A 72,089-nucleotide genomic window follows, 5' to 3' on the forward strand; every position below is an offset into this window, starting at 1 on the left:
GGTGGGCTTTCCAACATGGATCGTACTACACAGTCTCTAACGCTTTTAGCCCTCTTAAAAGCGTGCATCGGTGGATTGGGTATTTCGATAGCATCAGACACAATGTGCCAGTGTTTGTTGACTATCTTCCTTATTGCATGGCTCTTACTGCAAAAAGTAGTAACACAGATCATCCTCTCCTCTGAATTACTTTTGTTTTTGGGTATCAGCAAATCCTCCCTATTGTAGAACCAGGCCCGTTTCCTTGCTCTCTTGACCAGCCTTTTGGGGTAGCCTCTTTCCAGAAGGCGAAGGATAAGTTCATCAGATTCCGCAAAGTAGTCATCTTTGAGAGTGCAGTTCCTCCTAATCCGAAGGAACTGGCCGAAGGGTAGATTATCCCGTAGGGCCCGTGTGTGGTAGCTTGAGTATCTCAATAATGTATTCCGCTCGGTTGGTTTTCTGTAAAGAGTTGTGTATAATGATCCATCTCTTTCTCTATTGCTAATGTCCAGAAAATCAATTGTATCATTGCTACAGCTGGTAGTGAATTGGATGTCCTGTGATTGGGTATTGAGCCATTGAGTAAAAGATTCCAGTTCCTGTTGCTGCCCTGTCCAGATGATCAGGATGTTGTCTATGTATCGACGGTATTCAGAAATGTTATTGAGATAAGGATTGTGTGGAGAGAGGATGTAGTGTTGCTCATAGTCACTCATATAAAGAATAGCCAGGTCAGGGGCAAAGGCTCCCCCCATGGCTATACCTTTGCATTGCATGAAGAATTTGTTTTGGAAAACAAAAAAGTTTTTGGTCATGGCAATTTCCAATAGATCTATTAGGAATTCCGTAGGCACTCCCGTTGGTTGTGGTCTTCCAGCCAAGGCTCTTCGTATCGTATCAGTAAAGGCCTTTCCTTTGTTCCTACATCCCACGCAAATCTGTTTAACATTCAAACCGAACTTGCCAAATTTTTCCGCAAGATTCGTCTAAAAAACTTTTTTCTAAACAGACCATCTACTGCGACAAGAGCATTCACCGATTTACGACCTCCATCCACATTCACGCAGCATACGGCAATGATTAATCATCGGATTCTAACGTATGAGAGCCTAGTACTCAAGGATGTACTAAAGACCTGTGCCAAGAGACCCTACGTCAAACATAACATCTCAAAGAATGAACGTGCTGCACTCGATGCGTTGAAAAACAACAAAGCACTAGTGATTAAGCCAGCGGACAAGGGAGGGGCAATAGTCATCATGGACGTCGATGATTATGCTCAAGAAATATATTCCCGTGATGGAATCAGCTATCGACCGATAGCAACCAATCCAACAAAGGAGATCAGACTACAGATCATTGCCGTTACTGAGAAGGGGAAAGAGGATGGTTTCTTGACTGAGAAAGAGTATCTATACCTCAGCGTGAATCAACCACGCATCCCTACCATTTATGTGTTACCGAAGGTCCACAAGAATCCCACTAAACCACCAGGAAGACCCATTATATCGGGCTGTGGGTCCCTGTTGGAGCCTCTCTGCAAGTATGTAGACGTCTTTCTGAAGCCACTAGCGGAAGCAACTCCTACATACCTAAGGGATACTATGCAGGTGATCAACCTGGTTGGCCAATGACCCTTTGACAAAAATAACCAACTGCTTGTCACCATGGATATTGTGTCATTATACACGAGCATTCCCCAGGGTCCGGCATTGACTACGATACGAAGAGCCTTGGCTGGAAGACCACAACCAACGGGAGTGCCTACGGAATTCCTAATAGATCTATTGGAAATTGCCATGACCAAAAACTTTTTTGTTTTCCAAAACAAATTCTTCATGCAATGCAAAGGTGTAGCCATGGGGGCATCCTTTGCCCCTGACCTGGCTATTCTTTATATGAGTGACTATGAGCAACACTACATCCTCTCTGGAGGTGGAGTGGCCATGATAATTCGCCGCTCTCTACAATTCCAACTCTTGTCACATCCTAGTATCCCTGGTGTTGACTTTCTGGTGGCCCGCTCACTTAACCTCCCGGTTCCCCTCACGGTGATCCTTCTGTATCGCCCCCCTCAAAACATGCCTTCTTTTGTGTCCACCCTTCAGGATCTCCTGGCCACCTTGGCTGTAAATAACTCCTCGATACTTTTGCTCGGGGACTTCAATTTTTGGCCGGGCGATCCGAGGGAGGATTCCTCCTCTAAAGACTTCTCTGCCACTCTTCGTTGTCTCAACTTTCTGCCCCACGTCTCGGTGCCCACCCACACCCATGGCCACACTCTGGACCAGATTTGGTCTTTACGTTGCAGTCCCTCGGTCAATTCAATCCTTCCTTGTGTTTGGTCAGACCATTCTCTGATCTCCTTTTCTATCCACCTATCTCAGCCCGAGAAAGCCCCTTTGCCCAAAAACATCTGGGCCCGGTGCTGGAATAAGACTGATCTTAATGATCTGTCTTCCTCCCTGTCCTCATCGGCTCCCACCCTGACCGATCTCCCTGTGGAGAATCAGGCGGCTGCCATTAACACCTGGCTTTCCTCGGCCTGTGACCGGGCTGCTCCACTTAAAAAGATCAGATCAGCCCGCCCTCACGATGCTCACAAGTGGTTTACCAACGACCTCAGATGCCTGAAATTAGAGCTCAGGCGCTCTGAGCGCCGCTGGCACCGTAACTACTGCCCCACCCTCCGTCTCAACTATAAGGCTCTCCTAAACAAATACAAACTGGCCATCTTAGCCGCCAAATCCTGTTATTTCTCGGAGCGCGTAGCCCGCTCGGCCAATAAATCTCGCGAGATGTTTTCACTGGTGCGCAGCCTTGCCACCTCCGATCGTGCGAGCCTTTCCCCTGTTCCTTCCCAATCTTTCTGTTACTCCCTTAATGATTATTTTATCAATAAAATAATCACCATTAAGGCTAACATTCCCATCGTGCCCCAACCCAACCTACCGGATCACCCCCTTTCTCCTTCTTCTGTTCTGGATCATTTTAAACCCATTTCACCTGAGCTCTTCCGTGACCTTCTTGTCAAAGTCAAGTCCGGCTCTCCGGCGGACTGTGCTCCCGCTCGGGTTCTTAGAACCCTATTCACTAGCTGTCCTACCCCTCCATTAACTCTTCTCAACTCTTGCCTAGCTCTCGGTTCTCTCCCCTCTTCTTTTAAAACTGCCATTGTGCTTCCGATCCTGAAGAAAGCTGGCCTGGACCCCTCTCTTCCATCTAACTTTAGGCCGATCTCCCTTCTTCCCTATCTTGGGAAGATTCTTGAGAGCTACGTGACATCTTGTCTCTCTAATTACATCGAGGAGAATAACATCCTGGCCTCTCACCAGGCCGGCTTTCGACCTGGCCACTCTACTGAGAGTGTGGTCCTTGCGGTCCTGGACGAACTGAAAGCGAAGGCCGACAGCAATCTCCCCCAGGCCTTAGTCCTCTTGGATTTGTCCGCTGCGTTTGATACAGTCGACCATGCCATTCTTCTCGACCATGTCAGCGCAGCGGGCATCCAGGGCACCGCCCTATCCTGGATCGCGTCCTTCCTTCAGGGCAGATCACAGGCAGTTCACCTCTCTGATTTCTCTGCACCCCCCCTACCGGTCACTTGTGGGGTACCCCAGGGCTCTTCTCTTTCCCCTCTTCTCTTCAATCTCTATATCCGTCCCCTTATTTCCTCTCTTCTCGAGCTGGGGGTCTCGGTGTACAATTACGCAGACGACCTCCAGCTCGTCTTTGACCTTTCCTCCCCTATTCACTCTCTCCCCTAGCTCAGCTCTACCCTCGTCTTTATTTCTCAATGGATGAGCTTCAACCATTTGAAGCTCAATCCTGATAAGACTGAGCTTGTCCTCACTGGTGGTCCCTCCAATCCCTGGTCTTCCGCTTACTGGCCCCTCTCCTTTGGCCCTCCCCCCCCCCCAGTCTCTTCTGTCCGGACCTTGGGCATCAAGATCAGTAATGATCTTTCCATGCATGCGCATATAAGTTCCGTTGTTTCTTCCTGTTTTCTTTCCCTCCGCCTCATTCGTAAAATTTCCCGGTTTTTTTCTGTTGACGCCCTCAAAGCCATTATTTCTGCCCTCATTACATCCCGCCTGGATTATGGAAATGGCCTGTACGTAGGCATTCCCGCCTACGAAACTCGCCGGCTTCAGGCCATCCAGAACCAGGCTGCTTTACGTCTTCCTAAGTTTTCCCACATCACACCCGCCCTTAAATCCCTCCACTGGCTCCCCGTTCATTTCAGGTCCCAGTTCAAACTTGCTTGCTTGGCTTTTCGGGCGCATGCTCGCTCCGCTCCTCTCTTCACCAATTCCTTCATCTCTTCTCATGCCCCAATCCGTTCTCTTCGTTCTTCTTCTCTTTCTCTTCTTCACGTTCCCCGCTTCCGCAAATCCCGCACCGGAGGCACCCGCTTCTCGATGCGGGCCCCTCAGATCTGGAATACTCTCCCTCTCTCTATTCGTTCCATTCCTATCTTCTCACACTTTCGTAAAGCTCTCAAAGCTTTTCTTTTCCTTCAGGCTTTCCCTGGCTAAATTCCCCTGGACCCCTTGGCAGACACGGCTGTGTTCCTCAGCGCCAGGAAGCCGCTTGGCCGCAGTGCGCTTTATAAGTTTCTTTTTCATTTCATTTCATTTCTCTCTCCACACAATCCTTATCTCAATAACATTTCTGAATACCGTCGATACATAGACGACATCCTGATCATCTGGACAGGGCAGCAACAGGAACTGGAATCTTTTACTCAATGGCTCAATACCCAATCACAGGACATTCAATTCACTACCAGCTGTAGCAATGATACAATTGATTTTCTGGACATTAGCATTAGAGAAAGAGATGGATCATTATACACAACTCTTTACAGAAAACCAACCGAGCGGAATACATTATTGAGATACTCAAGCTACCACACACGGGCCCTACGGGATAATCTACCCTTCGGCCAGTTCCTCCGGATTAGGAGGAACTGCACTCTCAAAGATGACTACTTTGCGGAATCTGATGAACTTATCCTTCGCCTTCTGGAAAGAGGCTACCCCAAAAGGCTGGTCAAGAGAGCAAGGAAACGGGCCTGGTTCTACAATAGGGAGGATTTGCTGATACCCAAAAACAAAAGTAATTCAGAGGAGAGGATGATCTGTGTTACTACTTTTTGCAGTAAGAGCCACGCAATAAGGAAGATAGTCAACAAACACTGGCACATTGTGTCTGATGCTATCAAAATACCCAATCCACCGATGCACGCTTTTAAGAGGGCTAAAAGCGTTAGAGACTGTGTAGTACGATCCATGTTGGAAAGCCCACCGATCCCCACCATCCAATCAATGTTGAATCTACCCATTACACTTGGCAATTACAAATGCAGCAACTGCAAGGCATGTACATTATGAATAGAAACTAAAACACTCACACACAATAACCTGATGGTCCCTTTGAAATCATTCACGAACTGCAACAGCAATGGAGTGATTTATGCGATCTTCTGCCCCTGCGGCCTGATTTATATTGGACAAACTAAGCAGAAAATCAAAAACAGGGTACTGCAACATTGCAGCAGAATAAGATGCCAAACGTCAGGGGCTCCCCTGGTTGAACATTTCTGGGAGAATACCCATACACCTGAATCCTTGAAGTGGGTTGTCATAGAGAAAATCAAGCTAGGCCCTCGGGGTGGCGACCTCAATTCTATCATGAATGTAAGAGAATGCAAGTGGATGCAGTCCTTTGACTCTGTTCGCAATGGATTGAATGAAGTGGATGCCACTTTTGCACAAATGGCATTAATCGATCCAGACTGACACTCATGATTCGGTCCACTCAGAGACAATTGTTCTGTGTAAATACGGACAAAATCTGGTAACCCCATGTATCTTTGTACAACCACACCCATGTAGACGTCGTCCACATGCTTGTTTGTTCCACCTTCAAATGTGTTGTATGATTGTATAACTTTTTCTGTAATATATTAACCTCGGGACAATGCCTCTATTGTTTGCATACTTTGTGGCCATTTATATTGCTAGATTCAGGGCCTTTATCCATTTTATACTATATATGTATAGGTGAATTTAGATCTACTAGACAGGATGCCTCCCTCCATTATCATGCCTGTGCCTTATATAGTAAATACCATCTTGCCCCTTGGTAAATGAATAATTTGACACCACTCCCCGTTTTGTCCTCAGACCAGTCTCACCCAGCCATTTTATGTAAGATGAGGCCCCTTGACAGTGTAACAACGCCTTTAAGAAATTGACGTCAGCATCTTTTACCATGATCCCTATTCAAGATCTGACACTGCTCCTTGATTGGTTGCTTGACGGCGAGCCCCCAGGCAGTATCTTGCTGCTGCACCGCGAGGCAGCTCATACTGTTTCCTGCAGCCGGTGGTGACAGATACAGGCACCCTTCCCAAAGAGATGAGGTGAGCTCCCCCCCGCAATTCTTGACGCTACACTAGATAGAACTTAGGCGTTCATTCTCTTATCGAAGGCGACATCCAGGGCTTGCACCGCGATCCCCAGTACATTAATTTAACTGTTTGATCATTGGGATGCGAGCACCCAATGTTTTTATCCTCCCAGGCAGCGAGGACATGGACGCTGGCAACTGAGGCTCACTTCTCTTAACCCCGCACACCGCGAGGATGCAGTTTCATTAAACTCGATTTTAGCGCCTTCGCTGAGCAGACAACCACCCGCCAAGCCAAGGTGCGCTCGGCCCATTTCATACCCGCGAGGTTGCAGTTTCATTAAACTTGAACCAAGCACCACCTAAGCATACTCCACCATCCGCCAAGGCACGACTGGGGGCACCAACCACATTTTTTGTTCACAACGATAGCGTTACCATGCAGCAGCGTGTGGACCTCGCTCTATCGGCCCTAATACTGTCAAATGTGGGTACAGTTGTGATACACATGCCGCCATGACCGGCTTGAATATTTTTCAATTATATTCAACCAAAGCAGTCATTATATCTAGATAAATCACTGTTTCTTCAGGCACGATACTAACCAGACCACAACCCCGGTCATATTATTTACCCAGTGGCCTGACTTTACTTAGTGCATTGAGTCTCTTCTAACTAGACTGCGTCCTCGTGAAGCTAGCATCTTGTTAGCTGCTTTATCGATCAGGCCCTAACAAGAATTCCATTTTAATCCGCAGATACAAACAGAGAGTGTGACGCTTAACGCACCCTCTTGGATACTGTCTCAACACAACTTACCAGTGGACTACAACATGAAAGTGATTTGAAAGCCCCACCGACCCAGTAAGTTCTTTGCCCCCTTTGCAAACTTCAGTTATTTCATATTTTCAGGGGAGGTATACCCTCCACCTCAGTTCTTAATTGATCCTTTTGACCTCTCACAGGTACTTCTCCTCACATGAACCATTGATGATCCCAACCCAAGAGCCACTGGATGGCCTTACGTAAAGTATGTATCTTTTCCCTAGCTCAGCTCCAGTATATGAATGAATTAAGTCACCATTTTGAGATACTCATCTTAATTGCATTTTCCATAGGCGCTCCTGTTCCTCTTGTCCTGATGAAGACCCCAGCATGAGGTTTCTAACAAATCCTTAAACCAGGGGTCGAAACGTAGACGACCAGACCATGCCATCGCTCTGAATATAGGAGTAAAATATGGAATGATACTGATCCTATGTTTAAGAGCTTTATGGAACTTAGGATCTAAACTAGACTGTAAAGGTTTCACTTGATTTTACTGTGATTGTAACAGGATCACAACACCTTTACCCAGTCCTCACCTTTTTCCATCACACCCATCCCTTCTGACTACCTCCTTTCTTGTTCACTTTGAGCGCATTGTTTCGAACTGTGAATACTATGCTATGTTAATTTACAAAATCCAAGCTATCCTTAGAAAGAATCGTGAATAATTTATGTTCCTCATTCAGTTGCATAATATTAATTGACTTATGAAATTAAGGGATATGCTTGTGGGTACAACTTTGCAACCCAATGTCTTTGGGGACTCAGCGAATTAGACCGAATATCCAGTTACCTATGTATGAAAATAAAATACTTACTGGATCTATGAACTATGATGATTTAAGTTATGTTTTGCTTATGTTTGACATTTGATGTTTTCGAAAATCTATAGTCTCTGACCACCCTCACACGCACTTGTGTTCCCAATGCTGGCAGACCTCATTCACAAAGGTTTGCCTGGAAAGGCACATTTGTGGGGGTTAATGCGAGAATCAATAAGTGCAAAAACACAACACATCCAAGTCATTCCAAACAGCAGTGCAGTGCTGAGCTCCAAGGCATATTTCTGTGAAAAAACTATTGAGCCATTGGGTGTTTAAAATACCTGCGGAAGTGGCCTGGTGGGAGTTTCCGTTTATCTGGCGCCTGAGAAAATGATGTTATGATTCCACCAAACCAAATGCCAGAGCGGTTTTCTCCATTCTCCTGCAGGTTTCAGTTAAAGTGCATTTCAACCCAGCTGGCTGTGGCAGTCTTCCCCGTGGTTTGTTGTCAGCGTAACTGAACATTTTCACTATTTCTACATTCGCAGGAAGTCAGACACTGCTGGACCAGGGAAAGAGTGGCGATTTACATGTAAATGGATTTATTCTGCCCCAGCCCCTGGGGACGAGGGTCCTTTATCTAGGTAAGCTGTCAGAAGTGTGCAGATAGAGCTTGTTAAAGAAATCAGACAAAGAAGCCAATTAGCAAAGGCTTTCTATCTGGCAGCTTTAACGAGTTCAGTGGAGCCTGCTTTTTTACTCTAAAAATAATGCAGGTGATAACAGGTGTAAAACGGAGTTGGTCAGAAGATCGGCATGGCATTTAATTAATAATTAATGATAATCAAAGGCCATGCCGATCTTCTGTCCAACCTCCGTTTTACACCCGTTATCACCTGCATTCTAGTCTAGAGACTGGCAAGTCCAGGGAACAGAAGTGCTAATTAGAGCGTGCCTCATTCCTCAGCATATTAGGTTTCTGAATGATACTGTGCAACGAACTACCTGTCTTAGAATAGCCGAGAATAAGGATTTGAATGCACCTCGGATTCCAACACCATCACATACTGAGGTTAACGTTACATCACAAGAAGGGATTACGCTAGATGACATCATGCAATACAATAGATCACACCCCAATTGGCGGGCATGGTTGGGTTGGCCCACAGACACTAATAGCTGTCAGGAAAGATTCAAAGGTACAACCAAAGGGTTTAGTATCCACAGGCCAGACCCACACTATGTACAAAGAGAACATCCAGGGCTAGTGACGTCATACAGTGTTGGGAAGTTATGCCTCGATTGGCTAAACACCTCAACACTCACACAGGTGAAACAACACTTATCCTTACTTACAGAGGATGCGGATCTACATGATTTTTTATTGGGTCCCTTAAAGTCACGTCAAAAACACTTCTTATATGCTGTCTAAAATGATAGCTGGAAAATCTCCCAACAAGAAGCTGCGGAGAGGTTACGAGAAATAGATAGCATTAACATAGAGAAGCCTTAGCTGTAGTTGACAATGGAATGACTACGTTAACTTCCAGGACATATTCACTGGGCAACATTGTATCTTCTGCTATTGATGTACTAGAACACGATTTGTCCATACTACAGCACAGGCAATCACAGCTACTTTCTATTATTTTATTGAGCTGGGCGCTGCAATATTTGTGGGCAGGCTATGTGCCCTGGGGTTTTATCAATAGTACGTCTCTCTTTTCTGTATACAATCTGACAGAGAAACAGACAAAAATGCACAAAGGAGAGCAAAATATACAATGCTGCGTATTGAAAAGCTGGACAGATTAGCTTTTACAGTGGCAGAATCACCGTCCACAGAATGGTTAATCCATGGCCATATCACTTTACTGGTCACAACTTTCCAATTTCATTATTGCCTAGAACAACATAAGGCAGGCAGGTAGATTTGGAGAAATGGGTAGGGAATTTATCAAGGAATCTTGGGAATTGCCATACAGATTTCGATGCTGGAGTGGGGATCTAGAAGTGTTTCTAGGTGGTATAAACTGTGAGCACGCTTTGAGGGGATCTCTCATATGCCAGGATATAATGCTGCACGGGGCTTCTAATGGTTCAATAGCTAACTTATCCTGTCACTTGAGGGGTGCCCCGGCAGCCATGATTACTCCAGTGTTCAGGCTACTTTTGAATGGGAGTTACTTGATGCTGAACGATCAAGGTTGTTGTGGGGTGCGCCTGGGCATCGCATATCTGGTAACTGTGAGCTCCAGAGTTACTTGCTGTATGCAAGTATTGTTTCCTCTAACACATACAGTCAGGGAAGCGCCGTTATGACCTTCACTAAATGTTTCTTTAAGACGGTTTGATACTTCGAGCAGAATGAAGCCATGCTTCTACAGAAGACTGTGCCCTTACACTCCGCTCGAGAGACTTTTGATCTCCAGATCACAAGGTCTTCAGCCGAGATGCAGGCACTCATACGTACGAACTGACCCTTCCATTTTTCAGATATGATAAATCATATCTTCAACATGTCTGATACGACGGGTATCTTCCACCTATTTAAGAACATAGGTTCAGGACTCTTAAGCACCTTTTAAGCAGTTCTCAGAGTTATACGAAACTTTATATACTCCATATTCCGAAGCGTTTTGGAGGACTTCCGCTAAACCTGTTTCTAATAGCAGTTATCATGATTATAATTTTTCTGCTACGCAGTAGATGTCCCAGTCACCAAGGAGATGGAAAAAGCACTCAAAGACCATAAATACCGTGATCGTATGGTACTAGGAGAAACAACAAACGGTATGAAGGAATAAATACTGCAAAATTTTACAAGAAGGTACTTTTAATTTACCTTCACTGTGTTCCTAATTCTCAATGAATATATTGAACAAAATTATCTCCTCGTAGCCAATAACACCTAATCAATGAAATACAAAAATGACATATCATCACATTCAGTACATGGACATAAACTCTACATAGAAAAACAAAGTAACCCTAAAGAATAATGAATTTTTGGGCAGTGGCTTTCATACACATCTGGACAGACCACTCGGAGGTAGTCATAAACGCACACTTATGGGTCAAGCAACTACTTCAATTTGTTTACAGTGTGACGCCCTATAATTTAGAAACACACTATACTTCTATTGACTCCTCCTTAACAGTGTCGTTGACGTGACCACGTTTCAGCCTACCATCTTCTTAGGCCGCCTCAGGGCAGGGTTAAGACATTAATTAGTCACCCGTATGTATACGGCCGAATCATCAACTTCTATAGCCAAGGTATAAATCCTTCGCAGGGCGGTGGAACATCCGTGCCCCGCGGCCTCCTTAATGAAAAAATAGTCCGAAAGCGCACTCACAAGGGAGCACTCCAACCAAGGGGTCCCCTCCTCCTTCGCTCGACGCTAGTCTCACTCTCACGAAATTGCTCTGCAAAGCCGTTTTGCTTGAAAAATCTTTTGGAGAACAACCGATCCGTGTCCATGTCCATGATCGTATGGTACAACATCTGGACATACCTCACCTGGGAGAACTAAGTGCATCTTGTTTCTTGTCATTTAGACCAGTCTGGATGGCATTCATCTTACCTGTCCTCCGATGCCTGTTTTGCAGAAAAGAATGCGTGTTGGATCTCTTTCTGACACTCCCATCATGTATGCAATCAGACATTGATGCATTACTGGACCCGATAATGGCTCATGTTCTGCAGTGTCCCAAGTATATTCCGATGTTGATGGCGGCATTCCTAGAGCCTCCACAGGTAGTCACGGCTCCTGTCGGAATGGATACCGGCTCCTCCACTGACACCCAGGCCTTGAACGGTGCACAGGCTGCCCCAGCATTGGCTGCAGGCAGTATGGAAGATCATCTGTGCTCAATTGACGTACTCTGCGAGATGTTACAGGGATCGTCGTCTGCTGAGGCAGGCAACAGTAATGTTGCATCTACCAGCCAGGAAACATAAACATTTAGCTCAATGTGTGCTGGAAGAAATTCATCCTTTTTTAAAACAAACTATATTTTGAACTCAAAAACAAATTGACACTGTTTGAGGATATGCATGGCTTTCAGACGCTTGTAGTAGTTCAAACTATACATACACACATATTAGAGCTATGGCTTGAGTGACAATTTAATTTTTTTCATGTTTTTTAAAGATTTTGTTAGAAATTTTAAAACATTGTTATTAGCATGACTATTTGTTTTTACTATAATTATTTGCATACCAGTGCCTAGTCAGCCTAGTAGCACATTTAGCATTTGAATATGTCATCCAGTCAGATGAGGAGTGGGTGTTATATTCCATCTAGGTACCCTAATATAGGCCTAGGTAACATCGTAATCCTTCTCCTATATTCCTACCTACATTACATACATAATGGTTCTTAGTGACTGACCTTTTACCTAGATATGACACTGCATTCAGAACGCAGGATTTTGCCGGGCAAAAACCTCTTACATTATGCATGAGGATTCTTGGAAGCACAGCAGGGCTAACATCTCCTGCATAATATCTACGTACAAAGTTCAATCCCAATGACATCCTAACTCTGACAAAGTAATACAGTGAGGTAGGACCCCCGGGGAGACCGAGGGGTGTATATATATATGTATATATATGTCACATCTTGCTAAGATAGGCAGAGGAGACCAGGACTTCCCTTTCGAAACACTGACTAGAGACCCTGAGGTTCCTGCAAGCAGATATTCCAGCACGCAGTGGTCTAACTTCCCTTGCAGGGTGTCCAACCTGAGACCAGGACGGGGTCCCACAGTCTCGCAATCCAGGTAATGGGGTTGACTCTATCCTAGAGGGATTCTTGGCTTAACACCCACACACATGCTAGGTACACTTAATTACATCTAGTTAGGGAGGCATCGTAGGAGTAAGCACTTTTTTTGTCATGTATTTTATATACTCGTATGTATTCATGATTCTTTTACTTTCATAGTGCTCCTAATAATTTCCTTTTGTTACTGTCTAGTGGTTGTTGCAGGTCATCTATTTTACACTAGAATAACTACTGTTCAAGAAATGCTTATTGAAAAACGTCCAGACCATTCATTCTGTGTATCTCTCGGAGACTAAGTGAGCGTGAGTGAGTGAGCGAAAAGTAGTACACAGTTTCCACAGTTCTGAGGGATCAGGGTTGTTATGTTTGAAGGTTGCCAAGAACTATTCCCTCCTTGGTAAGAGGCGATTCCGGTGGCATTGTGAGCTAGCCGATACAAAAAGGCCAACATACACGGTGGGGGTATTTAGAATAAGTCTGACACCAATCCTACAGTGTTTGTCATCGGAATGTGAAGATAATGTATAGGTTTTATAGGAACTTCACAATAGTAGCACATAACCCAATGACAGTGGTCACGGTATTCCGACGACCAGTGTAGTTGCAAACGTAATGTTGCATTCTTGGACTTGTGGCTGCACTTATGAGGGTACATATGGGATCAAATTCCCGGCATGCATAGCATGCAGCCGGGGGCAGCAATCGCATATGATTGTCTTGACGATATGAACAATGAGGGGCAAAGGCAATGGTTTTGTATTTCAAACAGCTGCAGGACCTGAAGTGGTTAGATATCCCTTTCAGAAGTAAAACTATAACATGACTTCGGGCCATCCTAATGTTACTAGAGGTCTCTCTAGAGTCAGGTGTAACGGATCAGAATCCCCATCAAGCAGCAGGGCGCCAAGTGCTGCTAGGGGTTTCACTTGAGTGACATACAAGTGCATTAACCCTTTCCATGCGCTGGACGGCCCCCAGCCGTCCAACGTCACTGTGGGCGCCTGTGCACGCGTCAAATCGGCCCGCACCGCAGTGGAATGTCCACCGCGGCGAAGCGTTTAAGGGAGCTGATTAAGTACCTGGGTATCTTTTGGTATATGCGCGCTGTATACATTTCCCCAACTTCAACTTCAACTTAAAGTGAGACAGGACACACAAAAAGGTGGGCTGCGTTAAAACACAAACTGGGAATCTTCGATTCCGACGCTAATGCCATTGGACAACTCACATTGTTAACATTTTACCGCCTGGGAAGACTGTGAGCAGAACCATCAGTCAAAGCTTGGAGTGTATTTTCTTGAGAGAATAAGGGTCACATTGCAACAAAACCCTACACTCCCATTGCTCGAGGCCCCATGTTCCTAACCTCGGAGGAGCCTCCATAGTGTATAAAATGCCGAAACAAAGAACTTTGTCAGCGCTGTTAAACAACACAGGTTTTATCAGCAGCCGTCCAGGACATATCGGCTGGGTCTGATGGCTTAGTGGACTATTGCATCCACTGTGGGGCCAGGGTTTGAATTGCTGGATTAAGCAACAAAGGGACAGATGGTTACTATGTAGTGTGGGGTCCCCCACCCAAATTGGGGATCAAAGTGTCATGCAGGTGAATATTTTTACAGATCTCAGCAAGGCCCTGCTGTTGACAACACTGATTGACGACCAAGTACCAAGGATAGGGAGCATAGTAGTTATCGCAGTTAGCGGAGGCATATCACAAGATGGAACAGGATACATATGTTTTACCGAGGCCTTCTGTGATGCTGAGTCATTGCAGTTTATACCACATCAGTGTCACATCAATTTATCTAAAAATGTAACTTCGGCATAGCCGCTGCAGCCAGGCGGGTTGTGGAAGTTGTCATCTAACAAGTGTGCTGCCGATCCAAAGGTCGGGGAAACACTGGGTAGGAGCACAAAATGGCTACAAGGTAGTAAAAAACATTTGGCATTCCCAGTATTCCAGGAAGGGCAGGGAATTGCACATATGGATCTCCTCCTGTTCCCACTCACTTGATTGCGCCCTGTTTTACATTAGTTAAACAAAAATGGGGTGACCCTGTGTCCCTCAGAACCTGGGTATAAATTAGTAAACAAAGAGTGGTTCTGTCGGGTATTTCTTATTGGTACGCTTAATCTTACATCACCCAGTTCTTTCATTCGTATCTCCACTAGACGTAGCAACCACAGATGCCTAATATGCACTTTCCTTCACTTTAGGCTGTCTCTGCCCTAACCCCGTTCTGTCCTGATGAAGACCTTCTTTGACTACCTAATGGAGCTTACCTTGGGTTGAAACGTCGACGATCTTGCCAGGTCCAGATTGACCAAGGCTTTGCATACTATAAAATAATTATTTTCCAGCAGTCATTAGATGTTCAAAATTATCTGTCTCATCCCCCACATGCATTTATTTTAAATCACTCTGTGTAAATTGCACACCACTGAACACTGAGCACACATATAACTTTATCACCCACCACTTGTAAAGTTCACCTTGTATTGACAACCTTGAATATATGAATGATTTAATCCAGATAAAACAAAACAGTGGACATCAATTTTGTGTGGCGTAAAGGTATCAAGGACCCCCTGAACGAATTGATACTGTAAGTCCTAGGTCAGGGATTAACAGAGCGAAAAGTAACAACCAAGGCACATATTTTATTGTTCACTTATTTGCATCTGGTGTTCAGGTGTTTGAGATGGATGTATGACGTTACAACGCATGCTATTGCAACGCATGCCTTTACGACGCAAGTTTTAGAACGCAAGTCGTTACAACGACTTACGTTGGGGGGCGCTGGATAGTGAATAATTTAATTTACTATTCCAACTCCAGTCCCCGTGGATAGTAGGGAAGGTGTTGGAAACTATTCCCTATCCTAGAGCGCCCCCCAGCGCAAGTCGTTGTAAAAGTTGCGTTGTAATGGTTGCGTCGTAAAGGTACTTCGTTGTAACAGTTGCGTTGTAAAGGATATTCCCCGTTTGAGATACGATTGTTTAAGCATTAGTAAGATTAAGCGCACCAATAAGAAATACCTGACAGAACAACTCTTTGTTTACTACCCTGTTATACATTAGCAGAAGCTTGGAATTGAACGACTACGCCAGGGTGGGGACATCAGCATGGTGACACAGCACCTAAATATCGCAGTCAGACGGTGAGAGACTTGCAAGCAATAGGGACATGGAATAGGCGGAATACTGAGGTGCAGGTCTCTCCCCTTCACTTTATTGCACTAGATGGTAGAGAAGAAACTTGTATACCCACTTACTGGGTCTCGGCGGTGGGAGAACCGCCCAAGTCTTCCATACCCTCCTTATATAGAAAAAGGAGATACAGGAGCCTTCGTCTGCAGGAGGAACCAAGTTTTATTCGAATAGCCCGGGCTATGGTATAGAGTCCCAAGCTCGTTAGAAACAATATAGAAGAGGCTGCTGCTTTACTCCGCAGCTTACAGGCCTTATATACACATTTCACACCTTGAGAAACCAGGTAGGATGGGGGCCTGGCGCCCCGAGTCAGAATATAGTTACGCCATTCTTTGTTCAGGCAGGACGGTGCTGTAAAAGATGGTGCAAAAGATTACGGACAGGTCTTGCAAAACAGGATATGCACGTGAGAGAACAGACAGATCTTGAACAGCAGGATATGTGAAAGAAACAAGTTCTGGGACAGTGGTATGACCAAGTCTTGTGGAACAGGGTGGGGGTATGCAGGAGTTCAGTCCGAGGGTGGCGAGGCCAATTCTTTGTTTCCTTTTTCAAAATTGGCTCAACCACAAGGAGCAGGAAGGGCAGGGTGGTCGTGACAGTTAGAGTTTCATCAGATATCAGCAGAAACGACCAGGAGGGTCGTGCAGAGGTGTTTGACACGAAATGGCAATGCAAAGAATAATGGAGTCCTGTCACAAAATAAATGCCGACAAGAAGGACACTTTCCTCAGTAGGGCAGTAGGACTCGCAATGCTATAGGCGTTACATTTACCCATACATGGGCAGAAGGGTACATTGGTAGGAACCTTCGATAGAGTGGGTTAAATAGGTTTCCTTGTGGCCATTTCTTTAAAAGATTTGCACTCTGTAAACGGGAGAGTGTGGGTAACGGGATCCTGCCTTTAGGCAAATCTGGTGGGCTCGTAGTTTGTCACTCCAAAAAGTGTGCTGTGGCTCCAATAGTGTGGAGAAATATGGGTTCAGAGCACATATCGTGACAATTAATGGAACACATCTTTCATTCATATTCAAGAATGTGCTGGTACAATTGCTCATATGTTACTCCATGTCCTCACAATTCCAAAAGCATTGGCAGTGGCATCTGTTTCGGCACATTGGTATACCTTTAGCAATACCAAGCTTTGGGCTACTTACACTAGGGTGGGGACACCAGCAGGGCAACTCAGCATCTGAAGATCGTGGTCAGACTGGGGGTTTTGCAGGCAATAAGCATTGAAATGTAGCAGGATTTAGGAGTACTCTTAGGGGACCTCATGGTATAGGTGGGGAGGCTCACCTGGCATCCTCGAAAGGAGTTGGAACAACTTAGATTCAATTCATGTCATATGAATCCTATGGGGAGAGGGCTGCGTATAAAGTCGTAGATCAGGCAGGGGGATGCCAGTGGTCATTTGGCCCTACCATGTCCCCACCCAATGACCCTCTACAGGGGAGTCCATATTTCACTGCTGGGCCGGTTATCAGTTGGAACCCTAAAATGTGGGACTAGCCAATTAGGGGGGGGAGTTAAACAAGCGATTAGTCAACCCCAAATGTAAATGCACATATTTGCATGCAGTGCACTATGGATTATATCAAATAGAACTGTGGTTCTGAAGAGAGTAGTAGTGTTAAATTCCCTATGGGGCCATTCTTGCCGGCACTGTACTCCCAAACAGGTGGAGCTCAGTGGGTAGAGATAAGGGTATTGAGTTGGCCACAATCAATAACCTGTTAACAAATATACTGTTGTCCTTGGAGGCGAACTCCACTGTGCTTATCTACGGATGGTTAAATAAAGCTGTGGTTAAACAGAGAACAGTAGTCCCAACTTCGGGGAGGCCATCGAACTTTCCTACGGCGAGGTAAATACGCCATGCACAAGCCGACCAAGCAGGAGGGATTGGTTCTATTCTAATGCAACATCAAATAGAAGAAGAAGGGCTTGGTAATTAGGTGTGGCATCTTTAGTGCAAACACCACATGGTACCCCCGATAGGGTCGGGCACACACACGTCAGAGACTTCAGGGGTAGAAGTGAGTTGTCCAGTAAAAGGACTGGTAACCACAGGTTGCAAGAGGTTATGGAGCATGCCATGGTGGGGGGGCCCCAGATATGACAGCAGCCACATCTGATGCATTGGCGGCATTACAGGGCAACCCGGAGGCCGATTGTTACATAGGGGTACACTTTCAGGAGCACATTAGGAGCGCCTTATGCCAAAATCCTAGGAGTCTTTACGGCAGGATCCTGGTTGAAAAGCGAAGGCACCCCACTAGTCCTTTGGGCGGTAGTTACCCTGAGCAACCAGGGGCTTGCCTGGCCACACTCTGCCCCTAAAGGTGTGAGTAAAGTTATGGACTGGTGGTCCATGGTATTTAAGGGAGATAATCCCCACATAAATGGTAGCACCAATTGGGTTGACCACAGGGCATTTTGGCTCATCCGGCAGGCAGGGCAGACTAGGTTAATCACTGCTGCCTGTCCTTGGATCGCCCGTAAGTTAAACTACCACGTTGGCGTCCTCCTTGTATGAAATAAACCTGCCGCAAACTGTTTTCCAACAAAATGTGTGTGGACTGAATATTTTGCAGTTCAACTTTGACTGCTAGGCACTAAATCCATTCTCACTTGCTGAACAGCTTCTCATCATTTCCTTCAACACGCGGTTCTTCCTCAGTGACTGATCCTATTAATTTACCACCACCTTTACACCAACAGGGGAGGAGCTAGGGTGGGGGGGCCACAGGCTCAACAAAGACACACACTTTCCCTTGCACAAAACGTTTACACACACCCTCCTCCCTCACACGTCACAACAACCCTCTCACCTCCTAGCAGACCCTCTCAGCAGACGCTCTCAACAGCATCACCTGATGCCAGAGTCACCACAACCAGCTCCCAGGGCTGCTCCAGACGGGCCCGGCTCGGCTCTTCAACCCAGGGGCCCCCGGCTCTGTCTGATGTTGGGGGCTTGCAGCGGGGGCTGCACACAGCGAGTGGGAAGGGAGAAGAGCTGGAGTATGGAGATGGGTTGTAAAGGGGAAGAGAGGAGGCAGGAAAAGCCAAGGTGTGAGTGGATGAGAAAGAGGCATTTTTTATTGTAAAGCAGGCACTTCTCAGACACTTTAAAAAGGGGAATAAGAATGCTTAGCATTTGCAATAGTTCTCTCTCTAGATGGTTCCAGGGCTGCCTGCGTGGACACTTACTTACAGGCTCTCACCCTCTGCGCGCTTGCTGCTGCTGCTATGCGTGTTCAGGGTAGATTATTTCTGTCTTGCTCTGGCTACACATCTCCAAGTTTGCCTGATTTACAATGAAGTGCCCATCAATGTGTTGTTTCTCTAAGCAAAGCCCACAAATGAAAAGAAACAGGACTCCTGGATTTGCCAATGCTTTTTAGGTCGAGCCTACCGCAGCGCGCATGCGCTGCCCTTCGAGGCTTCTTGTCTCTACTCTTCTCTACTCTGTGTGGGTCTGACTCCTCCCATGCAATGGATTGGCTTTTGCGTGTGTCTTTTCAGAATCAAAGCCCGCTAATAGCTAAAGGTGGGTGCATGTCCCACCTTTTCTGAAAAGGTTCACTTCCCCGGCATTTTGCCTGCGGGAGCGAGCAGCGACGTGCAAGGCGGAAGCTGCTGTGCCTCCTTGTCACTGTGTGCCTGCCCCCACCACCACTCCTCTTTGTCGGCAAGGTCTGTTAGGTTAGATTTGTATCTTTACAATGTTTGGGTTGTTTGATTCTGTGTTCTCTTATGGAGTTTTTATTGTACGTGATCGAGAGAACGCAGTTGGACTGTTTCCTGACTTGAGCAGCGAGCTTTGATCGCCCTGGGTCCTTTGCGCTTTTTACTTATGAAATAAATCGACAGCTCCATCATACCCTGTCCCATTTCTCATCTGTTTGCCAACCCCGGTGCTACACTCTCCTCTCTCTATCCTTCATCTCGTCGTGGCCTGTAAACCTAAACCCCTTGTAGCAGTATGCATCAGGAGCCAGGCTGGGCCTTTCCAAAAGAGGGTAGCAGCTGCCTCAGGCCCTCACACCCTCGTCTCAGCGTGTAACCGGAGCCCGAAGTGAGTGCTTCGAAACCAAGGAGTGTTTCCGCAAGGCTCCGGTTTCAGCTCCAAGCAGCGCAGGCAGCGAGTTACAAGCGAGGTAACTCAGCAGCTGCTGAGCACTAGTAATTTGAAGGCCACTTATTTCAATCCAGACAGGGCCGACTCACCCTTTAATCCTTCTAAAGTCGATGGAAAAGTACAGTGGAGTTGGTACATATACACCTGGTATGTAAGCAAGGTAAGAGACAATGTAATGCTTGTTCCCTGCATTGGGTACGGTAATTATTTATTATTGACTTGTCATTAATCACTGAACACTAATCGGTGGGGCTCTCTCATCATAACCGCAACAGCCAGGGAATCACGCCCAGGGCACAGGATGACAGCTTCTGAAGGACATACCTACTGCAAAGCCACGTGCAAAGGACACGGGGCAGGGGAGACCAGAACGGACCACTTCAGGTCTTAACTCCTTCTGTGCTAGGTGGACAGCTATACACACGGTACAGAAAACTGCCAATAATAATAACTTGTTTTGTATAGCGTTACATATTACACGTTTCAGTTTCTAGGTGCTGTAAATAATAGGTGTTACTAATGCCCAGTATAAGGATACTTAATTTAATGTACTACAACTAGAAGTGATGTCACTTCAATGCCCATGATATGCTGAACATCCTCACAACGAAAACTTTTGTAGCTGTCAAATGGACCCACACGAGGGGGCATTCCTCCGAGCCACGGTGTTTCAGCCACCAACCCTAAGCATGTAGGGAGTTGTAGGCTAGACTATAATACAAAAGTAAAACTTCCATTCCCAGCCTGCTTGATGCTGCTAAATCAACAAGCATTTGCAATGCAAAAGGTCTCGCATTTATGCAAATTTAAGCTATTGGCATAGTAAATGACAATGCGGTTTATTTATTTTTTATCAACCAAAACATAAATAAAAGGCATTGTCAGACCTATTGCATTGCAAATGCTTGTTCCAAGTGATAATACAGCCATTGTGAAGAATAAGATTGGAGAACCAGCATTCACTTTTCTATCAGTGCTTTGTCTCTGTCTCTAAAAGGTGACATTTTATTAACAAGTGGCAAGTCTAGCAAAGAAGAAATGCATGTAATAAAGGATTTTTGCGATATAAAACCTTAAAAAATGTGTTTAGATACGATTAAAATAAAACCAATAGAGAACCCTAGAACTCACACTGAAAACAGAAAAAAGCCACCTTCCCTGACCGGAAATCAAACCCCAGCCGTGGCGGTGAGAGCGTCGAATCCTAACCACTAGACCACCAGGGAATCCTAAAGTAATTCTCCGAGCACGTATTCCAAGACACAGTGTGAGGCTGTATATGCTCTTGAACTCAGTAGGCAGAAAAAAGACACATCAACCTAACACTCTCGACCTACTGTTTACTAAACTTAGGAAAACATCAAAAGACACAGAAAACATACTGCTTTGAGGCGCACCCCCTCCCTGCCCCCCCCTACAAAGCAATTTACTGAACCTTAAATAGACTCAGAACTCAGGCGAGTTTCCATCCCTGCCCTGGAAGATGCAAGGAACCTTCATAACACACAAGGAACTGGAGAGCAAAAACATCGGCGAATTTAACAGCGAAACGAGCTCCGTCCAGAATCAAAAGACCCGCAAAAGACGTCGGAACACCTGGGGCACACGCTGGAACGACGAGACCCCCCTCCAGCAAGAAACCGCAGGAGTTGGCCAACATTCTCTCACAGAGGGGGAGACGGGCGAAGAGTCAGCAAAATGGCGCCCGAAACAAACAGTAGAGTGGCGTAGGTGTGGATGGTGGCGCAGAGAGGCTGTGAGTGCCCCCAGAAGAACCGCAAGACGTTCATGGTGAACCTCAAACACTCCGGCTGTTACATCCATGCCAAGTAAATGCCGCAAGAGTGAAAAAGGAGGCGATGGCTGCACAGAGAACGCGACACGCAAGATCGAAACTAGGAAGAAAGCGAAAGTGCTGCTGGGGGCTGCCATTTTCAGCCAAAGCCACACCCCGTACTCCTCAACCGTTAGCGGCGCGCAAGAGCTAGGAACAACAGAAAACTAGTCACAACGAAGAGGGGACAAAGGAGGAAGAAAACTGCCAAACGATACTCCACAAGTAACGGCCAAGCCAGTGCAGATCGGCTGGAGAAGGAGGGGGCGGCTTCACAGCAATAACGGAACAAACTCGAAACCGAAAGCACACTGCTGGGGACCGCCATTTTGCGCCCCTCCAGACGACTGACAGACAGCGGCTGGGAAGTAACAGAGGTCCGCCGAAAGGCAGCGGTAGCCACAAAGGTGTCAGTAAAAACCCACAACGCTCCAGTTAGCAGCCAAGTAAGCCCCAGAAGAGAGAAGAGAGAAAGGGTGGTGGCGGCTTCGCGGGGGATGCAACAGATAAGAAAGGAACCATACTGAAACTGAAAGCTCGCTGCTGGGGTCCGCCATTTTGATCGAATCCACAGCTCACTCCCGCCGACCGACAGTGGCGTGTAAGAGGCAAAGCTCCGCCGAATGATCACTGGCACCGCAGAGTAGGCATCCGAGAGGAGCAAGAAGAGGCGCCCAGGAAGCGTGGGAAAGGACCCACAGATCGAATAGGGGAAACCCTTGCCAGCGGAGAAACCGGACACAATAAAATGTACAAAAACGAAACTGAAGGCACCCTAGAGGGGTCCGCCACCTTGCCCTGGATCCAGACTACGGCAATCGACAACAACGGCAGCCAGCACGCACAGAGCAACAGCAAGTGGTGCAATACGGCGATCGGGCCACTAATAGACCACAATAAGTCAAACGGTGTGCAGAAACAACCGTAGCTCCACGTTCGGTCACAAGCCGTGCAGAAGAATCACTAGCACTGCCGCAGACCACACCCTCTCACCAATAAGCGAGGGGCGCCAACAAACTGAAAGAAGGCAGACATTTGCAGCGGAATCACTGGCCTACCAACCAACAAAGCAATGCCACATGCAATCCTACACTGGCGCTGAAAAGTCAACAAGCTCATAGGGGGCAAACAACAAGGGCCTTGCAATTAAGCCTCCCAACAGCCGCTTTCACAGGAGGCAAGAGATCAGCCAAGCAAAGGGTGGCGACACAAGAGGGGAACTGGCAGGAGCAAAGACCCGGACAAGGACCATCCGGGAGCCTAGCAGGTACAGGCTAGACCGCCATGTCACAAAGAGGGGTGAGCCAGAATTAACCAAACTCCTCACCACGCAGCAGAAAGACGGAAGACTAGTTAGCTACCAAGCCAGAAGAGGCTTTGCAACGATGGCAGGTCACGACAGCAAACTATCCAACGAAATTAAGAAATACAGAAAAGACGCACCAGATTCACCATTAAAGCAAAAAAACGAGATAACCCTGGATATGATCCTCAAAAAAATCAACGAAGGTAACGACCTGGCCAAATCAACTAAACAGACAATAGACAATATGCAACTGGAGCTAGCAGCTATGAGGGCGGATCAGCATAAAACGAACTGCAGGATAGACGCTGCAGAGAAGTGCAGCAGTGACATAGAGGATGATAACGCCCAATCAAATAAGTCCCTGCACTCCATCGCCAAGACCTCGAGCACACTCCAGAAACAGCTAGCAGAACAAGACGACCGCAGCAGAAGGGGGAACATAAGACTGCTAGGGATCCCCGATGGAGAAGAAGACAAACTTGGATCCTGCACAACCCTAATAGAAGAGCTAATACCACTACTAACAGGCATCATGTTTGACAGACAATTTGAAGTAGATAAAGCGTACAGAGTGCCAGCAGCCAAACCACCTCAAGGTCGCGGCCCAAGACCAATCATCTGCAAGCCCCTAAGATCAAACCAAACGGAGGCGATATTTGCTGTGGCAAGGAAAAACCCGAACCTAAGATGGAACGGCAACAAAATAATAATTACGCAAGACTTCTCAAGGCAAACAGTGGAGACTAGGAAGGGATTCCTGGCGCTAAGGGAAAGGATGCGGAAAGATAATGTCACCTTTAGCTTTGCGGGGCCAGCTAGACTAAGAATCACAGACAAATGGCGAACGCTGGTCTTTGATGACCCTAGCGAACTGAGAAGATACCTCCAAGGCCCGGCACCAGTGGACATGAAAGCCCAAAGCCCAGGAGCGGCAAAAAGGAGAGCATCGGCAGACAACACCGAGACAGATGGCGCTAAGGACAACTAACACAACTGAGGCCTCAGACACAGTGCTAAACTGGAACTACAAGGCACCATAGCGCATGAGACAGGCACAGACTAATAGTAGCTGACCTACCTCAAGACACAACAATCTACCTCAACAATACGGGCGCACCATGCGGAGCTGCGGCCAGAGGGAACCGCAGAGCAGCAGGATCTCTCACATATCCTTTAAGCTTAACTGGGCTCCCCGGGTTAATTGCCAAGCTACTGACATTGGCGACAAGTGAATCCTCCATCATTCACTACCTGTGCCAGATAGACGTCAGCTTTAAAGAAGGCTTGGACTCAGCTCAACACAAGCCTCGGGGGGAGGGAGGGGTGGAACTTTGCTGTTGTACGCTCGTAATGCAATCATTTGGGGGTGGGGCAGGAGGGGGGTCAGGGCGGAGGGGGGCCGCTGAGTACAGTTGTCTCTGCTTTCTATTCTTTCCTTCTTTCATTTTTCCTTCTCTTCCTCTATCTTCTCCCTCTTCTTTACGGACTGACACAAACGTTTACTGAGCCATCCAGTACGACAAAGCAAGCACCACAGGGAGGCAACAGCTAAAGAAAGTCGGGGGCACCATGCAGGGCAGCCAGGCACATATAAGGGAATCTCACCAACAAGCGATACCCAGTTTAAGAAATGAAACAAACTACGCAAAACCAAACACTCCAAACCATTAAGGTAGTCTCATTCAATGTTAAAGGGCTCAATCACCCGGCCAAGAGAAGAAAAGTTATAGAGTACCTAAGCAAAATGAAAAGCGATGTGTGCGTGCTCCAAGAAACTAAACTATCAGCAGAGGACGCACAATGACTGAAGGTGAACTGGATAGGACAATCGCTCTGCTCGCCAGCGGTTCACAAAAAGAGGGGAGTAAATACACTGATAAACAAAAAATCCACACTAGCACTACATGAGAGTTACACTGACGAGGAAGGGAGAATCCTAAAAACCAGCCTCAAGCGGGGGAAGGAGACGATCCACATTGCCAACATATATGGGCCCAACTCAGAAGACAATGCATTCTGGGGAAATATTGAGAACAGACTGGGTAAGCTCCCCCAAGATGACCTCCTGATAGTAGCTGGTGACCTCAACTAAGTACTAGATCACACCATAGACAGACACCCGCAAAGACTCAGCCACTGTTCGCTAGGGCAAAGTACCCTGAGAAATCTGTGCGCCAAGCTCAACCTAAGAGGAACTCTGGAGACTCCAACACCCAGATGACAGAGAGTACACCTTCTACTCTCACCCACCAACTCATATAGCAGGATTGACTACATACTCATTTTAGCCTCTCACACACACCTCATAGACCTCACAGAAATCCCACCAAGAACAATATCAGACCACTCACTCATCAGTCTAACACTCAGTAGGAGGCACAACGAGCATGCAAGCCGCAGGTGGGGATTCAACAGTGACATCCTTAAAAACCCGGCTAATGTAGCCGAAATAGAGGAGACCATAAAAGATTACCTAGAGTTCAATGACAACCCGGACACAGACAGAGGCACCCTTTGGGACGTCTTGAAAGCCACAGTCAGGGGTAAAATACTTAGCAACATGTACAGAATGAACAAAGAAATTAATAAAAAAGTAATAGACCTCGACAGAACTAACCAGGAAGAAATACGAACTCAACAAGATTCTAAGTGAGAGGGCGGGTACGTGGATAAACAAATATAAAGCAATAAACCTATGTACAGCGAATAGAGCAGGGAAAGCACTAGCCTCATACCTTAAGAGCAAACAGAGACAACACATGATTGCAGCGATAACTGACAGTAATAAGAAATCGCAAACGTCAAACAAAGAAATCCTCAAGGTCTTTAAAGACTTCTATGAATGCCTCTACAGGGAGGACAAAAACCTTAAAGCAGACGAGGGAGCCAGCCTCCTAGATAAACTAAACCTACCCAAGCTGATGGAGGAACAAAGATTATCACTAGAGCAAGACATAACGGGGGCAGAAACAGAGAAAGCAGTAGCAGCCCTCACAGATAACAAAGCTCCTGGGCCGGATGGGTACACAGCAGGGTTCTATAAACAATTCCTCTGCCTAATCAGGCCCACAAAGGAAGAGGTCTTCACACTCTGTATCCATAAGGGGAAAATGACAAGCTCAATGGCAGAGGCCAACATAATAGTCATCCCAAAAGAGGGCAAAGACCCACAACACCCACAAAACTACCGTCCCATCTCCCTAATTAACGTAGACTGCAAGATCTATGCTAAGGTCCTAGCGGCGAGGCTAAACGCGCAGCTCCCAAACCTAATCCATAACTCTCAGGTGGGCTACCTCAAAAACAGGATGTCCCAAGACAATACGAGAGTCTTATGTCACTTAATAAACCACGCCTCCTCCAACAACGAACAAGCAGTTATGATCGCACTCAACACCGAAAAAGCGTTTGACAGAGTGTCGTGGCCCTTCCTTGACCAATGCATGCAAAAGTTCGGACTAGGAGAAAACTATAGAAGAATGGTAATGGCACTCTATAACGAACCAAAATCCCGGGTGGTAGTCAATGGGGGTACCTCGGAGCTGCTACTCCTAGGAAGAGGCATGAGACAAGGGTGTCCACTTTCCCCAGCACTTTTCCTACTCTCCCTAGAGTCACTGCTGTCCATGATCAGGGTCAACTCTGAAATAAAAGGAATCCAAATCAGGGGGAATATGGTTAAGTTAGCTGCATACGTGAACGACATACTCATTACAACAGAGAATCCGGGCCCCTCGATTGCAACCATAATGTCCACCATTGAGGAATACGCACAGGTATCGGGCTACAAACTCAACAGGGATAAATCTGAATGCAAACCTCTAAATGTGCACACAACTAGGGCAGTATTAGGAACCTCAGGGTTGGCTTGGCAAAAAGGAGCCCTGAAATATCTTGGGCTCTACTTCGGGAGAGATCTCAAATCAACACTCGACCACAACGAAAAGACAATACTAAACAAGGTGAAAGAGAAACTAGACACATGGTCACCAAAGTTTGTCAGTTGGTGGGGCAGAGTGGAAACAATAAAAATTATGATAACGCCCATGGTTAACTACCTGCTCAGTATGCTCCCACTCATAACCACAGAAGACTTCCACAAAAAACTAGATATCCTGACAAACAAATTCCTCTGGAGAGACAAAAAACCCAGGATAAGCCTACAGAAACTAAAACTAAGCAAAAACTTAGGAGGTCTCAACCTTACCAACTTCAAATCATTCCAGAGAGCATGTCTATGCAAACAAGGGATACACTGGCTATCGCCAGGGCAAGACTATACACCGGCATGGCTGGCGCTAGAAAGAGCAATCCTAAAAGGTCTCAACCCCTTAGCCCTACTCACAGCCAATAAACACCCCAAGGCTAATAACACCATATTTAAAAACACCAAGAACGCCCTCCTCAAAGTTGATAAAAGAATGGAAAGGAGCATTAAAAACACAAGATGGGAATCCATTTGGTTCAACACTAAAATAAAGTACAAAGACAAGATACTTAGCATTAACTCCTGGTACGAACAGGGCATCTCCACTCCCAACCAGCTATAAAAGCTCAGTACACTGCTCACATTCAACACCCTAAAACACCTGCACAACCTACCAGATATTGAATTCTACAGCTTTCTAAAAATAAGGGCGGCGCTCACTAGGGCAGATCTTAACAAGGAGGTCCCATCAATTCTGCAGTACTCGGCGAACCTAAACAAAATTGGCCACCAAATGTCGCACCTATGCCCGGTATCGACAAGACTAAACGCCAAGATACTAGAATACTGGGCAGGCCAACACACTAGGCGTTTCAGCGAGAGGGAAAAGATTTGCCTCTGGACCTCAGCAAACACAAATAAAGTCACCCCAACCCTAGCGCAAACTAAATACTGGCTCCTCCAAAAGCGCACTGGACCCCAGCCAGACTGGCGGCCGTCGGGCTCCGCGATAGCGACCTATGCTGGTACTGCCATAAACAAAAAGGAGACCTAGCACACCTTATCTTTTACTGCCCCAAGGTCAAGACATTCTGGTGTATAATAAGGGAATTCATAAATAGCATAATGGGGTACTCACTGCAACCAGACTTTCTAGGGGTAGTCGCCGCCTTCATGACTCCAGAAATTCAATCTAAGAACGATAGCGAACTAATAGACCTCCTGCTCACAGCGGCTGTTAAAACTATCCTAGCTAACTGGAAAGACACTGGGAAAGCATCCTTAAAAAGCTGGTTCATTTGGATCACCTTCCTAAGAGGGGCAGCGAACATAACATCAAAACACACACCCAACTCCACCCCAAAGGGCGAGATGTGGCACTCCTTGGACACCTACCTGGGCTCGCACAAACCTCCATAGGCAAATCACAGGGCTCGGTAGCTTCACACACAGCCTCCCCATACTGCAGACTCTGGTAGTATGGCATCTAACAACAGCGCTATCCATCCTGTCGCCTATTCCTTCTCTCTTTCCCCACTTTCCTTTCACACCTTTCGAGGGTGATATATAATACCACCAATGGCAGAATACGCCAAGCTCGTGACTGTCTATCTGTCTGACTGTTCGCGTGACCAAGCATGCCATCGAGACGCCTAATGTAACCTCACCGACGTACACCGACACCAGTATTGCCCTCACTCTATCTGTACTGTATTTACAAAACTCTTCTAATAACATCTTTTGAAATTTTAAAAGAAAAAATGCTACAGTGCATTGCAATGCACAGATCCCCCCCAAAAAAGCTCTCAAGTTAGCCCAGACCCGAGCATGAGCGCTTCACCTACCCCAGGGTTTTGCTTTAAATGCTGGGTACTCTCGCCCTCAGTTTAGAATGTTAGAAACAGGACTACAAGTCCCAGAATACACTGTAATAACCTGAAAGCAATTTGGTACTCATGCCTGGATTTAGGGAATATGAAATCTCTGATGAGGATGGTGGGGAGTGCACGTACAGGCCAGTGGTATTTTTACTTTCAGAATGTGCCTGTAAAATGTAAACCAGTGCACCTAAATAGAGATAAAAAAAAGTGTCATCGACTCTTAAAACAATTCCTCATTCAGAGCCCGAACCATCCTTTCATTTATGTAGTGTGGAGAAAAAAAATGCATTTTATATATCATGTAGTACTTTGATTTGTATGTAAATAATAACCCTTCGTGCACGTTTCTTTTTTTTCAATAAAGTACACAGATGCTTAAAATGAAAAGGCAGAAATCATTCCGAAAAAGTGTGTGACTTAAAAATTGCCCGTGATTGATTTTAAAAGTTATGAGACTGCATTAGTAAATATTTCACTTGAAGGAAATGATGTCTTGAATGAAAAGCGTCAGCAGTCAATAGCAGGGGTGTCACATTCTAGATGACATTTCAAATAGACGTTCATAAAGATTTAAAATAAAAAATAGACGTCATACTTTAAAAATATAGGCTAACTATAAAAATAATATACAGTCTCCCCGTCGGGGAATTGCCGGTCTCCCGCGTGACAGGCGGGGATACTGACCACTATACTAACGAGGATTTGCTCTGCACGATTCTGCTGAGCAGCTCCTTGTTGAGGCTCCAACCCGCTCTGTCCTGCAAGTGACTGATGCCAGTGGCGGTGCGTCCATTAGGGGCGTTGGGGCGTTGCCCCACTAACCATGGACGACCGCACGCTGCAGGAAGTAGTAAATACTATAGGCTTCAAAAATAATTTATCTGCGCTTCACTAAGCGCACTCGCAGTACTGTGTGCGGCAGGGAGAGTCAGCGGGACAAGCCTGACAGATTCGGAATCGCGGAAGGCAGTGGGGGCGGGGCTGCGGCAATGAGTGACAGCGCAGCCATAGGTAGCGCAGCAGGCACTGACTGTGTGTGTGTGCGCATTTTGGGCTAGTCATTTATTTGACTGGCCCACGCATGCGCACACCCAGTAGTACCTTCCCCCCTCCTCCTCCCCGACAGCACACAAACAGGCAGGGACCCGGCTCTCCCGGGTCTCATAATGGGCAGTATTTACCCTGCTCTTTAGCCAATCCTTTTGCAGTGGCGCTGGTAATGCTGCGCCGTATGCACGTCACCGCGCCTGGCGTGTCAAAACAGCACACGACGAGGACTGAGAGAGTCGAGAGGAGAGTGTGTAGAAGTACTCTGTCTTCATGTATGTACGTACCCTCCTCGTGAGTCGTGTGTGCCTGCTGCAGTACTGTCTCCACACAGTCAGTCGAGACTGTCGAGTGAGTCACGTCACGTCACCTCATAAAAAGTAAGTTTTATTTAGGGTACAACAGTAATCCAGTACAGACAGTCCAGAAGTGTGTCGGTGTGCGTGGTGTGTCGTGTGTCACTCACACTACTAGTCTGTCCTCGACATGGGTATATGTGGGCTCTGATTACAAGAAGCCTTTCTGTGGGGCTCCAGGCATGGGCACGCGCGAAAGCAGTCTGAAAGACATAATCTCCGGGGCCGGCCAGTATAGCACCGCTCCTGCACGGCTGGCACACCAGCCGCCGCTCAATGGCCCAGCGTGTAGCCCGGCCTCAGCCTCTGCTCTTTCTGTCTCAGAGTTCACACACAAATCCCGCTCCGAAATTCAAATGCCCCGGCCCCAGTGCTTAATAACCCTCTGCCACCCATGTGTGAGAAACAGGATTGAACCCACCTGCAAAGGGCGGCTGCCACCGGCATTATTCAAAACGTGCCCACACACCGCGCGCAGACTTACAACGCACAACACGCACACTTATATGAGCGGCGCTGCGCACTCACACAAGGAAAGATGGTTTACAGCTGAACCTGAAGGAAGGCCACTATAGTAACAAAAGCGAGGTAAGTGAGGTACTCCTGGCGACCGGTGATAGGACTCACATTCTTTCTGCATTTACTGGATTTCATTCCTCCATGAGTGTGAATCTTTATTTTAATCATTCCACACATCAGCGAACTCTGGCTTCTCAGAGAACAGCATGCTTCATTTTGGAGCAGGGGCTAATAATACAAATCCCCTTTTGATCGGACCGGGCGTGCATCATTGCAATATAAAATGCTCCTTGGGCCTGAAAGTCTACAAAGATTCATCGGTATGCACAGAGTAAGAACCCGGAATCGTCAAGAGCAGCATTATACAGGGCCACTGCTATCATGTAATTATGCGGCCGCGTCGTTTGTGTTAATACTAGTAGCTCAGAATCCCTGGCATGAACACAGGCGAGGCTGACGGGCGGCCGTAGGCTGTAACCAAAGCGAGACTGCATGTGCCACGACGTGACGTTGGCCATGGCAAGTAGTTAAACTTAACACGTAGTTTTCTGTTATGCAGGAAAGGTTTCAAATACCACGACCAAACCTAATTATACAGTCCTAATAGCCTGGAGACAGTCGTTTTTCTTCTGCCCTGTGAGCCATCCTTATGCAGTGATTACTAAGGGGAAGGGCATTTCATGCAAGAGACGAGAGTCGGTCTGGAGCTGAAATAAAGGGCTCTTAACCCAACTAGCCATGGAACACGAAGTGCTCAGCTGTAGGCGAGCACTGTGGATTTTATTTTATTGAATGTTACATGTTAGTGAATAAAAGATGCACTTTTTTTTCCCCCGGCTGAAAGGGTTGCTTTAATCAGTTATTTCTTCTTGTTTGAAGCAGCCCCTTGTTGTTTTTTCCTATCCAAATAGAGCAAGATTACATCATAAGGCTGTGCTCATTTTAACATGCCTGACAGCCACATTATTAACCCCTTATCCGAGGCAAGTTATCACGTTAAAATTGTGAAAGTTATTTTATGTGCTGTTTTTATTGATACTGTTAGATTACTAGTACTTTGACAGACCGACATCAACTGTGCACATGAAACAAAAAGTAATTACACAGTTTGCAAATGGTTGTTTGATTTTAAACAGCGGGGTCACCAGTGCTGTTAGTTGTTACCACCTCCTCCTTATTTTCCTTTTCTCAACGGATACCTTATTTTGTACATGGTGGCAGAGCCTCATGGGCTACCGTTGTTTTCTTTGCAGATAGCTGTGAGTTTCTGTGGTGAGTGGAGCTTCCCTCATGAAAGCTGACGCCGAGTTGCTATGAGTTGGTCAGCTGTGGTGCTGTCCACATCAAAGCAGCCAGGATGATGTGATGGAGTATGGCGGTCCGTTGTGATTGTGGCTGCACTTCCATGTTGGAGTCCACGGGTTGCGCTGTGTGGGGCGTGCTGTGCGAAAAGCAGGGCTCTTATGTGGAAAGAAGCAAAAAGGGTGATTGGCTCCACTTGGGCATACATTTATTGTTTTTGCTATTTGTTCTTAGCCTGCTTTTTATGGGTAAACGAGTTATTTATGCCTATTGGAGAAGTTACCCTGAGTCCTGTGTGGTTTGTGCAAGAAATTAGCACGATTACATTGCTTGATTTTGCTCATGAGAAAGTGTCACTCATCGTTGTTGAAATGTCACTCATAATTACACTGAAATTATGAAAATGTCACACATAGCAATCTGAAACCTTGGCAGCTAGGCGAGTTTCAGAATAGCATTAAAAATGCGTGACAATACATTTCAGTGCGGTGTTGCGGAACACCATGCTGAAATGCGTAAGAGTCACACCTTATGCGTGATACTTGACAGGACTGGTTTTTCGCTTAAGTATGCATTTGCCGCATCTGCCACATAATCCATCGTCTTCTGCATAATCTTCAGATTGTAATAAAAAAAGGTTCATTTCTATCTCAAAGGGTTCAAAAGTTACTAAAGACGCAGCAACACGTGCTGCCCCTCAGTGGAAGGCCCTCTGTAAAGCTTGATTGGTCACCATTTTGTTGCTTATTGCTATATTTTTGTGTTAAACCGGTGCTAATGAGGGTCAAGCAATGCCCAGGAAGTGTTAACAAGTGCAAAGATGACAAAAACATGCAGTATTACGATCGTAAAATGTGCCACATTAAACCACATCATTTGCGTTTTCTTGCCGCAAAATTTGGTCCTTCCCTGCCGCATAATTCCCGTGGCTCTGATTATACATTGTGTCACAGGCTTTTTAGGGGGACCAGGGGCATAGCTGCCTTTGGTGTAGTGACAGGGGTGCCCATGGGCTTGAGCGGCCTATGCCCTGATAGTTGTTCACTTTTACTGCCCACTTGCAGCCAAATGGGTAGTTTTCCTTGCTTGCACCAGGACCATTGGCACCATTGCTGATGGCGTCATGCAGCTTGTCTCTATTTTTTAGACACCATATATATATTTGTTGCTGTCCTCTCCGCTGTCTTGAGGGAGTAGGGTCCTCAGACATGCTCCCTCCTTGTGTGCTGCTTTCGCGTCCACGTAAGTTTTCGCACTTAAGTTGCTTGCTTCTGGTTCCAAGCAGCTTCACCTAAAAGCGGCTTTGGAATTTGTAAGTGAACTTCCTGACTGTGAGTGCGTACAGAGGAGGATATTTAGGTTTAGCGTTGGGCCTGGGACCGGTTGGTTAACTGTTCTGCATTAAATGGTTCTAAAAATCGTACTGAGCTCTTGAAGGCAGTAAGGAATGGCGTGGCCGAGGGGGCCGCGGTGTCTACAGTCTACGCACTTAGGGACAGAGGTGGGCTGATCTGTTTGCAAATGCATCGTGCGTCACGTACATCGACTGGGCTATAGGCGTTTGGGGGCTGGGCCGAGTCAGAGTCAAGCTTATATGTCAGGCATGACTCCCTACTTTGGTTTTCTATGCGGTCTGAGACTGAGGTCTGGGGACCGAAGTGAGTCCGAGGGTGGCACGGGGTCGGGGAGCACTAGAATGGATAGATTAGGTCCTGGATGTGTCTGGCAGGTCGGCGGTCCGAGAATGGATTGGAGGCTGTGGTTACCATGGATGGACTGGAGGTCAGAGTTCAGATCCTCTCAGTGAGGGCAGGGGCAGGGTATATTTGAGAACCTGGTTTTGATCGCGATTTCGGTGCAAGACAGTCTTTGGAATTTATGTTGGAACTTATCATGGCTCCACATTGAAAACAAGTGAGGACAACTGCAACCTCTGATAGAGTGCTACTAGATTTGGATGATATATATTGGGCGGACGCCCTTTAAAGGGAGTGTGTAATACGCAAGTATTGGAAGATAAAGTATCGTACAAATTGGAGATTTGCCTTGAGAAAGCCCATAGGGGGCGAAACGCGCGTCGGCTGTCAAGAACTGTGTTTTAAAAAGAAATAAAGTTTGGATTTTGTATACACTACGTGATTCCTTTGGACAAAGAAATCGGGTCTATGCGTGCTTACAGCAAATGATTGAAAGAGACTTTTTGTGATGTGCAATGATGTTTTTGTATCATATATTTGAGAACATCACAGACATGCATTGCAGATTCTGGGAGCATCTCTCCCACACGGTGTTTTGGAAGACCTCGCCTGCAGATAGTGGCCCAAATGTTCTCCTTTCGTATTCCACCAGTCCCACGTACATGGATGAGAACAGGTTATAATGTACGGCAGCTTTCTATGAAGCTCTGTTTGATAATGGCCTCCATTTATGTGCAACCCGGCTCTATTAAAGTTATTTTTAAACACACGTAAAGGGCGGAGTTCGGTGACCCGCAGCATCAACAAACATACATCATTGTCTACCTACCATACAAGGGCTCTATTAAAGTTTGCCATGATGAATTCTGTGGTGAGATGGTGGTGCTCTCCTTATTGGCCTTTTTGAGGGTCTCTTCGTTCACGAAGACTCTCACATGCCTGTTTCTTCGCTTTCTCAAAGGACATTTCACTCACTGGTGAAATGTGCGGCTTCCAGTACCTACAGCTCTTTCATCTTCAACTCAACATGTGGAAGTGGATGTGTTTGTCTTGGTTTTGAAATAGGGTTAGGGAGACTAGATTTCTCGGGTTGTTTGTGGGGGTGAGGGTGCTGGTTATCATTATCATTGAGTTCAAAGGATTTTTCCAATCTTAAAAAGGCAACCTGTAGCACTTGTAGGTAGCACTGGGCAATGTTGAGGTCTGCACTAAAACTGGTTTCACTTCAGGAAGACTGATTTTTACACTTAGAAGGTTGCAGATTTATCTGCCCAGCTCCTCCTTTTCGCCATGCCCATCCTGGCTAGATTTAAGCCTGGAAGGGACTGTTAACGTGTTAATATGCAGAGTTGGTATTAAGATTTGCTTCTTTGCTTATCCGAGTCTTTAGAAATGTTTTTTGAACGGTTTACAAGAGCTCGCCTTTAATCTCTGTATCTTGTCCATCTATGCTAGATGGGACAGGAAATCTTGCAAACAGTTTCGTTCCTGCGCTCTAGGATGGGAATTTTCTGAGTAGTATGCCTACTTGAAAACACTACCTACGTAACAACCTGCATGTCTGTTGCTTTTCGCTAGGCTACAAGTCTGCAGTGTATTGAGTGTTGGCTAGATAGTTATTTGTGCCTATGCCAATGCTGCCAACTGGGGATTGTCCTGAACCTTGGATGAATAATTAAAAGCTAAAATATGTTGTTACTTTTTACTGCACAGCCTTTTAACTGCAGGGCATCGACGGGAAGGAAGGTTACCGTTAAACCTGTAAAAAAGCAATCGGCCTCATTAAGAGACCTGCATTGAATTCTCAGTTTCCCACTAACTTGTCAGGCAGTTGGGGCAAGTTAACATTCTGCCACATCCTATGCATAGTTCCCAACATCTATTGGCCCTTAGTTGCATTGCCCTGATCCCTTCAGAACAGCCCTGGTCTTTGGGTGTAGGGCGGGTTCATGCTGTCTCATATACTGTGTGGGTTCATGCTGTCTCATATATAGTCCCGGGACAGGAGACATGCTCTCACATATTTCACCCATGCATTCGCACCCTCTTCTCGCCTGACCGTCCTTCTTCCTGAAGGACTGCGAGTGCGCACCCCCCTTCTCACGAGTGTGTCTCAAGCCCCGGGCCCGCACCCTCCCTGATTCGGTCACAGACCAGCGCCTCGGGCCGTTTTTCTCCTAAGCGCTGCAGGAGTCTGTTATGAAGCTCTGTGGTTATACTGAATAAGCAGCTACCTATGTTATATGACAGCTCTTTAATAATGTAATACCTGCACTCTCACAATTGCTTTATTAACCTTCCTGCTTACTCAAATTTGCTTGAAAATGCAAAATTTTCCCACTTTTTTCAAAATTTTCTCGGGGGGAAATCCCCCCGAACCCTCCTTAGAGGGTTCGGGCGTGCTCGCTACGCTCGCTCGCTACGGTGCAGTATGATTATCAGTTTCCGCCCCACCACTTTCAAATGTCACCAGCCGCCCCTGACTGATGCGTCTCATTTTTCAACTCCTTCCCACCAACGCAGGGGGCCACGGGCTGAACAAACACACACACTCCCTCCCACCACACACTCCCTCCCCCCTCACACCAACCCTCTCGCCTCCCAGCAGACGCTCTCAGCAGGCAGCAGCATCCCCTGATGCCACAGTCTCCACAACCAGCTCCCAGGGCTGCTTCAGACGGGGCCCGGCCCGGCTCTTCAGCCCAGGGGCCCCCGGCTCCGTCTGATGATGGGGGATTGCAGCGGGGGCTGCACACAGGGGGGGAGACACCCCACCCCTGGCCGGAGGAGAGAGCTGGGCTGTAAAGGTGAAGAGAGGAGGCAGGAAAAGCCCCGGCGTGCGAGGGTCTGAGAAAGAGGCGCTTTCTATTGTAAAGCAGAGGAAAAAATATAGAGTTTGCAAAAGTCCTTCGAGCCGGATTTGAACCAGCGACCTAAGGATGACAGACACTCCACTACAGTCCTCCGCTCTACCAACTGAGCTATCGAAGGCTCGGCTGGGTATAGTTGACAAGGCGCTATATGGCATGAGAAGCGGGCACAAGGAGCCCAGGCTCGCCGCCTGTCTCTAGACACCAACTCAAGGGTTTGCTAATGCGCCTAACCCTAGAACGGAGACTTTCTTTTCCACAGCAGCCCCCCCCCCCCCCCCCGCACCCTCGAAAGGGCTGAAGAAACAGCTCTTCTTCCATCCACACTCCCCCGCAGGAGCCCCGGGCTCCCCCCTCCCCCCTCGCACCCTCGAAAGGGCTCGGCCCCCGCACCCCCCCCCCCCCCCAAGAGGCTCATATCCTCCACGTGCTCGCCCCCCCCCCCCCCCCCCCCAGGCTCATGCCCTCCACGGGCGGGGCCCTTGCAGTGTTTCTTTCATGTCCATTCTTGCACCCCCACTTTCACTGTGTATTTCACCCTCCTAGCGCTCTCGCTGTCGCTCGTCTTCACGGCGCTGCTTTTGATTTAACAAATGCATAAGCTTCATAATAAAAAGATTTGAGGCAGAAATGAGCTTTAAGTGACGGTAATGGGCGAGCACTTTTCTTTCATGAGATGTGAATTGTAATAAAAAGACGCGAGCCCTGATTACTGGGGGTGCTCTGGTTATTCGCGCATTCTCCTTTAACACGTGTGATCTGTCTGAGACACCCGCGACCCGTGGATATTTCTCTCTCAGCTCCTCTGATGGGCGGCATTGGCTTCTGCTCGGGTATTCTGAGCGCAGCCTCCGCGCGCCGCTGGGTTCATTCCTGCTGCTCCTTCTTTACTGTGCAGGGGCTGCGCGTGTGCTGAGTGTTTATGTAACTCTGGGGTTCAGGCAGCAAGACGGTGAAAACCTGTATGAAAACTACCAGTGCCTGATTGTGCAAACACTGCCGTGCACTGCTGAGCCTGCAGGTATTTAACGTTACTTTGCATGATGCCACGCTCCCTGGTGGTCTAGTGGTTAGGATTCGGCGCTCTCACCGCCGCGGCCCGGGTTCGATTCCCGGTCAGGGAAGTTCATTTTTTTCCTCACACTTCACGCTTTTGAAAACATATGATAAATTAATGCAGGTGCAGGGACATGTTCTATAGGAGCGTAATCTTTAGAGTGTTTTTGTTTTATTTAACAGAACATTCGATTATACTTTTTTCTTTTTTATTTCTGTAATTTTTATTAAAGATTATATTTACATGGAGCATACATATCAGGGAACATTCGATTATACTTTATCTTTTCAGCCGAAAGGCGTCCTTTCCAGACCGGCTCTGGCGCGGTTACCACAGGTGTCTGTTGTGTGCAGCCACTGACAACGGATACATTTGTAGACTTTTGGTTGATCCCTCCTCAATGCCATGAACTGTGTGATCCTGGACACATTGTTTCCGTGTTTTCTCAGAATTAGGAGTTCATACAACTAGTGGTGACTTCGAGGTGAGGGGGTGTGTTTATACCTGTTAGAAAGGCGTTCCCGGGGGAGGCAGAAGATGTCTGGCTGACCACCCCTAGGTCCACCCCTCCTTCTGGAAGTGGCCGAGCGTTGTCGAGAGGCCTCCTGAGCGAGGTTCCTCTCCTAGGATCGTACAGCAGAGCAAGCACACCACTACAAATGGACACCACACAAGAGGATAAGTTCTTAGGCTTTATCAATAATAAAGGGTGATGATTCGGCAATATGTACAAGCGGATCGAGTGATCCGTAAAGTCTCGTAAACAGGGAACAGGGTAGCGGGTCAGTCTCAGTTCTGGTTGCGCGTAGGGATACCCTGCGCACAGCTCTCAATCCTCGAGCTGGGGGGTTCCGAGAGGTCGAGCCGCGGCAGCGCCAGCAGGACTCACAAGATGGTTTCAGCGAAGATGGGCCACGGCAGCGCCAGCAGGACTCCAACGGTGGGTTCAGCGAGGATGGGCCGCGGCGGTGCCAGCAGGTTCCAAAGGTGGTTTCAGCGACGATGGGCCGCGGCAGCGCCAGCAGGCTCCCAAGGTGGTTACAGCAAAGATGGGCCGCGGCAGCGCCAGCAGGCTCCCAAGGTGGTTTCAGCAAGGATGGGCCGCGGCAGCGCCAGCAGGCTCCCAAGGTGGTTTCAGCAAAGATGGGCCGCGGCAGCGCCAGCAGGCTCCCAAGGTGGTTTCAGCAAAGATGGGCAGCGCCAGCAGGCTCCCAAGGTGGTTTCAGGATTCAGGGCAGCGAGTCCTTCTCGGGGTCAGCCGCGACAGCGTCAGCAGGGCTCTCGACTCCAGGATACAACTGCCGTCCTAATCCAGGGCTAGCCCAGATATAGGACTGGAGTCCTTTGATGTCCGGACCCTCGCACCTGGGGGTCAGAGGGGCCGGGATCGTGGTGTCCAGACACCCAGCAGGGGGGTGGAGCCAGCGCCCAGGGAGGCCGGAGGGCGATCAATACCAAGCGTCCAGGGACGGCTGGAGGGCCATCGAAACTCCCTTCCGCGGGAATCCGTAGAGTGGCCACTCTGCCACCTGGGGGGATCTTGGTGCCTCGATGTCGGGGCTTTGCTGGGGTTGGGGCCGAGGCCACGTGCTCGGGACGCGATGGGCCCAAGATGGCCTCGGGCCTGGCGTGGTGGTCCGGAGTGGTAGCCGGACCTGCAGAGTTGGGGCGCGGAGGGTTCACCGTGTACCAGGGGGAAGAGCCGGGGGTTGCCAGGGTGGCTGCTCCTGTCGAGGGTTCGTGTAGGGTAGCGCCAAGGGGGCGACAGCGGATCGATGGAGGGCCGATGACGTCCCGGGCCCGCCATGCGGGAGGGGTAGGACCACGCCATGAGGCCGGGTCCAACAATACCTCTACAAGTGGGGACATTTACAGTTTAAGCTCTTGTTTCTCTGAAACACGTATGTGAAGGCTATTGTTACCTTATTTTTAAACCTACACCTTAGCATAGGTTATGAAGTCTGGGCTATGTTTACACCGGCAAACAATGGAAAAACATGAACTGGAATACTTTTATTCTGACGACTGTGGCCATTAAGCCCAGACTGGTCACACAGGTTGTTTTAAATGTGTTGCATGTGCTGTTTGCTTAATTGTATGCAGTGGAGCCTATTTCTGAATTACACTGCACGGGAATGACTAGTCTTTGAAGAGAGGAAGCTTATACTTTTTCCATTCATTCTCTTTTGTAACTGATCTGACATCCACATATTGTCACCCCAGGTGAACACCTTCTTATTATTGAAAAAATATACCACATTGTGACTACTCGTATAGGGCTTCATAGCTCAGGGGTTAGAGCACTGGTCTTGTAAACCAGGGGTCGCGAGTTCAAATCTTGCTGGACCCTTTACATTTTTTATTTGAGTAAAAAGCTTTCAATCACTTAAATATTGTAACTCAAAAAAGCATTCTGCTTCCAACATTAAACTTCCAAGTGAGTGACTTTAGACCAAAGTAGTTCTTCCATTGCAATGTGACACAAATATTCCCTTCCAGGTCCATCTGGACAGAGCTGGTCTCCCTGGAGACGGATGCTCTGACGTCATGGTTCTTGAGATGGAATATGAACTGTCTGAGCAGGCTTGTTGAGTTGAGCACCTTGTTAGTGGTCGTTGTGTAATTCCCTAACAAGGGCAGGAGATATTCAGGGCTGCAAATTTTTTATTTATTTATTTATTTATTTGTGCGTTTTTATATAGCGCGGACTTTACCCGAAGGTGTCAGAGCGCTTCACAATAGGAACAGAACGGATACATGAGAACATTACAAGTGAAAAAAAACCAAAAGCAAACGTTACATTGAATGAAGCAATAATGACAATCGTGAGCCAACAAAATACAAGAGGTAGTAAACTTTGCATTACAGGAGGAAAAAGTGACGTGTGCAGGTTACAAAAGCGTACAAAGTAAACAGAGGTATAATACTGCAATATATGGAGGGCCCTCAAGCACAAGAACAAACATTACGTAGGCCATGGTGGCACTTGTGCAGGTATCGAAAATAAACAAATGTAAGAGGTAGAAAACAGTGTGTTACAAGAGAAAGTGACGGGTGCATGTTACACACGAGTACAAACACAGGTAGAGAGATAATACCGCAATGTGAAGGCTGCTTGGAGTCCGGCGCTGACTGTAATTGATGGAGACCCTTGACCCATAACAATGTGTAGTGTAATTGCATATTACTAAAATTTATTGGAAAGCGCTTTAAAAAAATCTTAAACCAAAATCTTTTTGTCCATTTTGAGACAGTCTATCTTCTACAGCAGTGCTTCCCAAACTTTTTGGGCCCACGACCCACTTTTATGAACCGCACACTTTCTCGACCCACCTGTCTTTAAAGGACATGAGGCGGGCGATTTTTTAAATGGAACAAAGCACCGTGTGGCAGCCACTGTCATTTATAGACAGCACGTTTTCCATTGAAACGGCTAATTAGTTTGCATATCCACACCTTTGCCTCCCCCACCCACATGCCCCCCCCTCAAATCACTGACCCCGCCCCATTGCACTTAGGATGACTGTTGGACCCGGTCCTTTGGGCAGGTTCACCCCGTGACTTTTTGCTTTTTCCTAGCCTGTTTTTGGAACCTGGGTTGGTGATTTTAGGCCTCTGCGCACTTTGTCACTGTGGTACAGTGTAAAGTGCGTGTGCTTTCTGTGTATGGATGGTGAGCGCCCTGCCCTCCCATAGGAATGAATGGGAAATATGTATGCCCATGGTAGATTCCTGATGCGTGGGGAGTGCAGGGGCGACTTTGATATGTGTGAACTCGTGAGACTGAATGCTGCATAATGGTATATGCGGCACGGCTGTATCTAGTCCAGAAGCGCCACTTTTAGAAGTTGGCATAATTGTGTAGTGAGTCTGCTAGCACGTGATTGGCTGATGGGCCTGGCCCTGGATGCCTGGGCCTGCTGGTAGATGGACTGTCTGGAGGAGGGGGGTCTGAGTCAGCCGTAGATGAAAGGCCCCCATCTGCTGTTAGGGAGGGGAGGAAAGAGCGTCTGGTGGAACCAGGCTGTGCCTGGCGGCCCACCCCTGATGGCTCTCCCTCCTGATAACCCAGTGTCACCTCTGACCTGAGGCTGACAGGAGAGGGAAACCAGATACACCCAAGGCTTAGGGCTTGCTTACACAAAGACTTCAAAAGACTTCAAAGCCTTTTCTGTGTATAAGAAGGGGCTGTGTTCCCTTCCAATTTGTTCTTGTTTTCTGACTTGAATCTGCCAGGGGCGTGTTGCTGCTTGGGCTCAGGGGACTCCCTGAGTCCTGCCCAGCCCCTGGACTCCTGATGGACTTTCCTGGACTCCTGGGGGACCCCTCTGCCCTGCCTGGGCTGATGGGGGGACTTGGCTTTGCCCCCTGGGAAACTCTGGGGCCTTGGCAGCATGAAGAAGCTGCATTTTCCTGGGGAGGAGCGCTGGAGCTGTACTCCTAGCGCCTGGAGGCGCTGTGCTTCCCCCTGAGTGCCTGGGAGCGCTCTGCCTGTTGTCTAGCGCTTTGGAGCGCTTCATTTTCCCCAAGCGCTTGAGAGCGCTTTGTCTGGACTTTTCCTAGCGCTGAGGAGCGCTTCATTTTCGATTATAGCGCTGGTAGCGCTCTGCTCATTTTCCCTAGCGCTTAGAAGCGCTCTATTCCCATGGCCGGTGCCCACCCGGTATCTGGCCCGTAGAAGGAATCAGCCCCCGCCTGCCTGCCTAAGGATCGGGCCGCCGCGCTGCCCGTGGCGACCCGGAAGTGACTGACCGGCCGGCCAATCCTGTCGCGGCCGGCCGGAAGCCCCGCCCCCCGCAGTCGGCGGGAAGGAGAGGAAGAAGGCGAGGGAGATGGCGGCGGTGGAAGGGGCTCCTCTCGGCTGAGGGAGCCCCAGGGAGACGAGGCGGCCGGTTGGCAGGGCTCCCGTGTGCCGAGGGAGCCCTGCAGAGACAGGAGGTCCGGCCGAGAAGAGGAGCCGGGAGAGCAGCGCCGGCGAAGGAGAGCCCAGCAGAGGAGTCCCGCCGAAGACAGCCCGGTGAGTGAGAGGGCTGGGGGCTCCGTGAGGCTGCCGGCGGTGCCGGTGGGGGGGCACCAGGTCCAGAGCGGTCCCGAATGGCAGTGGACCGCTCCCGCGTAGAGATGGAGGTACGGGAAGGGCGGCCCCGGTTGGCAGCGGGCCGCCCCAACGTAGGATGGAGCCCCAGAAGGGTTATGGGGCATTGCGGGCTTTGAGCCAGCGAGGCTCCAACGTCCAGGGGGCATTGGGTTGCCAGCCCAGCGGCCGCATCAAGGGGCATTGTGTTCTGAGTCCCCCGAGAGGGACTCCCCGCCCCCAGTAGTGCGAGCATCGCCAGGAGGAAGCCCCGAGGGCTTCAAGGGCGACCCCGGTTGGCAGCGGGTCGCCCCAACGTGACGCCGAGCCTGTGTGGCTCCAACATGGGGGCATTGCCTGCAGAGCCTGTGTGGCCCCCGCATGGGGGGCATGTGATGCCCAGAGCCTGTGTGGCTCCAACGTCTGTGTAGTGTTGCCCAGAGCCTGTGTGGCTCCTACAGTTTGGCGCAGTTTTGTCTTCTAAGGGCTAGCGAAAGCCCTGTCGCAGTTTTTCTCCAGCTGCCCAGCAATTAGTGGGCAGCTGCACCGTTTAGGCGCAATTTCAGGAGAGAGTCCCTGTGTGGGACAGCGAGGGCACAGTGGTGCCAGGCCTTCCCAGCTGCGCAGCACTTAGTGCCAACTGCAACGTTTAGGCCCTTGTGAGTGTTCCCAGGGGCCCAGCAAGTAGTGGGCCCCTGCATCGTTTAGGCCCCTGACATTGAGACTCAGGGCGTTCTAGCCCCAACAAGGCCAGTTGGCCTAGGGACTGCCACAGGTGGTGGCTCATGTAGGTTTTGCGCAATTGTATGGTTCTTGCACCTCTGAATGTGATTTCTTGCATCATGTCTTATTCCTGCACCTCTGAATGTTTTTAGACATCCTGTGACTATTGCGCTACTGTATTATTCTGGTACCTCTGAATGTAATTTTATTGCATCATGTGCTTTATTCTTAACACCGCTGAATGTGTAGGTTTATACATTATGTGTTTTTCTTTACTACTCCTCTGAATGTATATTTATGCATCATGGGTAATGCGTTCTTTCTTAGACCCCTAAATGCTGTGTGATACTTAGGTGGTTTTCCTTTACTACTCCTCTGAATGTGTTTCCTACATCAGGGTAATGTGTTCTTTCTTAGACCCCTAAATGCTGTGTGATACTTAGGTGGTTGTTCTTTTAGTACAGGTGGTCCTAGTGAGGTCCTGGTCCCCTGCGTGACAGTCTCCTAAGGGGTTTAGGGTTGCGTAGGTGGTACTTACCTGTCCCCAGTAGTTACTGGATGTGATCTATAACTGTTACTTTGTGTTACAGTGAAGTTTATATACTTTTATTCTAATTTCTGACAAGTATTTCTATATCTGCAAAGTGTTGATTCAGACAGTGGCCCATGTGGCCCTGTCTTGTAAATAATCCTGTGTGAATATTGCTGTGCCAGTTGGCACAATGTACATGTGTGAGTTCTATCTGATATGTTTTGACAATACAAAAGTTATTTTTAATATAACCTTGTGTGGAGTCTCTTTTGTGGTGTACCTAGTATGTTGTTGCTGTTGTGCGCTGACGCAAATGCTTTACACATCGCCTCCGAGTTTAGCCTAGACTGCTCGTGCCAAGCTACCTAGAGGGTGAGCAGGGGTTATCTTGGCGTGTGACTTCCTTGCCCTGACTGGAATGGTGGTTTCGGCCTGGCTTTGGCGTCAGCCTTAGCCTACCCGAAATTGCCGGTTTCCAACAATGACAGTTACCAAACTGTTTTTAACGTACTTCGACTGGTGCTTGTTCGACGCTTCACACAATGGATCACCCACAGCTCTGTCGAATTAGCTCCCTTGAAAAACCATCAAATCAAACAAGGTAGTAAAAATGCCCCCTGGTTCAATTATGACCTTAAGAAATCCAAGAAGATCTGTCGCACCCTCGAGAAAACATGGCGAAAAAACCCAACCACAGCCAACATGACCACCCTCAAGAACGCCACCCGCAAACACCACCAACTGATCAGATCCACCAAGAAATCAGCATTCAAGGATCGACTCGACAACAACGCCCACAACAGCAAAGAACTATTCAACATCGTCAGAGAGTTTACCAACCCCACCTCCGGCACCAACGACATCACTCCCTCTCAAGACCTCTGCGACTCTCTAGCCTCGTTCTTCCACAACAAAATCGCTGACATACATAACAGCTTTGGCGACCAGCCCACCCCACCCACCTCCGAACAAAAGCCCCCCACCAACAACCTTTGCGCCTGGAACCCAATCACCACTGAAGACACCATCCGCTTGATGAACTCCATCCACTCAGGATCGCCAACCGACCCATGTCCCCACCACATTTTCAACAAAGCAGACTCCATTATCGCACCCCATCTCCGCGATGTCATCAACTCCGCCACCTTCCCGGAAAGCTGGAAACATGCCGAACTCAGTGCCCTCCTGAAGAAACCTACAGCAGACCCCACCAAACTTAAGAACTACCGCCCCATCTCGCTCCTCCCATTCCCGGCCAAAGTCATTGAGAAAACCGTCAACAGCCAGCTCGCCGCCTTCCTCGAATCCAACGGCTCCCTCTACCCTTCACAGTCTGGCTTCCGAGCCAAACACAGTACCGAGACCGCCCTCATCGCAGCAACAGACGACATTCGAATTCTACTGGACAACGGAGAAACAGCTGCCCTCATCCTACTTGACCTCTCCGCAGCCTTCAACACAGTTTTCATAGCACCCTTATACAACGCCTCAGCAACGTCGGAATACACGGAAAAGCATTGGACTGGATCATCTCGTTCCTCGCCGGAAGAACCCAGAGAGTCCGCCTCCCCCCTTTCAAATCGGAAGCCACTGAAGTCATCTGTGGCGTTCCACAAGGATCATCCCTCAGTCCCACCCTCTTCAACGTATACATGAGCCCCCTCGCATCCATCGCGCGCCAAGACAACCTCAACATCATCTCCTACGCAGACGACACCCAGCTGATCCTCTCCCTCACCAAAGACCCAAACTCCGCCAAAACCAACCTACACGATGGGATGAAAGAAGTGGCCGAGTGGATGAAGAACAGCCCTTTCAAACTGAAGTCGGACAAAACGGAAGTCCTCATCTTAGGATCATCCCCCTCCGCTTGGGACGACTCATGGTGGCCACCGGCCCTGGGAAACGCACCCAAACCAACGGACCACGCACATCACCTGGGCTTCATCCTAGACTCCTCCCTCTCGATGACCAGACAAGTCAACGCCGTCTCATCATCATGCTTCAACACCCTACGTATGCTCAAAAAAATCTTCCGCTGGATCCCCTCCGAAGCAAGAAAGACGGTCACCCATGCACTAGTCACAAGCCGACTGGACTACGGAAACACCCTTTACGCCGGAACCACAGCCAAACTACAGAAAAAACTCCAACGCATTCAGAGCGCCTCCGCTCAACTCATCCTAGACATCCCCCGCCAAGCTCATATCTCCGGCCACCTGAGGGACCTCCAATGGCTCCCCGTCAACAAGAGAATAACGTTCCGTCTCCTCACTCACGCACACAGAGCCCTTTACGACCTAGGACCCGAATACCTCAACACGCGCCTGACCTTTTACACCCCCACCCGCCAACTACGATCGTCCAATCAAGCCCTCGCCGCGATTCCACGCATCCAAAGATCCACCATGGGTGGAAGATCCTTCTCCTACTTAGCGGCCAAAACCTGGAATTCTCTCCCCACCCACCTCCGCCTTACACAGAACCACCTCTCCTTCAGAAAACAACTAAAAACCTGGATATTCGATAAGTAACATACCCCCCTCCCTCAAGCGCCTTGACACCCTCTGGGCGAGTAGTGCGCTATACAAATTTTTAACTTGAACTTGAACTTGAAGCTTCAGGTGTCGCTTCTGATCACCTTGACGAGGGGGTCTCACTCCAGAATCCTGCACCTGCTGTCCTCGGATCCAGTTTATACGGTAGTGAAAAGGCGCACGCCAAAACCTTTCCAGAGTGAGGCACCCTTTTACCTATCCATACATGTTACGGGTTCGCATTAATGAAACCAGTATAGAAATGAAGGAATACAGAAAAAATGTGCATTTAATGTTAAAACAAAGAGTCACAAATGTTAAAAGTTTGAATCTCCCCCTCGTTCATGTTAAACGTGAATTGAAAAATAGGCTGTTATTACAAAATGTCCCTTTTGAAAGCAAGGAATTTGTATTTAAAATAAATGGATTGCATCAAAAATATTTTCTAAAAGTATGGGACACCCAGATTTGAACCGAGACCTCTTGATCTACAGTCAAATGCTCTACCACTGAGCTATATCCCCAGCTGTTGGAATTAGGGGTGTGGATATTACATTTCTGTCTCTTTTTTCAGATGAGTCCTAGAGATTTTGCTTCAAGACACGCCACGAAGTTATTGTTCGAGTTTTGTGTGCGAGCTGCTAACAGCCTTCTGTGACATGTACTTTGTTTTATTTTTTAACGCGTGGGAGCGCCTAGTCGCCGCTAAAATGGCGGAAGGGAATATGGCAAGGGTGGTATGCGCCCCCCCCTCCAATCCTCCATGGGAGGGGCGATGAGTTCTAGCCATGGGGATCTTATTTATTTATTTATTTATTTATGCATTTTTATATAGCGCGGACTTTACCCGAAGGCGTCAGAGCGCTTCACAATAGGAACAGAAATGAAACATAATGAGAAACATTGAGAACACCAATTGCAATAAAAGTCTATAAATTGAAGGCCAAAAAAAATTGCATTTATTTTTTTAGCAATGGTGGCATGCTGCGCTTTAATTTAATATGTTTAAAAGTAAAGTACGCCATACTGCGATTGCTACAATAGTTAAAATGTGGATGCGTTAACAATTGATGCGTGCACTGATGGCTGGTGGTGTGTGTGCCTGTAGAAATTGTGCACTGAGGGCTGATGGTGTACGCCTGGTGGAAGTGTGCACTGCCGGCTGGTGGTGTGTGTGCCTGGAGGAAGCGTGCACTGGTGGCTGGTGGTGTGTGTGTGCCTGGTGGAAGCGTGCACTGATGTCTGGTGGTGTGTGTGCCTGGAGGAAGCGTGCACTGATGTCTGGTGGTGTGTGTGCCTGGTGGAAGTGTGCACTGCCGGCTGGTGGTGTGAGTGCCTGGTGGAAGCGTGCACTGATGTCTGGTGGTGTGTGTCTGGTGGAAGTGTGCACTGCCGGCTGGTGGTGTGAGTGCCTGGTGGAAGCGTGCACTGACGTCTGGTGGTGTGTGTGCCTGGTGAAAGTGTGCACTGCCGGCTGGTGGTGTGAGTGCCTGGTGGAAGCCTGCACTGACGGATGGTGGTGTGTTTGCCTGGTGGAAGCGTGCACTGCCGGCTGGTGGTGTGTGTGCCTGGTGGAAGTGTGTACTGCCGGCTGGTGGTGTGTGTGCCTGGTGGAAGCGTGCACTGATGTCTGGTGGTGTGTGTGTGCCTGGTGGAAGCGTGCACTGATGTCTGGTAGTGTGTGTGCCTGGTGGAAGCGTGCACTGATGTCTGGTAGTGTGTGTGCCTGGTGGAAGCGTGCACTGATGTCTGGTGGTGTGTGTGCCTGGATGCTATGATACTGGGATACTGGTCCTGAGTTGCTGGGATGCTGTGATACTAGTCCTGGGATGCTATGATACTGGGATGCTGATCACATGACATGACATGGAAAGTATTTATTCTGGTGCCACAACACTTAGGCCAGTCATGTTAAAAATTGAAGATGGCCTAGCTCAGGTATGTCAGGAGAACTGGGTCTGTTTTGTGACTTTTTCAGGCATGCACACGTGTGATGTATGCCGGTGCTTGTTTCCACAGCACTAGGGGGTCAGTCAGTCCGTGTCAAGCACGAGGCGTTGAAATGTCGGACAGGAGCACACTGACCACAGGGAGCCTGGAGGCTGCCCCCCCCTGGACGCAGCTCGGAGTCTCAGGGAGGGAAGTGACACCAGTGGGACGAGCTGTAAAGTGTGAGGCGTGTCCTCGCCCTCGCGGGGGCGCGCGCAGCTGTCTGTGGTGCATGAGCCTTTCCATTCAGCACCAAAGGAGCGCAGGAGCCGTTCTGTTCATGAGGATATACTTGTATTTATTCTGCAACAATGGCGCTGTGTGACTCATACCCAAGGTCTTTAAATCTTTCTTTTTCCTCTGACACGTCACTGCCTAGTCGCCTAGACTCCGCAGCGCCGCCTGCCGTCCAGAGAGCGAAAGAGAAGTGCTGGCGCTTTACAAAGGAGTGGCCGCAGCCACCATCTTCCTTCTGGGACTTTACATCTTGTACATTTGCATTTTTTTCTGTTTGTATCTTTTATGTAACGCATGCAATCCTAAGTCCTTATGTTTTGCAACTGGTTCTTACGTAAAGCGCTCTGACACCTTCGGGTAAAGTTCGCGCTAAAAATCACATTAAATAAAATAAATAGATAAATAAAAAGAACATGGACTCCGATGGAGGATTGAAGCAAAAGGGTTGATTGATTCTTTTGAAAAGAGCACTGAACCCTTAGAGGGGCACTAAAATATGAGCAAAATGAAAAACGATGCACTGCAGAAGGAGCGCATGGTTCAGGGGTGCGCACTTATCACACGCGTGAAGCACTTCCGTCTGGGAAAGAGGCGCTTGTATCACGCTTGTCAATGCGTTCTTTCAATGTGTAGGGATATCCACCCCAAAAACGACTATCTTCTGTGTAAATGATTCCGGAACTTTACTGAGACCCTTTAATAAAGATGTAGGTCTTGTGTTGACAGCCGGTTCCATGGTGTAATGGTTAGCACTCTGGACTCTGAATCCAGCGATCCGAGTTCAAATCTCGGTGGGACCTGAGGTTTTTATTTAAAATCTTCAAAAAGGCACTGCACGTTCTCCATTTATTCAAAAAGCGTTCTCTTTTTAATCTAAACATTATAATGTGTACTTAAAGCGCTGGATCTCTTAAACGGACAGGTTTACTATTTCGTGTCCAGCCCTCCCTGCAGCCAATCAACAGGAGCATCCTTTCTAGACGCTTGACACAGGCGGCCTGTGCTTTGTGTTAGGAGCATGTTTGTTTGTACTTCTAGGAGGTGTTATTGTAGCGCCAACTTGCATTCTCTCTCTCTGTGTCTCCGATGCACCCCGGCACCTGCTCACTGATTCCTACGCACACACGCGTTGTTATATGCCGCTGTTGTGCTGAAATATAGGAGTTTCACAGCTGAGCTGCTCAACATTTCATACCTTTACCCCTTCCCGCGCTGTCTTCAGTTTCGTTTATTGGCCCTTTAGTGTCAAAAGCCGTGGAATATTACCAAAAAAATATATAATTACATTTATATAGCGCTTAGCACCCTTGGTGAGGCGCTGTGTAGGACTCTACTCCGGTATTAACATAACCGTGGCATGGATCAAGATGGTGCAATATACTCTGTAGTATATCTACATTCAACCGCACAGTGTGCTCTTGTGCCAATGGGTGTGAACACGGCACTCACCCCCATGCATGCAGATTAACGTGGCCTTTATATGATCACTTGGTTAATTACTGGACGAGACACTTTTCTTCACAGACTTGAAACAAAAAACGTGCACTTTCAAGAAACGCTTTTTTGTCTGTCTGACTAAGTGTTACTCCAGCTAAATGATTCTTATTACTTGTAAAAATGGTATTAAATATCACTACACTTATAGTATAGTAACTTTTTAAGAATAATTATGTTATTAATGAACTTACGAAATTGATAGACAGCCTTGAATCACTGGAGGATCCAAAATAATTTTGTCCCTTGACAAAGTTTTTTGTTTATTTCCGAGTCTCCCTCATGCAAGACAGCACATGTAGAGGTAAGTTTACTGTGAAGACATGCAACGCAGCGCAGTAACCAAAGCTGCATATGTTTTGCACTGGAAGGACAACCTTCCAGTACAAACAATCATTGGCAAAGTCAAAAGGTCTCGCCTTTGCAGAGCTATTTGCTTTGTCAATGTGTTTTAACTATGTTGTCAGCTGCAGAGTTGCTGTACAGCATGGCTGAAAGTAAAGAAAAAAAATCAAAGGCGCTATGACATGGTCAGAATTGGTAGTTTCAAAGATCTTTTGTTCCTTTACTTTCAGCCATGCAGCACATCAATCATGCTGATGTGCACAGTGGTGTAATAAAACTTGAGGTGCCCCTCTCCAGAGTACATGGAGGCCCCCCCCCCGCCCTCTGGAATCAACCAGGAGCTCTCTGGCCCAGGTACTGTGCTGAGGGGGGCCCCTAGAGCTCGGGCCCCCCTGTTCCTTGGGGGCTGCAGGGGCTTGTGTTACACCACTGCCTGTACAACATGGCTAAAGAAAACACTGACCAAGCCAATAGTTTTCACATAAGCAAGATTTATTGGCTTTGCCAACGCTTGTTGTCAAAGGCCTTTCTCCCTACGCAGGATTTGTGAAAGAAACTGTTGTATGGCGTTTTAGGATCCGAGCGAAAATTCCAGATTCATGCCCTTATATAGGTAAAATTCACATTGCCCTTATATAGGCATTGAAATCATACCCGTATTTAGACATAGCCCATGCAGTCCAAATACGGGCATGGCTACTTCCACCCGTACCGAAAACGTCACAACGATTTCCAGGAAAATCGGCTTAAGCAGTCAGGGACCACCCCTTGCTTGAATATTGATTTGTCCAAGAAATCATGTACTTTACAAAGAACCACTATTCCCTTGGGGTTTTTTACTGACGTTATTATGCCTGACTTTACATCAAACTGGGTACCTTCAAGGTATAAATATTCCTTCACTTGCCCTAGCAGGACACGGTGGTTCGGAGCAGTTCGACTATCTACTTGCCCGACGCAGCTCGCTACAGCAAATGCCGAAGGAAGCCGACCCTCCAGCTGACGCACTGCCCTTTCTCTCGCTGAGAATCCAGCGCCAGTGTTTCCAAGCTCCCCTTGCGGGGTGTTGGGAAATCAAGTTCCGAGACAGAGATACCAGACCTCCTTCATTCTAAACTAAGGTATGGAGCTGATTAGAACCTAGGAGAAAATCTTGGATAGATTCTTGGCAAAGAAAACTAAACCTAGGCTACACCATACTTACTTCTTGACTCGTACTAGACTTAGGTTAGGTACACCGGGGTAGGCGTATTTTAGAAACACCTGTTGAGTATTTTTAGTCATTGTTTTTTATGTATGTATTTTTATATGGCTTAGAAACCATACAATGCTCTTACAATATTATTTCCTAATATTGTTCTTACTGTACGCATTATACTTTGCAGCCTGCATTATGATTGTAGCAGTTCATTTCTTCTGTGTGAGAAAGAAGACTGTTCAATAAATCCTTTAATTGAAAAACGCCCGTCACTTTATTTCTCTACACCTCGTAGAAACGAAGTATGCGCGATTGATTGAGGAAAATTCGTATCTATTGTTTCCGCGACTCTAGAGATACATTTCTTATTCTTGGGAAACAAAGTTGTCATGTTTATGTGGTTGTCAGAAACGAATCCCTTCTTGTTCATTCAAGAAAGTTTCTAGTGACCTCTGAGCTAGCCTGCTCTCACAATTAAGTTTAATATATTCAATAGAGACCTAGCCGACCTCAGTCCAACGTCTAAGCTAGAGGATATATTATTTCAATGTTCAAAGCCTATTGGGAATATAGGAACTACTCTACAAAACCAAGCAATGGCCGCCCTCGAGGACTCCTGGTCCACGTTCCAACATCTCCCTGAAGAACTTGGAGCATTATGCTGTCATCTCCACCCTCCTCGGAGAGCCTCAGTCTGTAAGAACTACGTGGAGGAGGACTCCGAATCGGTGTAATGAAGATTACCGGTAAGTAATTGAAGCATTCCTTGCTAGGAATCCGAGGCCGCCCAGCATGAAAGAGGGTTTAGGATTATGCACAGTAGAAAGAAGCACTCCATACAGGACCATACCTCTTACAGCACTGAACAACTGTATTAGGCTTCTATTGCACTGGTTCCAGGAAAGTGTCTAGGTGTGCTTTTGACAAAGATGGACGCAATCTGCAGGACATCTCTTTAGAGGCAGGGAAGGCAGCTACAGAGGAAGGGAGGTCCTCACAGCAAAGCACTACATACAATTTACAACTGGAAACTGCGTGCTTTGCCTGTCATCCTAGCGAGTTTGATAAAATGAGTACCATTACTTCGGTGAAAAGAAACACCTGTTGTATAGCATAGAGGAAACCCCGGAGTGAGGGCACATTTACAGATAAACTTTGTTACTCTTTTAGTATGAAGTTTTCAGGTGGGTCGATGGAGGTATTGAAGTAATTTGGTTAGCAAGGAGAAGCACACAGAGGAGCCAGGAATACACAGGGGAGCAGAGAGGCACACAGGGTAAAGAGCAATACAGACTCGGTGTGGGTGGTTGAGCGGGAGCAAAAACAGATGGTGAACAGTAACGGAGCGCTGGATTGCAAAAAAGAAAACAACACTTCTAAGTGACACAGAGAGTGTGCTGGAGACAATCATACAAGGGAGCCCACTGCAAAGCACACAACATCCTTTGGAAAAATCAGGTCATCTCCCGTGCCTAAAAAATGAATGTGAATTTGTGTAAGGTAACTGGCGCTTGTATAAACCAATCCAACACCTTTAGGTCAAGTATTTGCGGTCTAAAAATGCCCACAAGTAAGAAGTTGGACCTCCATCACAGAACAAACAGTGAACGGGCATTAATTAAGATAAATTAATCCATACTTGGTCCATGCACCACTGAAAGAAAAGGAAGTGACACAGGGAGTGGGGCGCCTATGAATTAGAAGGCAGCAAAAAAGAGTGATAATGATGCCAACGAATGTTAAGTGATGTCCAGGCTAAACGTCCCTTTTTTTTTTTACACAATAGGTCTTTGGTGTTTGGATATTTTATGTAAATCCACATTAGAAAAGAATACATCTTTTAGGATGCACTAGCCTCACAGACCCTGTCTGTTGGTAGTAAGAGGCCAACTAGTGTCCTTCCAATAATGCAGATGTTTTAATTAAGAAAGCCCCATATCAAGTCACCTCTAAAATACTTTTATGCAAAAGAAACATATTTCTGTTGATAGATCCCTATTCAGTAAACGTAGTTTACAACGCGGTGTTTACACCGCACGACCTTTACCACGCTGCCATTACAACGCAAGTCGTTACTACGACTTGCGCTGGATGGCACTGTTGGTTAAGGAATATTGTAATTTAATATTCCAACACCTTCCCTACTGTTACTGAACGCTAGAACCAGAGCCAGAACGCCAGATCAAACGGGACGAACGGACCTCTGTTGCTGACGCTGCTGCTGACGAGGAACCGGCCACCGGCCGTCGGCCACCGGTTCACAGGTTCACAGGTTCACAGGTTCCCCGCGAAAAACCTCTACTAAGCCCTGTGCCAGCTGAGGGGGCTCCTGCTTGCTGCCTTGCCTTGCCTGCTCGCCTGCTTGCTGCAGTGTGCGGCTCCGTATGCGGCTCCGTGCGGCTCCGAGGCCGTGGTTGGGCTGAGCTGGGCCGGCTCGGTTCGTCGCATTGTAAACGAGATTCGTATCCGGGCTGACCTGAGCGGCATTGGGGAGCTGAGAGCAGGTGTGAGCGCTGCACGGAGCGCTGTAAGAACAACACCACCGCAAGCAGCAGCAGCAGTAGGAGGAGGAGGGGGATCATCCGCGGTGCTATCCGCAGGGTCTTGAGACTTGGCCTCCCCCCCCATATCCACCGTTGAGGGACAGGCACAGAGGTCTACGTGAGGCTGCGTGAGACTTGGGACAGCGAGCAGCCAAGGAGCAGGATGAAAACAGGAAAACTGGACAGCTGACGGGGCCAGCAGGTCAGTAGGGCGGCGGCTCACGGAGCAGGCTGGGTGGGGCGATCCGACCAGGGGCCGAGGTAATAAGCTGAAACCGAGCCCTAAGACCTAAGATCCAAGCCCTAAGCCCCCAAACCCCAAACGCTAAGCCTCAAGTGAGCAAGTGAGAGGGGAAGGAGTGTGAGGAGAAGCGAGGCTGCCGCACAGGCGCACAGGTGCTTCTCATAGTACCTGCACAGTACCTGCCTATGCGTCCATCAGCCCAACCATCAGCAAGGGGGGGCCGCCAGGAACGCCAGAGCTGCAAGTGGCTGAGGAAGCTAAGAGGTCCTTAGATTCCACCCCACCTCCTCCATACCACAGCTCACAGCTTACTGTGTCAAAAGATTCACCCAAGACTAACACAAGCCTCATTCAAGACTAAACTAAGATTCATCTAAGTCGCAATCGGCACGTTCTCCTGCGCAGTAGCCCCGGAGGCCCGCACGGGTGGGGAAGCAGGGAGCCGGAGCAGCACAGAGTGGCAATTAAGCCCACTTTTAGACCTTGGTCAGCCATGAGGTCAGGAAAAGTGATAAGGCCTCTCACAAAATCAGTATCCAGACAGAAAAGGGGGTCACAAAAGAGGCTGTAGTACCGCCACCACCCATAGATAACACCCTCTGCAAAACAATAAACGCAAAGGAAAAAGACAACTTCAATGAAACCAACACTAGCAAAGAAACCACAGACGACATGGGCTGTCTCTGGTTCACAGGCTCAGAACCCACTAAAGACAACCACCCACCAACTACAACGTGCCTAAAAAACGAAAAAAATGTAAGAAAACCAAGCAAACTAACCAAAGGCTTAAAAAGAGTCAGAACTGAAGACCTTATAACTATAGACGGAGAACCAGCTAGCAAAACGCCACATAACTACCAACCAAAAATTTATACAAAATTCGCGTTCTTAAAACACCCCGGAGCAGCGATCTTTACAAAAAACGGGAATATAGAACATCTACCCACTCCTCTGGAACCTGGGAAGATAGAATATCCCCCACTAGAAGCACAACAACCATCGGAAGCAGAAATACCCTCAAAACTTGTAGTGGTGGACATCCACGTCGGCAACCCACAGAAGGTATCAACTGAAAGCGGGCCAACAATCAACAAGGAAAAAAGCGTCACAGCCTGCACAACAACAGATCGGTCAGAGGAGTCTAGCAGCCCACCAAATATGGCATTGAGGAGTCCTCAAAACACACAGACTCTCCTCGGAAGGATAAAAACAGAAAGCTCTCTACTCAAGGATACCTCTCCAAGCGGGCCAAGAGTAAACAGAGCACTAGATGCTTCCCTTATTTTTGAACTTCAAGATCTACATGACTGGGGCGATCTACCAGTCCGATCGCCGCAGCAAAAAGCTCCGAGCGAACAGCACGGAATGGAAGTAACACCTCAACTAACTAGCACCCCCCCCATCTACGCCCACGAGCTCGCGAAACTCTCTCCAAATGGCATCTAAAGAGCAGAGTGACATAGGTCGTTTTAACACACCCATCACACCTAAAAGCCAGAAAAAAGAGAACCCCTACGCCACAGCTAACGACATGACCTTCCTTGCATCACAGGAGTGGCAAGACTTAGTGGCGGCTTACAACCTAAAACCCACCAAAACCTCTAGTACCAGCGGACTGGAGAACGAGAGCAAAAGCTCGTTCACCGCGTTCTGGGCAAATCTACTAAATACAATACAATTATCTGCAACAGCTTTACAATATCAATCAGAAAAATTAGACATGCAGCTAACAGTACTACAAACGCTAGCCGAGTTTACCTCAGGGATTGAGAGGAAACTAGGCGACCTAAACGGTCTTATAAAAAGGGGACAGGAAGCAGCAGAACTTTCAGCACTAGCAAAAACAGAATGCGACTGCCTCCCAATAATAAACAAGCTAGCGACGTTACCAACAATGCTAGAGAGCCATCTGGACGACCTGAAACCAATCATGGCACCGGTCCCAACATACCCAGCCACTGAGGGAAATGAGATCAGGGACCTACAACCAAATGGAAAACCGCCAAAAACAGAGAAAAAGTTACACCAAAATAAGAAGACTTGCTCTCCAAAAGCCACCCAATCGCCAAAAAATTTACTCTCAACCCTCCCGTCTCCTGAAGTAAGGAGCACAGCAGTGCCAACCAACTCACGAACCCGCCGGAAACAACAAAGGAAAGGCAGGAACAGGAAAACGATAGTTATTATCCAAGAGCAGGAAAGGCTACAAAAGGAGCCCGTTTGCCATGAGGAACAAGATGAGACCGCATCTTCCTACAATGAGGCCGAGCGGAATCCGCTCGCAGGCAAAAAACTGACTCCAGGGAAAAAAACGATTCCCGCAAGAACCTCCAACAAACTAAAAAAACCAAACACAACAGAAGTATTTACAACAACAATCGATCACTCTGGGCACAAGGAGGAGATAAATATACAAACCACCCAACAGCGGAAAAGCCCCGAGCGAGCGACCAACGAATGCAACACAACTAGTAGTCACACCTCCGCGCCACAAAACGAGAGCCAGTCGGCTCTGGAGCAGGACTATGAATACCCCGAATCAAGGGAAACCATAGCTACAACAGATTTCAACTGCAGCCAACCTTTCAACAGGGCTAACGACCCCGTCCAAACTGCAGTTCAACCAACACGCGCTACTTCATCCAACAAGACAGACATATTAACATTTGTCCCAGAGTACAAATCCAGAGGCAGAATGGACGTCTTGAATAGAGGGAACATTATAAAACTGATTAACTCAATTGAGGGCCTGGAGGGAATTTCTTCAACTGATCTACTTCAAATCGAATTTCAACCTGCACCTGTACAGAATAAAATCAAAAAGAGGAGTACCACCAACGTGGAATCAAGGATTCCTAATGGGGTGTGTGGTTGTACAAAAGTGAGAAAATTCTCCTTTTGTTTAAAAACCCCTCACTCACCACCTAGTGGTGACATGCTTCATCATCGGGGTCCACCCTAATGACCTAGCGCCATCAGGGTGTGCTTCAACACCTGTTTACAGTGGAGCAGGTTGTGAGTGAGGGTGCATAAACAAAAACCAGATACACGGGTCATAATCACCCTCACTTTATCTCGTCATTGTTTTTAACATTGTCCTGTTGCTTGAAAATAAAAATGTTGTTTCTCCCAAGTTAAACCAGGACAATTTTTAACACACTTATTTTTGTTTATGCACCCTCACTCACAAATGGAGAAGTTTCTCACTTTTGTACAACCACACACCCCATTAGGAATCCTTGATTCCACGTTGGTGGTACTCCTCTTTTTGTTTCTATTGATAAACCCAGGGGTACAGGAGTACCCCCCGTTCACGCAATGTGAACCGAATCCCTTGCTCTCCCTTTTGTTTTTCCCTGTACAGAATAACTCAGAAACAACCAAGACGACATGGTCTACAAATGACTTGGTCGATCGTATCCTAGATAAGTACAACGAATTTGCACAGTGGGGAATAAAACTTGAACCAGGCATAAGGCCATTCTACCCAACCCCATTCTTAAAAGAAAGCGAAAGAGAACATCGCCCTAAAGCCACATCAATATTAAAAGGAGCACTCAGCCAGTCACCAGGCTACCAAGGCAGGCCATCCCATATTCAAGCGGTAACAACAAAACATTCAAACACGAACCCTGACATAATTCTGCAAAAATAAACAACAGAGGTGGGCATTGACAGGAGCACCCAGCAGAGCCCCCGGCACCTGCAAATTCATCTGCCCTCAGAATATGCATCTGGAACATCAACGGTCTGACTGACAAACTGGACGACCAGGAAACATTAAAATACCTAAGGTCATTTGACTTAATATTACTGCAAGAAACCTGGGAAGTAAAAGAGATAGCCCTGGAGGGATATATGATGCAAACCTGCCCTGCAACCAGGACCTCATCCTTTGGCCATAGCTCAGGAGGACTAACGATCCTTGCCTCAATACTCACAATAGGATCAATGAGGGAAATAAAAACTAAAACCATAGCTCCTAACGTGATACAGGCGGCAGTCATTACACTTAACATAAGGAAGCCAGATCATCCTCTTGTAATAATCAACTCCTACATACACCCGAAGCACAAGCAGAAGGGTGCAAGAGAACTGGCCAAGGAAACAGCAAGAATCTTGACTGAGGGGGAAGTTGAGGACATAATCCTGGCAGGAGACTTTAATCTCTCTCTCTTTGGCACCGCAGCGGACAATGAACTAGCACAAGAACTCAACAGAGCCTGGGGAATACCAGAGCAAGTACAAGTGCCGGCAACAAAACCAACAAAATACTCAATACAATTGCTAAAAGACCTAGAGCAACTAAACGTAAGAGCACTGAATGGCCGGTTTAAAGAAGACCCCCCCCCCCAGCAGCAACCTATCACTCCGCTACATCCTCCTCTTATTTAGACTACACATTTGTAACCCTCCCTCTATTTGACGCCATCAGATAATTTCAATTGGGCGACAGCGATCAAAGCAACCATCTGCCGCAAGAAATTGTCCTAAACACCCTTAGTGGAAATTCCAAGGAAGTCAGGGCTACCATCGGCTCTGAATATACAACAGACTTCAAACGCATCAGATTTAAACAAGACAACATTGAAGCACTCTCCAACAACGCAAAGGAGCTAATACAGCAAGGAAACTCGCCTGCAAATCAAATAGAGGTCTGGGAAGGGTTCTCAAAGGCCCTTGGGACCAAACATGCAACCAAACCAAGAACGTCTAAAAGCAAATCCTCGAAGAGTACAATGAGAAAGACAAGTATACCGGAGATAAAAAGCCTCAAAAGGGACATCAAGCAAACTTTGAAACAACTGCGCATACAGCCCACAAAAGAACACTTACAACACACCCTACGCGGTCTAAAAGTAAGCCTAAAAAAGGAAATTTGGGAAAACAAGAGGCAGGCGAACGACGAACTCTGGGCAAAAATAAAGTATGATTCCAAACTAAAAAACAGCGCTAACTTTTGGAAAACGGTTCACAGTTTGCAGCGACCAGGGCATCACGGGATAAGCTCACATATATCAGAGCCAGACTATTTGCACAGCCACTTTAATCAACCTAACGAAAACAACCCCTCAGGCCCGATAACACAAGAAAAAGAGCCTAATAAGGAGAACAGCGAAACAAGAAAGTTTGAAAAAGGGCTTAGAACCGCAGTAGAAAGAACAAGAGCACAATACAATCAAGAGAAGGCAGGGGGGGGCAAAGAATAACAGCACATCAATACTCAGCATCGAAAATGACATTAAAATAACCGCAAACCGGATTAAAACCCACATCAAGAAGGGGACAATGGAAGGAGCCCCGGGCCCAAATGGGATTCCACCGGCAATATTCAAGCATTACTCAGAATTCTGGAGCAACACATTAGTGCCACTTTTTACGAGCACTCTGGAACTAGAAACATGTCCGGTATCCTGGAAAGGATCTATCATAAGCCCAATCTACAAGCAAGGAGACAGGAGTAATCCTGGTAACTATCGGCTGATTGCCCTACTAGATATAGAGGCAAAGTATTACGCGGGCATACTACTAGAAGAACTGACATCGTGGGCAGAGACAAACCACATAATTCCACCAACTCAAACAGGATTCTGTAGAGGACAGGGAACATCCACCAACATAATGGCTCTGTCGTTACTGACAAATGCGGCAAAATTGGGAAAGAACCCACTCTTCTTGAGCTTCATAGATTACAGCTCAGCCTTTGACCATGTGGACCGGGGTAAACTATGGCAAAAGCTCGAAAAATGGGGGATACCATACCCCCTCTTGAACCAACTCATCCTACTCCACACCAATACTTGGGTCAGGATCAAGCTGGGTGACGGGACGCACCTTTCAAGGCGAATTAACACCTCCAACGGCCTGAAACAAGGGTGCGTCCTAGCCCCGAGCTTGTTCAACCTTTATCTGGCAGACCTACCAGAGGAATTGGACAACACCAAATCGCATACCCCACGGTTGGGGGATATTACGCTGACCAACCTCCTCTATGCCGACGATCTCGTTTTAATAAGTCGCACCCCAACAGGCCTCCAACATCTTCTAAACACCACTAGCTCATTCTCAAACCGCAACGGCCTAACCATCAACCTGAAAAAAACAAGAATCATGGCAGTGAACTACAAGAAGATCAGGAAGAACAATTGGTTTTTGGACGGACACAAACTGGACCAAGTGACGTGCTACAAGTACCTGGGTGTTCTGGTGGACAACAGAGGGTCATTTAAACCCCAATTAGAGTCGCTACACCGAAAAGGAATCATGAGCCACCTCGCGATGAAACCCTTGAAGAAGATCCTGCCAGATCACACGCTTGATCCTTTTCTACAGGTACTAAGAGCCCGTCTCCAACCGACACTAACATATGGGAGCGAATCCACTTTCGGAAGAGATGCATTGACACTCGACAAGGTGATCGCCAAAACCTATTGGTCAATCTTTCAGCTACCCAGCTACGCATCTCCTGCACAAATTCGTCTGGAGTTCGGGGTACAAAAACAAACAGTGGAAAGAAGGGGTAGCTTTATAAAATGCTGGCACAAGATTAGAAATGCAGAGCCAGGCACCCTAAATATCCACCTTTGGACCAAACTGCAAAGACGAGAACGATCGCACGCCAGAGAGTATCTGACAGAATCTCTAGAAAGTCTCGAACTGACTGGCCTCTGGAACAGCACAGTAGACCACAAGTGCTTTAAAAAGCTAGTAACAAAAGCAACGAAAATAACATCGCTTCTGGAAGACAAAGAAACTCTGGCAAAAAGGGCCCATGGATGGTTAGTCTTAAACGACTATAAAACTTTAAAGCCCCAAGCATACCTAGACCATGGGTTCAAACAGAAGATAAAGGAGAAGTTCTTAAAGTTGCGCCTAGGCATATTACCAATTCTCCCTCATTTGGCCCCATAGGAAAGGAACAAGGAAGACCAAACTTGCCGTCTCTGCGGAGCAGGCTTTGAAGATCTAATCCACATAATATGTATTTGTCCAGGTTTAATTGACATAAGGAGAACACTACTACGCGTAATTTGGAATCAGAAGGGGATTAGATCCTGTCGACAGGCAGTTAAACTGTGTTTCAACCCGCAAGAGACTCAACTAAACCGCAGAACTACAAAATTCCTTGACGCAGTGGCAATGAGGATCAAGGAAGCACAAAAAGATGTAACAGTGCAATAGCCAGACAGTGACACTGAGCATTCTTGGGTTGGCGACCCAAATGAGGCACATCGATTGACCAACTAATTATATGAACTACAATATTTTAACTTTTGATAACCAATTTTTTATTCTTGATATACTTTCTTTTACAAACAATGTATTTTATATGTGAGTTTTAATTAACGTGACAAAATCTTATCTTACTGTTACGTGGGCTGGTGTTGGAATATAAAATTATAAAAATCCACAATCCGCGCCCTCCAACGCAAGTCGTAATGAAAATAACAAAAGCCTGACGGTGAACCCTTCTTGTTATCAGCACCTGACTTCCTTTCTCCCCAAATATTTGTCTTCCCCTCAAGTTCCAATTGGGGTTTGTGTGCACACTGTCTGGCACTCACCGTAACTGTGCCTATTCCCTAAGGACCTAGATTCAACTAAACAACCGCAAAGGTGCACCACTAGATACTTCAAAGAACAATATTTATAAATACAATCAATCACGAAAGATGATGTTTTCTTGTCTTTCTTTATTTTTAATATTGAACACCAAACAGCCGACGCGTTTCGTCCACAAGGGACTTCTTCAGGGCTGTTAATATAAACATATATACATTAAGAATTTGTTAAAAAACATGTTTTTAGAAGGCATTTTACAAAACAAACATGTACTAAAGGACTTATACAAAACAAATATACTACTTGGACATTGTTAAAATTAGGCCTACCTATACACATCTATACATGCCAAAAAGGAGAAGGTTTGCACAGAAACGGTGGGCCTAAAACACATGAAATAAAAGTGACGCTCAGACAGACAGCAAATGCAAAGGGACCTTAAGGTCCACATAGTTTTCTTTTTAATTGTCTACAACAACAGAGTTCTCATACAGATACCGAATGAGAATCGTCTGATATAGATTCACAATTTAATAAAAAATATATTAAAAATTGAATAGGGAGCCAAGAGCGTAAGGACCCACGGAAGTCGTGGGGAAACTGAAAGGAAAAAGGAAAAAAACGCAGAATGAAAAGGGGAGAGAAGAAAAAGAAGGAGAGTAAGAAGTAAGGAGCCTGAAAATGGAGGGTCAGTAAGGGTAAGAACTGTATTTAAACACAATATAATACCTTATATTTTGAAAGAGAATAATTCCAAATGAATCCTCAATGGAAAAGCTCCAATACAGCTCCTAATACCAAGTTGCTTGCTCAAAGATATTGAAGGTATTTACTACATACCGTTCGCAAGGTAGATGGTTCAGTAAAATACTGTGGGTGGCCTAAATTCTTCATAAAATCACGAACATATCTGAGCCAGGAATCATTAAAGCCTTTTCCATCTTTAAAATATCAGTTAAGATGTCCCTATTTAATTTGGTCTCATCCTTGGTCCATACCCAATGTCATCGGTGGCAGTGATTTGGGCAGTCTCGGTGCTGTGGTTGCTGTGGAACCCTGACTGGGATGGGTCCAAGATGCTGTTTTCTTTGAGGTATTGGGTTAGTTGTCCGTTGACGATCTTCTCGATGACCTAGGTTGGTAACGGAAGCAGGGAGATGGGCCGGAAGTTCTTGAGGTCTCTCGGGTCCGCCTTGGGTTTTTTGAGTGGGGCGTTGATCTCAGCGTGTTTCTAGCTCTCTGGGAAGGTATCACAAAGTTGGGCTCGCACACCGCTCACTCATCAGCGGGATCACCCCACAGGATCATGGTATTTGTAGTTTTATTCAAAGCGTCGTATCTTCTTTTATATTTAAGTATTATATTTTTCGCCATCCCTGGACACGTGTTTCGTGGTATTTGCCATTCGTCAGCAGGGAGCAGGTCATATCTTCTGGGAAAGTCATGGTCCCTAAGGAGAGATTGATGACGTTGCGCAGGTGGGGTGCACTGGAGCTGCTGGCTTTGTTGAAGATCTGGTGTGGGAATCGGGCCTGACAGGGATCCAGAGTGGATTGTGCTCATGGTGTTGATGGTGTCATCGATGTTCACATTGGCCCAGGCTGGCAAGGGGTCGTGGTCGATAGTGTGCAGAGAGTCTGGAGTGTCGATGTCTGTTGGGGCTGTCTGGGTGTTGAAGCTGTCATGGATGTCAGCGATCTTGCGGTGAAGGAAGGTGGAGAGGGAATTGCACAGGGCTTTCGGCGGTGGGATGTCATTGGTGTTGGAGCTGGGGTTGGAGAGTTCCTTTACGATGTTGAAGAGCTCCTTGCTGTTGTGTGTGTTGTTGTCGAGGGGGTCTTTGAAGGAGGTCCTCTTACCGACTTGATGAGGTGATGGTGTTTGCGAATGGTGTCTTTTTTGGCCTGCGAGGCTGTTCGGTGTTTTTTCATTGTGCCGTTTCTTCTCTAGTTTCTGGCAGGTTCACTTGGAGGCTAGGAGTTCTGGGGTGAACCTGTCGTGTTTTGGCAGCTCCTGAGTTAGCGTTTAGCACAGCTACACGGTCTTTTCGTTAACTTGACCAAAACGAACGGGGGCCATTTTAGCTCTTTCTGGCTTCCATTTCTTATGAACACACTGCCTCGTGGTCAGTGTGCCCTTTCGTCCTTCCTCGATACCTATGGTCACCTATTCTGCTCGGCAACAGGCTATTTTTAGTACTGGTCAAGCGCACATGCGCACTATGCATCAACTGGTCACTCTTTAGGAATGTTAGCACTAACTGACCAGTGCTATTGAACTCCTCCCACATGCTGGCTGTGTTCCAAAAATGACCTTATATGTACCGAAAATGTGTAACTTGTAACCGCCTATCTTTTTATTGCTATTAAACTGTATAAAAGAGGTCGCGCACCGATGTTCGGTGTGCTACTTCTTACATTGCCGAAGGGTGCTGTAGGAATGTATCACCACCCCATGGGGTCTTAATAAACTTGTCTTTTGCCTTTTCCAGTGTCCGTGCCAACTTCTATACTAAGGTGGTTGAGAGTTTAGCAGAGTATGTAGGCCTGATTTGAACCCAACACCACAATTGGCGACCACGAAGGGACTCATCGGCGACTCGGATGCCCGAAGGAGAGGTCGTGACGAAGGTCAGGAAACTCGCCATGGACGCGTACGCTGCCACTGAGTGACCCGAGTCTTGGCACCCACGGTGTGTTTTTCCTTCCTTCTGATCTGACATTCCAGGTGGCGCCGGTCTTCGACTGAGATTCTGATTTTGGATTGTCGTGATGTGCCGTTTTGGCTGATTTGACCACAGAACTTGGCAGTTGGACCTTGGACGTTTGAAAATAGTAGGTAAGCTTTTTGATTGGTGAGGTAGTCTACTGACACTTACTGTGGCTTTTTGAATTTTGAATTTTAATTTTAATTTGTTTGAAGTTAGCTAACGTTTGAATCTTTGAATTTGAATTTGAATATGTGAAGTGCACCTCACATAGGCAGGCATGTAGGGATATTTCTCTGATTTATTTTTTTTTGAACGATACACCGTGCTAGGTGCCATTTTTTTTGTGTAGTATCGCGTTTTCGTGGTACTTTTTGAACATGCCTGTTTTTAGCACACTCCGAAGGATGTGCTGTTTTGAAAATGGTACCAATTATCGATTAAATGAATCACAGCCGGCTCCCCCAGAGGGAACTCCAAATCGTGAGATGTATGTAAAATTCGGTATTCCACCAATAATGTACAGCACGTTATGGCATAAGTATACTAAAACTGATCGTGAATTACAGTGGCCACTATATGGGTCGTTTGACCTTCGAAAGGTTCAATATGTAGAGCAGTGTTTGTTTCAGCGAAGGTCTAGACAAGATATGTTTGATTGCGTGCGTATGTGGGAGAAAGAGGTGCGTGAACGAGTGAAGCGTGAGGAAGCCTTGGCGGAGAAGGTGCAGCGGAAGGCTGCACATGATAAAGCTTTACAGCTACAGGAGAAGGAGTTACAGGAAAAGAAAGAGAGAGAGATGCGAGAAAATAATTTACAGGTTAATGGTCAATTCCCTATCAGACGCCCTCTTTATCCGGTCCTTACTAATGAAACAGATGAATTACGTTCGTTTGCATGAAAGCTAAATATTAATACTGTTACTGTTTCTGAAATTACTGCACAAATGGAACAGTGGTCTGATCAGGAGCGACTGTATTTCTTAGATCATTTTGGAGATGAGGTCGTTGACCGGTTCAGAAAATATTCTCTAGAGTTAGAACCCAAGGACATATCCAAGGGTCGTGAGAATTTTCGTAAAGGTCTTTTTGTTCTTTCAGATGCGGATGAATTCTTCAAACGTTTGATTCATCTACGGAATGAGGCGACACGACTACGGGAGTTGGAAAAGTCGAAGAATCCGCCTGCGTCCGGAGCGACGGGGATATCCAAAGAATGCCCTATCTTTGGAACAGATAAGATCGCTGCGATTAATGTTAGACCTATGCGAGAAGCTGCGCCTTTATATGTCCCTCATAAAGGGGATGGCACAGATGACGATAAAAGATCTAAAGACGCGAAAGGGTATTTTGTATATAACTGGGTTTATACGCCTTGGAATAGAGCAGATGTTATGGCGCTTAAGAATGCTTTGCCTGATCCCCGTAAAAATCCTGCGGCTTTTTATGAAAGTGTTGAAAGTGCAATTTCTTCGTGTATCATGACGTTAGTTGATATTGATCTGTTTTTCGGGTTGATATTGCCCCCTGATATGTGGAGAGCGATTCGTAAGTTTGATGACCACACGACTCTCGGGGCCACTTGGAAAGATCTTGTTCAAGCTGATTTGGATAGGGAACCAGCATGTAAGCCGTGTCAATTAATATTAGACCTTCCAGGGGCCATACTAACAAAATTAAAAACTCTTGCTCCCGCTAAAAAGATTGATTGGACTATATTAGCCTCTTGTAAGCAGAAAACGGATGAATCGGTTTCCGATTTTTTCTCCCGCTTTGCGGAAGCGTTCCATGACTACAGTGGTCAATCATTGACAGAAGATACAGGCAGGCATTTATTCGTTGATAAGTATGTGGCTAATCTCCTACCGGAGATTGCGAAACGATTAAAAGCGAGTGAAAGTTCATGGACCACATCAACCCCTGCTTCTTTATTGACTATGGCTCAATATTATGAACGACAGGAATTGGAGGCAAAAGAAAGTAGTGAAAAGAAAGCGAAGGATTTGAAGACGAAGGTCATGTTAGCTCAGGTTCAGGCTACGAGAGGACACAACAGAGGAGGGCGAGGATCGTACAATAATGCTCCTCCCCCTCGGTCTGACATTTCTGTGAATCAATGTGCATTCTGCAAACAGTTTGGGCATTGGATTGCAGACTGTCCGGTGTTTCGAAAGCAGTGTAATTTGAGGGGGCGAGGAAGTGGAAGGTCTAGGAATAATTATGGAGGGCCAAGAGGATGGGGAACGAATGATCGAGGAGGCTATGGCACGAATGATCGCGGAGGATATGGAGCAAGGGGTCGTGGTCAGACAGATTATAATACGTTTGATAATCGCAATCAATATCAAATAAATGAGGGTGGTTCTGCTGAGCCACGGGATGAGCACTATGCGTAGGATTGCGTAGGATGGGGTGTGGAATCGGTTGAGGTACCAGTTGATCAAAGGGGTCCATATATAGAAGCACATGTTTTGGGTTCTACTGATCAATTTCTGGTCGATACAGGAGCTACTCGTAGCGCTTTGTCCAAATACTTGGTTCCAAGGGCTCCCCTGTCTGGCGAGGTAATTACAGCTATAGGGTTCGATGGAACACCTACTTCTAGCCCACTGTCTCAACCAGTTGCATTTCATGTTGATAAATTTGCTGCCCCTTGTCCCTTTTTGTTGTCTCCAAATACACCGGATAATATTATGGGACTCGATATGTTAAAACACTTTCGAGCTACTATTCGCTGTGCCCCAGAAGGAGTGCGAGTTGTGTTGAATGAGAATTACCCAGAATTTGCGCGAGTGTGTTTCCTTCATGAATCTGAAGTATTGGCCTCCCTACCAAAAACGTTGTGGGCCACTTCAGACACGGATGTAGGGCAGATGATAATTCCTCCAGTACGTATCACTATAAAGGAGGGAGTATCTCTACCACGTGTCCCACAATATAAGATTTCGAGAGAAGGTGAACTCGCTTTGATACACATTGTGAACGATTTGATTTTGGCAGGAGTTGTTGAGGAAGTCCCCTACAATGTTTGTAATAGCCCAATTTTACCGATCCTTAAAAGAGATACAGATGCTAAGGTCTACCGTTTCATTATTGATTTGAGGGAAATAAACAAGATAGTAGTGCCTCAGTACCCGTTGGTGTCTGACATCACCACGTTGCTTACGTTGGTTCCATCGACGGCAACTACCTTTACAGTCATCGATTTGAAGAATGCCTTCTTTTCAATCCCTGTACATCCTGACAGTCGATATCTATTTGGCTTTACATTAAATAATAAATCGTACAGATTTTGTCGAGTTCCTCAAGGCTATACCGAAAGTCCTAGCATTTATAGTCAGGCTTTAAAAAGACAGCTTGATTCTTTTGAATTACAAGATGGAGTGGCTCTTATTCAATATGTAGATGATATCTTACTTGCTGCAGACACACCAGAACAATGTGAGAAGAGTACCTTTTCCTTGCTTTCCTTCCTAGCCAAACATAATCATAAAGTTTCGAAGAAAAAGCTGCAATATTGTAGACCCAAGGTGACCTACCTCGGTCATCTTTTGTCTAAGGAGGGCCGTGCATTGACACCAGATCAAATTCAAGCAGTTTTAGATACGCCAGTCCCCTGCACTCAGAAAGATGTTCGTGCCTTTATAGGTTTGACGTCTTTTTGTAGACAATGGATATTGGGTTTTTCACACATTGTTAAACCGTTGTTGGCATTGTTGTCCAAAGATACACCGATTCCCATTGAATGGACGGATGAATGTCAGAATGCTTTTGAACAATTGAGACAAGCTCTTTGTTCTGCACCAGTGTTGGGTACACCTGATTACATGAAGATCTTTACGTTATATGTACACGAGAAGGATGGGTGCGCATTGTCAGTGTTAGTGCAGACGCACGGAGACAAACAGAGGCCTTGTGCATACTTCTCGGCGGTACTCGACCCTGTGGCTCGAGGATTGCCTGGATGTTTTCGAGCAGTTGCAGCAATAGCAGTAGCGATACGACAAAGTGAGGGAATAGTTTTGTCACACAAATTGTTGGTGTTAGTTCCCCATGCGGTAGATGCGTTATTGAATCAAACGAAAATACAGCATCTAACCAGTGCCCGTCTGACAGGATATGAGCTAACGTTGTTGGCGCCGCACATCACACTAAAGCGATGCGCGACACTGAATCCTGCTACTTTACTGCCGGATCCTGTTGCTGAGACCCAGAAGGAAGAACAACATGATTGTGTTTTTCTGACTGAGGAACAGACAAAGGGTCGTATCGATTTGCAGGATACACCATTTCCAGATGTAGATGGGGAACTGTGGGTTGATGGATCGTGCGTGAGGTTACCAGATGGTACGACTTCCGCAGCTTATGCGATCACGACACTTAGGACAGTGGTAGAAGCGGCACGAATACCCCAGAAATCGGCTCAAGCAGCTGAATTGATAGCCTTAACGAAAGCATGCGAGTTAAGTGCTGGACTATGTGTGAACATTTACACGGATAGTCGTTACGCTTTTGGAGTAGTGCATGATTTTGGCCTACTCTGGAAGGAACGAGGATTCTTGACTTCACATGGAGTGCACATCATGCATGGAGAATTGGTACGCGATCTCCTGAATGCACTGTTATGTCCAAAGAAAGTAGCAATAGTGAAATGCAGTGCACACAAAAAGGTGACGGATAAAATAGGACAAGGCAATGCTTTCGCAGATCGCATTGCGAGAGAGACCGCTATGCTACAAAATGATTTCCCCATGTACGTGGTGAAATCACAAGCCGAGCGGTGGCATGATGCTAGAGAAGAAATACTAGATATACAGAAGTCAGCATCAGAGGCAGAACTTACGAAATGGGCTACTGAAGGAGTATTGGATGATGAGGGTTGCTGGCGTAGTAAAGATATGGAGAGATGGAAACTACCCATGGCCTATTTACAAACAATGGTGCAAATGACACACGGGCTGGCACACATTGGAGCTTTCGCAATTACTAAATTGCTTACACGAGTTTGGGAAAATACTGACATTGCTAGCACAGCTAAGAGAGTAGTGCAGACCTGTCTGATATGTTTACAGCACAATCCTGGACAAGGGACTCATACTCCTAAAGGAGGGTTTGTTCCACCTACTGCACCATTCGAAGTACTACAAATGGATTACATCCAGCTGGAGCGCTGTAATAATCTCAAGTATGTCCTAGTGGTGGTGTGTGCCTTCAGTAAATGGATTGAGGCTTACCCTACGAAAGACAATACAGCATTGACAACAGCTAAGGTGTTACTGAAAGAGTACTTCCCGCGCTATGGTGTTTGTAAAATTATGTGGAGTGATAATGGTCCTCATTTCATTGGGAAAGTAGTGGAGTACGTCCTGAAAGAATTGGGAATCAAGCAACGATTCCACGCTGTCTTTCATCCGCAATCAGCAGGTTTGGTAGAAAGATACAATGCAACTCTGAAGCTGAAGCTAGCAAAGATAGTGGCATCCACATCTCTGAAATGGCCGGATGCTTTGCCTCTGGCATTGCTGTCCATTCGATCAGTGCCACATTCTCGATCTGGCCTCACACCCTATGAAGTGGTATTTGGAAGGCCGATGAATATTTGGGGAGTTCCAAAACCTCGTTTAATACATGATGTGCCTTGTATAATGATGAACGATTATTTGGCACGATTAACAAATGATTTACTTTCTATTCATCAACAGGTTCGAGAGGCGCTCCCTGATAACTCCACTGGTGAGGCTCACGATCTTCGTCCTGGTGACCATGTTATGATCCGGGTGTTCGAGCGCTCCAGCAGCTTGGAACCGAGGTGGCATGGCCCTGAGCAAGTGCTGCTAGCGACGCGGACTGCTGTGAGAGTCACCAACAAGAAGCGGTGGATACATTCAACGCACTGCCGACGTGTCTCTCCGGAATTGGTGAGCCCTGTGGTGCTATCCGACTACAGAAAGATTTTGGATACAGAAAAGAGCCCAGCTGTCACGCCTGATGAATTGGAGGGAGCCTTCCCGGACCACGTTGTTTCTGATAAAGTGAAGTACAATCTACGTCCCAGGAAATAAGATTCCCTTTTGTATTTTTGAACTGGTTGGTAACCGCTCTGAGGTTTGTGAAACGGAAGCCGGGAATATCAAGGGGGGGGGGGGGATCAGTTCTGCCCAGTGTAGCGACACCCGTCTTGAATCCCGGAGAACAAATCAACGGCAGCCTCGGTCCAGAACCATCGTTTTTTTTTCGCTTAGTGTTGTTTTTGAAGAGTATTGTTTTGTGAACTATGGCATCTCCTTCGACACGAAAAGGGAGAATTCTTGGTGCTGTTTTGTTTGTCTTGACCGTAGTAGTGATCGCAGTATTAGCTTGGACTATAGAACTATTGTTTCCTGTACGAGAACATTTGCTGCCCACCACTCCAAGTCCATCTGAACATTTTCATTTTACTTTGCCTTTTCACGAAGAAAGACATAGGCAGACTTATTTGAATAACAGCTTTATTCAGATTTTGCATCATACTCATAACATGACCAACACGTCCAATTGTTGGGTATGTGGAATGTTGCCCGGACATCAGAAGAGGGGAGGAACTCCACTCATTCCTCTCCCGTTTTCTCATAATGGTTCTTGTCATGCTTGGTACACTCTTCTTTTCACCCTGCGATGGCCAACGAAAGGTGGACTACTTTTTCGATTGAATAAAATATGCTATAACGACAAAGATGGTTATCCACACGCTGAAGGAACTAAATTTGAATGGGAAGAGTATCGTCCGGACAATGTCTCTACATCCCGTGTATATACGAATCAAAGACTTATAAATGTGACGAGCTTGCATATGATAACAGTCATTGATACAAAAGCAGATTTGTGTATTAGAAATAAAGGTACAATCCCTGTAGGCCGCAGTGAATGTAATATTACACTTACCTTTGATACACCAACTGGAATTGCATTCGTAGCTTCACGTA

At 47.0% G+C, this 72,089-nt stretch overlaps 5 non-coding genes across 5 annotated transcripts; 3 read left to right on the plus strand and 2 right to left on the minus strand.

Annotated features, from left to right (window-relative positions):
* Positions 1-36,919: 36,919 nt before the first annotated feature.
* TRNAY-GUA (transfer RNA tyrosine (anticodon GUA)) lies at positions 36,920-37,005 on the minus strand. Its single transcript is given in 2 exon segments — positions 36,920-36,955; positions 36,969-37,005. It is a non-coding gene; the product is annotated as a tRNA-Tyr (tRNA).
* A 931-nt stretch (positions 37,006-37,936) lies between these two features.
* On the plus strand, positions 37,937-38,008 carry TRNAE-CUC (transfer RNA glutamic acid (anticodon CUC)). Its single transcript has one exon. It is a non-coding gene; the product is annotated as a tRNA-Glu (tRNA).
* Positions 38,009-40,218: 2,210 nt separating this feature from the next.
* TRNAT-UGU (transfer RNA threonine (anticodon UGU)) lies at positions 40,219-40,291 on the plus strand. The gene has a single exon. It is a non-coding gene; the product is annotated as a tRNA-Thr (tRNA).
* Positions 40,292-47,260: 6,969 nt separating this feature from the next.
* TRNAY-GUA (transfer RNA tyrosine (anticodon GUA)) lies at positions 47,261-47,332 on the minus strand. The gene has a single exon. It is a non-coding gene; the product is annotated as a tRNA-Tyr (tRNA).
* Positions 47,333-49,761: 2,429 nt separating this feature from the next.
* Positions 49,762-49,833, plus strand: TRNAQ-CUG (transfer RNA glutamine (anticodon CUG)). Its single transcript has one exon. It is a non-coding gene; the product is annotated as a tRNA-Gln (tRNA).
* Positions 49,834-72,089: the final 22,256 nt, after the last annotated feature.

Source organism: Lissotriton helveticus, chromosome 1_2 (genome assembly GCF_964261635.1).
Source record: "Lissotriton helveticus chromosome 1_2, aLisHel1.1, whole genome shotgun sequence".
In the NCBI taxonomy this organism is placed as follows: Eukaryota; Metazoa; Chordata; class Amphibia; order Caudata; family Salamandridae; genus Lissotriton; species Lissotriton helveticus.